General features: G+C 47.2%; 1 long non-coding RNA gene across 1 annotated transcript; it reads right to left on the bottom strand.

The window, feature by feature from the left end:
* Positions 1–21894: 21894 nt before the first annotated feature.
* On the bottom strand, positions 21895–48823 carry LOC138851217 (uncharacterized). The gene is made up of 4 exons (XR_011391070.1): positions 48775–48823; positions 28675–28741; positions 22155–22224; positions 21895–22011 (listed from the first exon to the last, which is right to left on the bottom strand). It is a non-coding gene; the product is annotated as an uncharacterized lncRNA (long non-coding RNA).
* Positions 48824–72089: the final 23266 nt, after the last annotated feature.

Below are 72089 nucleotides of genomic sequence, written 5' to 3'. Positions count from 1 at the left end.
AGTACAGCTCCTGGGCTTCTATACAAGCCCATACCCACATCCATGCCACTGCTAGTACAGCTCCTGGGTTTGTTTACAAGCCCACACCCACATCCATGCCACGGCTAGTACAGCTCCTGGGCTTCTATACAAGCCCATACCCACATCCATGCCACTGCTAGTACAGCTCCTGGGTTTGTTTACAAGCCCACACCCACATCCATGCCACTGCTAGTACAGCTCCTGGGCTTCTATACAAGCCCATACCCACATCCATGCCACTGCTAGTACAGCTCCTGGGTTTGTTTACAAGCCCACACCCACATCCATGCCACTGCTAGTACAGCTCCTGGGTTTGTTTACAAGCCCACACCCACATCCATGCCACGGCTAGTACAGCTCCTGGGTTTGTTTACAAGCCCACACCCACATCCATGCCACGGCTAGTACAGCTCCTGGGCTTCTATACAAGCCCATACCCACATCCATGCCACTGCTAGTACAGCTCCTGGGTTTGTTTACAAGCCCACACCCACATCCATGCCACTGCTAGTACAGCTCCTGGGTTTGCTTACAAGCCCACACCCACATCCATGCCACTGCTAGTACAGCTCCTGGGTTTGTTTACAAGCCCACACCCACATCCATGCCACGGCTAGTACAGCTCCTGGGTTTGTTTACAAGCCCACACCCACATCCATGCCACGGCTAGTACAGCTCCTGGGCTTCTATACAAGCCCATACCCACATCCATGCCACTGCTAGTACAGCTCCTGGGTTTGTTTACAAGCCCACACCCACATCCATGCCACGGCTAGTACAGCTCCTGGGCTTCTATACAAGCCCATGCCCACATCCATGCCACTGCTAGTACAGCTCCTGGGTTTGTTTACAAGCCCATACCCACATCCATGCCACTGCTAGTACAGCTCCTGGGTTTGTTTACAAGCCCACACCCACATCCATGCCACTGTTAGTACAGCTCCTGGGTTTGTTTACAAGCCCACATCCACATCCATGCCACGGCTAGTACAGCTCCTGGGCTTCTATACAAGCCCATACCCACATCCATGCCACTGCTAGTACAGCTCCTGGGTTTGTTTACAAGCCCACACCCACATCCATGCCACGGCTAGTACAGCTCCTGGGCTTCTATACAAGCCCATACCCACATCCATGCCACTGCTAGTACAGCTCCTGGGTTTGTTTACAAGCCCACACCCACATCCATGCCACTGCTAGTACAGCTCCTGGGTTTGTTTACAAGCCCACACCCACATCCATGCCACTGCTAGTACAGCTCCTGGGTTTGTTTACAAGCCCACACCCACATCCATGCCACGGCTAGTACAGCTCCTGGGCTTCTATACAAGCGCATACCCACATCCATGCCACTGCTAGTACAGCTCCTGGGTTTGTTTACAAGCCCACACCCACATCCATGCCACGGCTAGTACAGCTCCTGGGCTTCTATACAAGCCCATTCCCACATCCATGCCACTGCTAGTACAGCTCCTGGGTTTGTTTACAAGCCCACACCCACATCCATGCCACTGCTAGAACAGCTCCTGGGTTTGTTTACAAGCCCACACCCACATCCATGCCACTGCTAGTACAGCTCCTGGGTTTGTTTACAAGCCCACACCCACATCCATGCCACTGCTAGTACAGCTCCTGGGTTTGTTTACAAGCCCACACCCACATCCATGCCACGGCTAGTACAGCTCCTGGGCTTCTATACAAGCCCATACCCACATCCATGCCACTGCTAGTACAGCTCCTGGGTTTGTTTACAAGCCCACACCCACATCCATGCCACGGCTAGTACAGCTCCTGGGCTTCTATACAAGCCCATACCCACATCCATGCCACTGCTAGTACAGCTCCTGGGTTTGTTTACAAGCCCACACCCACATCCATGCCACTGCTAGTACAGCTCCTGGGTTTGTTTACAAGCCCACACCCACATCCATGCCACTGCTAGTACAGCTCCTGGGTTTGTTTACAAGCCCACACCCACATCCATGCCACTGCTAGTACAGCTCCTGGGTTTGTTTACAAGCCCACACCCACATCCATGCCACGGCTAGTACAGCTCCTGGGCTTCTATACAAGCCCATACCCACATCCATGCCACTGCTAGTACAGCTCCTGGGTTTGTTTACAAGCCCACACCCACATCCATGCCACTGCTAGTACAGCTCCTGGGTTTGTTTACAAGCCCACACCCACATCCATGCCACTGCTAGTACAGCTCCCGGGTTTGTTTACAAGCCCACACCCACATCCATGCCACGGCTAGTACAGCTCCTGGGCTTCTATACAAGCCCATACCCACATCCATGCCACTGCTAGTACAGCTCCTGGGTTTGTTTACAAGCCCACACCCACATCCATGCCACTGCTAGTACAGCTCCTGGGTTTGTTTACAAGCCCACACCCACATCCATGCCACTGCTAGTACAGCTCCTGGGTTTGTTTACAAGCCCACACCCACATCCATGCCACGGCTAGTACAGCTCCTGGGCTTCTATACAATCCCATACCCATATCCATGCCACTGCTAGTACAGCTCCTGGGTTTGTTTACAAGCCCACACCCACATCCATGCCACTGCTAGTACAGCTCCTGGGCTTCTATACAAGCCCATACCCACATCCATGCCACTGCTAGTACAACTCCTGGGTTTGTTTACAAGCCCACACCCACATCCATGTCACGGCTAGTACAGCTCCTGGGTTTGTTTACAAGCCCACACCCACATCCATGCCACGGCTAGTACAGCTCCTGGGCTTCTATACAAGCCCATACCCACATCCATGCCACTGCTAGTACAGCTCCTGGGTTTGTTTACAAGCCCACACCCACATCCATGCCACTGCTAGTACAGCTCCTGGGCTTCTATACAAGCCCATACCCACATCCATGCCACTGCTAGTACAGCTCCTGGGTTTGTTTACAAGCCCACACCCACATCCATGCCACGGCTAGTACAGCTCCTGGGCTTCTATACAAGCCCATACCCACATCCATGCCACTGCTAGTACAGCTCCTGGGTTTGTTTACAAGCCCACACCCACATCCATGCCACTGCTAGTACAGCTCCTGGGCTTCTATACAAGCCCATACCCACATCCATGCCACTGCTAGTACAGCTCCTGGGTTTGTTTACAAGCCCACACCCACATCCATGCCACTGCTAGTACAGCTCCTGGGTTTGTTTACAAGCCCACACCCACATCCATGCCACGGCTAGTACAGCTCCTGGGTTTGTTTACAAGCCCACACCCACATCCATGCCACGGCTAGTACAGCTCCTGGGCTTCTATACAAGCCCATACCCACATCCATGCCACTGCTAGTACAGCTCCTGGGTTTGTTTACAAGCCCACACCCACATCCATGCCACTGCTAGTACAGCTCCTGGGTTTGCTTACAAGCCCACACCCACATCCATGCCACTGCTAGTACAGCTCCTGGGTTTGTTTACAAGCCCACACCCACATCCATGCCACGGCTAGTACAGCTCCTGGGTTTGTTTACAAGCCCACACCCACATCCATGCCACGGCTAGTACAGCTCCTGGGCTTCTATACAAGCCCATACCCACATCCATGCCACTGCTAGTACAGCTCCTGGGTTTGTTTACAAGCCCACACCCACATCCATGCCACGGCTAGTACAGCTCCTGGGCTTCTATACAAGCCCATGCCCACATCCATGCCACTGCTAGTACAGCTCCTGGGTTTGTTTACAAGCCCATACCCACATCCATGCCACTGCTAGTACAGCTCCTGGGTTTGTTTACAAGCCCACACCCACATCCATGCCACTGTTAGTACAGCTCCTGGGTTTGTTTACAAGCCCACACCCACATCCATGCCACGGCTAGTACAGCTCCTGGGCTTCTATACAAGCCCATACCCACATCCATGCCACTGCTAGTACAGCTCCTGGGTTTGATTACAAGCCCACACCCACATCCATGCCACGGCTAGTACAGCTCCTGGGCTTATATACAAGCCCATACCCACATCCATGCCACTGCTAGTACAGCTCCTGGGTTTGTTTACAAGCCCACACCCACATCCATGCCACTGCTAGTACAGCTCCTGGGTTTGTTTACAAGCCCACACCCACATCCATGCCACTGCTAGTACAGCTCCTGGGTTTGTTTACAAGCCTACACCCACATCCATGCCACGGCTAGTACAGCTCCTGGGCTTCTATACAAGCGCATACCCACATCCATGCCACTGCTAGTACAGCTCCTGGGTTTGTTTACAAGCCCACACCCACATCCATGCCACGGCTAGTACAGCTCCTGGGCTTCTATACAAGCCCATTCCCACATCCATGCCACTGCTAGTACAGCTCCTGGGTTTGTTTACAAGCCCACACCCACATCCATGCCACTGCTAGTACAGCTCCTGGGTTTGTTTACAAGCCCACACCCACATCCATGCCACTGCTAGTACAGCTCCTGGGTTTGTTTACAAGCCCACACCCACATCCATGCCACTGCTAGTACAGCTCCTGGGTTTGTTTACAAGCCCACACCCACATCCATGCCACGGCTAGTACAGCTCCTGGGCTTCTATACAAGCCCATACCCACATCCATGCCACTGCTAGTACAGCTCCTGGGTTTGTTTACAAGCCCACACCCACATCCATGCCACGGCTAGTACAGCTCCTGGGCTTCTATACAAGCCCATACCCACATCCATGCCACTGCTAGTACAGCTCCTGGGTTTGTTTACAAGCCCACACCCACATCCATGCCACTGCTAGTACAGCTCCTGGGTTTGTTTACAAGCCCACACCCACATCCATGCCACTGCTAGTACAGCTCCTGGGTTTGTTTACAAGCCCACACCCACATCCATGCCACTGCTAGTACAGCTCCTGGGTTTGTTTACAAGCCCACACCCACATCCATGCCACGGCTAGTACAGCTCCTGGGATTCTATACAAGCCCATACCCACATCCATGCCACTGCTAGTACAGCTCCTGGGTTTGTTTACAAGCCCACACCCACATCCATGCCACTGCTAGTACAGCTCCTGGGTTTGTTTACAAGCCCACACCCACATCCATGCCACTGCTAGTACAGCTCCTGGGTTTGTTTACAAGCCCATACCCACATCCATGCCACTGCTAGTACAGCTCCTGGGTTTGTTTACAAGCCCGCACCCACATCCATGCCACTGCTAGTACAGCTCCTGGGTTTGTTTACAAGCCCACACCCACATCCATGCCACGGCTAGTACAGCTCCTGGGCTTCTATACAAGCCCATACCCACATCCATGCCACTGCTAGTACAGCTCCTGGGTTTCTTTACAAGCCCACACCCACATCCATGCCACTGCTAGTACAGCTCCTGGGTTTGTTTACAAGCCCACACCCACATCCGTGCCACTGGTAGTACAGCTCCTGGGTTTGTTTACAAGCCCACACCCACATCCATGCCACGGCTAGTACAGCTCCTGGGCTTCTATACAAGCCCATACCCACATCCATGCCACTGCTAGTACAGCTCCTGGGTTTGTTTACAAGCCCACACCCACATCCATGCCACGGCTAGTACAGCTCCTGGGCTTCTATACAAGCCCATACCCACATCCATGCCACTGCTAGTACAGCTCCTGGGTTTGTTTACAAGCCCACACCCACATCCATGCCACTGCTAGTACAGCTCCTGGGTTTGTTTACAAGCCCATACCCACATCCATGCCACTGCTAGTACAGCTCCTGGGTTTGTTTACAAGCCCACACCCACATCCATGCCACTGCTAGTACAGCTCCTGGGTTTGTTTACATGCCCACACCCACATCCATGCCACTGCTAGTACAGCTCCTGGGCTTCTATACAAGCCCATACCCACATCCATGCCACTGCTAGTACAGCTCCTGGGTTTGTTTACAAGCCCACACCCACATCCATGCCACTGCTAGTACAGCTCCTGGGTTTGTTTACAAGCCCACACCCACATCCATGCCACTGCTAGTACAGCTCCTGGGTTTGTTTACAAGCCCACACCCACATCCATGCCACGGCTAGTACAGCTCCTGGGCTTCTATACAAGCCCATACCCACATCCATGCCACTGCTAGTACAGCTCCTGGGTTTGTTTACAAGCCCACACCCACATCCATGCCACTGCTAGTACAGCTCCTGGGTTTGTTTACAAGCCCACACCCACATCCATGCCACTGCTAGTACAGCTCCTGGGTTTGTTTACAAGCCCACACCCACATCCATGCCACTGCTAGTACAGCTCCTGGGTTTGTTTACAAGCCCACACCCACATCCATGCCACGGCTAGTACAGCTTCTGGGCTTCTATACAAGCCCATACCCACATCAATGCCACTGCTAGTACAGCTCCTGGGCTTCTATACAAGCCCACACCCACATCAATGCCACTGCTAGTACAGCTCCTGGGCTTCTATACAAGCCCACACCCACATCAATGCCACGGCTAGTACAGCTCCTGGGCTTCTATACAAGCCCATACCCACATCAATGCCACTGCTAGTACAGCTCCTGGGCTTCCATACAAGCCCACACCCACATCAATGCCACGGCTAGTACAGCTCCTGGGCTTCTATACAAGCCCACACCCACATCAGTGCCACTGCTAGTACAGCTCCTGGGCTTCTATAAAAGCCCACACCCACATCAGTGCCACTGCTAGTACAGCTCCTGGGCTTCTATACAAGCCCACACCCACATCCATGCCACGGCTAGTACAGCTCCTGGGCTTCTATACAAGCCCATACCCACATCCATGCCACTGCTAGTACAGCTCCTGGGTTTGTTTACAAGCCCACACCCACATCCATGCCACGGCTAGTACAGCTCCTGGGCTTCTATACAAGCCCATACCCACATCCATGCCACTGCTAGTACAGCTCCTGGGTTTGTTTACAAGCCCACACCCACATCCATGCCACTGCTAGTACAGCTCCTGGGTTTGTTTACGAGCCCACACCCACATCCATGCCACTGCTAGTACAGCTCCTGGGTTTGTTTACAAGCCCACACCCACATCCATGCCACTGCTAGTATAGCTCCTGGGTTTGTTTACAAGCCCACACCCACATCCATGCCACGGCTAGTACAGCTCCTGGGATTCTATACAAGCCCATACCCACATCCATGCCACTGCTAGTACAGCTCCTGGGTTTGTTTACAAGCCCACACCCACATCCATGCCACTGCTAGTACAGCTCCTGGGTTTGTTTACAAGCCCACACCCACATCCATGCCACTGCTAGTACAGCTCCTGGGTTTGTTTACAAGCCCATACCCACATCCATGCCACTGCTAGTACAGCTCCTGGGTTTGTTTACAAGCCCACACCCACATCCATGCCACTGCTAGTACAGCTCCTGGGTTTGTTTACAAGCCCACACCCACATCCATGCCACTGCTAGTACAGCTCCTGGGTTTGTTTACAAGCCCACACCCACATCCATGCCACTGCTAGTACAGCTCCTGGGTTTGTTTACAAGCGCACACCCACATCCATGCCACTGCTAGTACAGCTCCTGGGTTTGTTTACAAGCCCACACCCACATCCATGCCACGGCTAGTACAGCTCCTGGGATTCTATACAAGCCCATACCCACATCCATGCCACTGCTAGTACAGCTCCTGGGTTTGTTTACAAGCCCACACCCACATCCATGCCACTGCTAGTACAGCTCCTGGGTTTGTTTACAAGCCCACACCCACATCCATGCCACTGCTAGTACAGCTCCTGGGTTTGTTTACAAGCCCATACCCACATCCATGCCACTGCTAGTACAGCTCCTGGGTTTGTTTACAAGCCCACACCCACATCCATGCCACTGCTAGTACAGCTCCTGGGTTTGTTTACAAGCCCACACCCACATCCATGCCACGGCTAGTACAGCTCCTGGGCTTCTATACAAGCCCATACCCACATCCATGCCACTGCTAGTACAGCTCCTGGGTTTGTTTACAAGCCCACACCCACATCCATGCCACTGCTAGTACAGCTCCTGGGTTTGTTTACAAGCCCACACTCACATCCGTGCCACTGCTAGTACAGCTCCTGGGTTTGTTTACAAGCCCACACCCACATCCATGCCACGGCTAGTACAGCTCCAGGGCTTCTATACAAGCCCATACCCACATCCATGCCACTGCTAGTACAGCTCCTGGGTTTGTTTACAAGCCCACACCCACATCCATGACACGGCTAGTACAGCTCCTGGGCTTCTATACAAGCCCATACCCACATCCATGCCACTGCTAGTACAGCTCCTGGGTTTGTTTACAAGCCCACACCCACATCCATGCCACTGCTAGTACAGCTCCTGGGTTTGTTTACAAGCCCATACCCACATCCATGCCACTGCTAGTACAGCTCCTGGGTTTGTTTACAAGCCCACACCCACATCCATGCCACTGCTAGTACAGCTCCTGGGTTTGTTTACAAGCCCACACCCACATCCATGCCACTGCTAGTACAGCTCCTGGGCTTCTATACAAGCCCATACCCACATCCATGCCACTGCTAGTACAGCTCCTGGGTTTGTTTACAAGCCCACACCCACATCCATGCCACTGCTTGTACAGCTCCTGGGTTTGTTTACAAGCCCACACCCACATCCATGCCACTGCTAGTACAGCTCCTGGGTTTGTTTACAAGCCCACACCCACATCCATGCCACGGCTAGTACAGCTCCTGGGCTTCTATACAAGCCCATACCCACATCCATGCCACTGCTAGTACAGCTCCTGGGTTTGTTTACAAGCCCACACCCTCATCCATGCCACTGCTAGTACAGCTCCTGGGTTTGTTTACAAGCCCACACCCACATCCATGCCACTGCTAGTACAGCTCCTGGGTTTGTTTACAAGCCCACACCCACATCCATGCCACTGCTAGTACAGCTCCTGGGTTTGTTTACAAGCCCACACCCACATCCATGCCACGGCTAGTACAGCTCCTGGGCTTCTATACAAGCCCATACCCACATCAATGCCACTGCTAGTACAGCTCCTGGGCTTCTATACAAGCCCACACCCACATCAATGCCACTGCTAGTACAGCTCCTGGGCTTCTATACAAGCCCACACCTACATCAATGCCACGGCTAGTACAGCTCCTGGACTTCTATACAAGCCCATACCCACATCAATGCCACTGCTAGTACAGCTCCTGGGCTTCCATACAAGCCCACACCCACATCAATGCCACGGCTAGTACAGCTCCTGGGCTTCTATACAAGCCCACACCCACATCAGTGCCACTGCTAGTACAGCTCCTGGGCTTCTATAAAAGCCCACACCCACATCAGTGCCACTGCTAGTACAGCTCCTGGGCTTCTATACAAGCCCACACCCACATCCATGCCACGGCTAGTACAGCTCCTGGGCTTCTATACAAGCCCATACCCACATCCATGCCACTGCTAGTACAGCTCCTGGGTTTGTTTACAAGCCCACACCCACATCCATGCCACGGCTAGTACAGCTCCTGGGCTTCTATACAAGCCCATACCCACATCCATGCCACTGCTAGTACAGCTCCTGGGTTTGTTTACAAGCCCACACCCACATCCATGCCACTGCTAGTACAGCTCCTGGGTTTGTTTACAAGCCCACACCCACATCCATGCCACTGCTAGTACAGCTCCTGGGTTTGTTTACAAGCCCACACCCACATCCATGCCACTGCTAGTATAGCTCCTGGGTTTGTTTACAAGCCCACACCCACATCCATGCCACGGCTAGTACAGCTCCTGGGATTCTATACAAGCCCATACCCACATCCATGCCACTGCTAGTACAGCTCCTGGGTTTGTTTACAAGCCCACACCCACATCCATGCCACTGCTAGTACAGCTCCTGGGTTTGTTTACAAGCACACACCCACATCCATGCCACTGCTAGTACAGCTCCTGGGTTTGTTTACAAGCCCATACCCACATCCATGCCACTGCTAGTACAGCTCCTGGGTTTGTTTACAAGCCCACACCCACATCCATGCCCCTGCTAGTACAGCTCCTGGGTTTGTTTACAAGCCCACACCCACATCCATGCCACGGCTAGTACAGCTCCTGGGCTTCTATACAAGCCCATACCCACATCCATGCCACTGCTAGTACAGCTCCTGGGTTTGTTTACAAGCCCACACCCACATCCATGCCACTGCTAGTACAGCTCCTGGGTTTGTTTACAAGCCCACACCCACATCCATGAAACTGCTAGTACAGCTCCTGGGTTTGTTTACAAGCCCACACCCACATCCATGCCACGGCTAGTACAGCTCCTGGGCTTCTATACAAGCCCATACCCACATCCATGCCACTGCTAGTACAGCTCCTGGGTTTGTTTACAAGCCCACACCCACATCCATGCCACGGCTAGTACAGCTCCTGGGCTTCTATACAAGCCCATACCCACATCCATGCCACTGCTAGTACAGCTCCTGGGTTTGTTTACAAGCCCACACCCACATCCATGCCACTGCTAGTACAGCTCCTGGGTTTGTTTACAAGCCCATACCCACATCCATGCCACTGCTAGTACAGCTCCTGGGTTTGTTTACAAGCCCACACCCACATCCATGCCACTGCTAGTACAGCTCCTGGGTTTGTTTACAAGCCCACACCCACATCCATGCCACTGCTAGTACAGCTCCTGGGCTTCTATACAAGCCCATACGCACATCCATGCCACTGCTAGTACAGCTCCTGGGTTTGTTTACAAGCCCACACCCACATCCATGCCACTGCTAGTACAGCTCCTGGGTTTGTTTACAAGCCCACACCCACATCCATGCCACTGCTAGTACAGCTCCTGGGTTTGTTTACAAGCCCACACCCACATCCATGCCACGGCTACTACAGCTCCTGGGCTTCTATACAAGCCCATACCCACATCCATGCCACTGCTAGTACAGCTCCTGGGTTTGTTTACAAGCCCACACCCACATCCATGCCACTGCTAGTACAGCTCCTGGGTTTGTTTACAAGCCCACACCCACATCCATGCCACTGCTAGTACAGCTCCTGGGTTTGTTTACAAGCCCACACCCACATCCATGCCACTGCTAGTACAGCTCCTGGGTTTGTTTACAAGCCCACACCCACATCCTTGCCACGGCTAGTACAGCTCCTGGGCTTCTATACAAGCCCATACCCACATCAATGCCACTGCTAGTACAGCTGCTGGGCTTCTATACAAGCCCACACCCACATCAATGCCACTGCTAGTACAGCTCCTGGGCTTCTATACAAGCCCACACCCACATCAATGCCACGGCTAGTACAGCTCCTGGGCTTCTATACAAGCCCATACCCACATCAATGCCACTGCTAGTACAGCTCCTTGGCTTCTATACAAGCCCACACCCACATCAATGCCACGGCTAGTACAGCTCCTGGGCTTCTATACAAGCCCACACCCACATCAGTGCCACTGCTAGTACAGCTCCTGGGCTTCTATAAAAGCCCACACCCACATCAGTGCCACTGCTAGTACAGCTCCTGGGCTTCTATACAAGCCCACACCCACATCAATGCCACGGCTAGTACAGCTCCTGGGCTTCTATACAAGCCCACACCCACATCAGTGCCACTGCTAGTACAGCTCCTGGGCTTCTATACAAGCCCACACCCACATCCATGCCACGGCTAGTACAGCTCCTGGGCTTCTATACAAGCCCACACCCACATCAGTGCCACTGCTAGTACAGCTCCTGGGCTTCTATACAAGCCCACACCCACATCCATGCCACGGCTAGTACAGCTCCTGGGCTTCTATACAAGCCCACACCCACATCAGTGCCACTGCTAGTACAGCTCCTGGGCTTCTATACAAGCCCACACCCACATCAGTGCCACTGCTAGTACAGCTCCTGGGCTTCTATACAAGCCCACACCCACATCCATGCCACGGCTAGTACAGCTCCTGGGCTTCTATACAAGCCCACACCCACATCCATGCCACGGCTAGTACAGCTCCTGGGCTTCTATACAAGCCCACACCCACATCAGTGCCACTGCTAGTACAGCTCCTGGGCTTCTATACAAGCCCACACCCACATCCATGCCACGGCTAGTACAGCTCCTGGGCTTCTATACAAGCCCACACCCACATCAGTGCCACTGCTAGTACAGCTCCTGGGCTTCTATACAAGCCCACACCCACATCCATGCCACGGCTAGTACAGCTCCTGGGCTTCTATACAAGCCCACACCCACATCAGTGCCACTGCTAGTACAGCTCCTGGGCTTCTATACAAACTCACACCCACATCCATGCCACGGCTAGTACAGCTCCTGGGCTTCTATACAAGCCCACACCCACATCCATGCCACGGCTAGTACAGCTCCTGGGCTTCTATACAAGCCCACACCCACATCCATGCCACTGCTAGTACAGCTCCTGGGCTTCTATACAAGCTCACACCCACATCCATGCCACGGCTAGTACAGCTCCTGGGCTTCTATACAAGCCCACACCCACATCAGTGCCACGGCTAGTACAGCTTCTGGGCTTCTATACAAGCCCACACCCACATCAGTACCACGGCTAGTACAGCTCCTGGGCTTCTATACAAGCCCACACCCACATCAGTGCCACGGCTAGTACAGCTCCTGGGCTTCTATACAAGCCCACACCCACATCAATGCCACGGCTAGTACAGCTCCTGGGCTTCTATACAAGCCCACACCCACATCAATGCCACGGCTAGTACAGCTCCTGGGCTTCTATACAAGCCCACACCCACATCAATGCCACGGCTAGTACAGCTCCTGGGCTTCTATACAAGCCCACACCCACATCAATGCCACGGCTAGTACAGCTCCTGGGCTTCTATACAAGCCCACACCCACATCAATGCCACGGCTAGTACAGCTCCTGGGCTTCTATACAAGCCCACACCCACATCAATGCCACGGCTAGTACAGCTCCTGGGCTTCTATACAAGCCCACACCCACATCAATGCCACGGCTAGTACAGCTCCTGGGCTTCTATACAAGCCCACACCCACATCCATGCCACTGCTAGTACAGCTCCTGGGCTTCTATACAAGCTCACACCCACATCCATGCCACGGCTAGTACAGCTCCTGGGCTTCTATACAAGCCCACACCCACATCAGTGCCACGGCTAGTACAGCTTCTGGGCTTCTATACAAGCCCACACCCACATCAGTACCACGGCTAGTACAGCTCCTGGGCTTCTATACAACCCCACACCCACATCAGTGCCACGGCTAGTACAGCTCCTGGGCTTCTATACAAGCCCACACCCACATCAATGCCACGGCTAGTACAGCTCCTGGGCTTCTATACAAGCCCACACCCACATCAATGCCACGGCTAGTACAGCTCCTGGGCTTCTATACAAGCCCACACCCACATCAATGCCACGGCTAGTACAGCTCCTGGGCTTCTATACAAGCCCACACCCACATCAATGCCACGGCTAGTACAGCTCCTGGGCTTCTATACAAGCCCACACCCACATCAATGCCACGGCTAGTACAGCTCCTGGGCTTCTATACAAGCCCACACCCACATCAATGCCACGGCTAGTACAGCTCCTGGGCTTCTATACAAGCCCACACCCACATCAATGCCACGGCTAGTACAGCTCCTGGGCTTCTATACAAGCCCACACCCACATCAATGCCACGGCTAGTACAGCTCCTGGGCTTCTATACAAGCCCACACCCACATCAATGCCACGGCTAGTACAGCTCCTGGGCTTCTATACAAGCCCACACCCACATCAATGCCACGGCTAGTACAGCTCCTGGGCTTCTATACAAGCCCACACCCACATCCATGCCACTGCTAGTACAGCTCCTGGGCTTCTATACAAGCTCACACCCACATCCATGCCACGGCTAGTACAGCTCCTGGGCTTCTATACAAGCCCACACCCACATCAGTGCCACGGCTAGTACAGCTTCTGGGCTTCTATACAAGCCCACACCCACATCAGTACCACGGCTAGTACAGCTCCTGGGCTTCTATACAAGCCCACACCCACATCAGTGCCACGGCTAGTACAGCTCCTGGGCTTCTATACAAGCCCACACCCACATCAATGCCACGGCTAGTACAGCTCCTGGGCTTCTATACAAGCCCACACCCACATCAATGCCACGGCTAGTACAGCTCCTGGGCTTCTATACAAGCCCACACCCACATCAATGCCACGGCTAGTACAGCTCCTGGGCTTCTATACAAGCCCACACCCACATCAATGCCACGGCTAGTACAGCTCCTGGGCTTCTATACAAGCCCACACCCACATCAATGCCACGGCTAGTACAGCTCCTGGGCTTCTATACAAGCCCACACCCACATCAATGCCACGGCTAGTACAGCTCCTGGGCTTCTATACAAGCCCACACCCACATCAATGCCACGGCTAGTACAGCTCCTGGGCTTCTATACAAGCCCACACCCACACACTAAACTACACCTGTATAAGGTCCTTATACGGACCATTGCTGACGTCTATGACATACACCCAGGATGTGACCCACACCAGTTCACTAACACCCAGGATGTGACCCACAACAGTCCACTAACACCCAGGATGTGACCCACACCAGTTCACTAACACCCAGGATGTGACCCACAACAGTCCACTAACACCCAGGATGTGACCCACAACAGTCCACTAACACCCAGGATGTGACCCACAACAGTCCACTAACACCCAGGATGTGACCCACACCAGTTCACTAACACCCAGGATGTGACCCACAACAGTCCACTAACACCCAATATGTGACCCACACCAGTCCACTAACACCCAGGATGTGACCCACACCAGTTCACTAACACCCAGGATGTGACCCACAACAGTCCACTAACACCCAGGATGTGACCCACAACAGTCCACTAACACCCAGGATGTGACCCACACCAGTCCACTAACACCCAGGATGTGACCCACACCAGTCCACTAACACCCAGGATGTGACCCACACCAGTCCACTAACACCCAGGATGTGACCCACACCAGTCCACTAACTCCCAGGATGTGACCCACACCAGTCCACTAACACCCAGGATGTGACCCACACCTGCCCACTAACACCCAGGATGTGACCCACACCAGTCCGCTAACACCCAGGATGTGACCCACACCAGTTCACTAACACCCAGGATGTGACCCACACCAGTCCACTAACACCCAGGATGTGACCCACACCAGTCCACTAACACCCAGGATGTGACCCACACCAGTCCACTAACTTCCAGGATGACCCACACCAGTCCACTAACACCCAGGATGTGACCCACACCAGTCCACTAACACCCAGGATGTGACCCACACCAGTCCACTAACACCCAGGATGTGACCCACACCAGTCCACTAACACCCAGGATGTGACCCACACCAGTCCACTAACACCCAGGATGTGACCCACACCAGTCCACTAACACCCAAGATGTGACCCACACCAGTCCACTAACACCCAGGATGTGACCCACACCAGTCCACTAACACCCAGGATGTGACCCACACCAGCCCACTAACACCCAGGATGTGACCCACACCAGTCCACTAACACCCAGGATGTGTCCCACACCAGTCCACTAACACCCAGGATGTGACCCACACCTGCCCACTAACACCCAGGATGTGACCCTCACCAGTCCACTAACACCCAGGATGTGACCCACACCAGTCCACTAACACCCAGGATGTGACCCACACCAGTCCACTAACACCCAGGATGTGACCCACACCAGTCCACTAACACTCAGGATGTGACCCACACCAGTCCACTAACACCCAGGATGTGACCCACACCAGTCCACTAACACCCAGGATACGACCCACACCAGTCCACTAACACCCAGGATACGACCCACACCAGTCCACTAACACCCAGGATACGACCCACACCAGTCCACTAACACCCAGGATACGACACACACCAGTCACATAACACCCAGGATACGACCACACCAGTCCACTAACACCCAGGATACGACCCACACCAGTCCACTAACACCCAGGATACAACCCACACCAGTCCACTAACACCCAGGATACGACACACACCAGTCCACTAACACCCAGGATATGACCCACACCAGTCCACTAACACCCAGGATACGACCCACACCAGTCCACTAACACCCAGGATACGACCCACACCAGTCCACTAACACCCAGGATACGACCCACACCAGTCCACTAACACCCAGGATACGACACACACCAGTCACATAACACCCAGGATACGACCCACACCAGTCCACTAACACCCAGGATACGACCCACACCAGTCCACTAACACCCAGGATACGACCCACACCAGTCCACTAACACCCAGGATACGACACACACCAGTCCACTAACACCCAGGATACGAACCACCCCAGTCCACTAACACCCAGGATACGACCCACACCAGTCCACTAACACCCAGGATACGACCCACACCAGTCCACTAACACCCAGGATACGACCCACACCAGTCCACTAACACCCAGGATACGACACACACCAGTCCACTAACACCCAGGATACGACCCACACCAGTCCACTAACACCCAGGATACGACCCACACCAGTCCACTAACACCCAGGATGTGACCCACACCAGTCCACTAACACCCAGGATGTGACCCACACCAGTCCACTAACACCCAGGATACGACCCACACCAGTCACATAACACCCAGGATGTGGCCCACACCAGTCCACTAACACCCAGGATACGACCCACCAGTCCACTAACACCCAGGATACGACACACACCAGTCACATAACACCCAGGATGTGGCCCACACCAGTCCACTAACACCCAGGATACGACCCACACCAGTCCACTAACACCCAGGATACGACACACACCAGTCCACTAACACCCAGGATACGACCCACACCAGTCCACTAACACCCAGGATACGACCCACACCAGTCCACTAACACCCAGGATGTGACCCACACCAGTCCACTAACACCCAGGATGTGACCCACACCAGTCCACTAACACCCAGGATACGACCCACACCAGTCACATAACACCCAGGATGTGGCCCATACCAGTCCACTAACACCCAGGATACGACCCACCAGTCCACTAACACGCAGGATACGACCCACACCAGTCACATAACTCCCAGGATGTGGCCCACACCAGTCCACTAACACACAGGATACGACCCACCAGTCCACTAACACCCAGGATACGACACACACCAGTCACATAACACCCAGGATGTGGCCCACACCAGTCCACTAACACCCAGGATACGACCCACCAGTCCACTAACACCCAGGATACGACCCACCAGTCCACTAACACCCAGGATACGACCCACCAGTCCACTAACACCAAGGATACGACCCAGCAGTCCACTAACACCCAGGATACGACACACACCAGTCACATAACACCCAGGATACGACACACACCAGTCCACTAACACCCAGGATACGACCCACACCAGTCCACTAACACCCAGGATACGACCCACACCAGTCCACTAACACCCAGGACACGACCCACACCAGTCCACTAACACCCAGGATACGACACACACCAGTCACATAACACCCAGGATACGACCCACACCAGTCCACTAACACCCAGGATACAACCCACACCAGTCCACTAACACCCAGGATACGACCCACACCAGTCCACTAACACCCAGGATGTGACCCACACCAGTCCACTAACACCCAGGATGTGACCCACACCAGTCCACTAACACCCAGGATGTGACCCACACCAGTCCACTAACACCCAGGATGTGACCCACACCAGTGCACTAACTCCCAGGGTGTGACCCACACCAGTCCACTAACACCCAGGATGTGACCCACACCTGCCCACTAACACCCAGGATGTGACCCACACCAGTCCACTAACACCCAGGATGTGACCCACACCAGTTCACTAACACCCAGGATGTGACCCACACCAGTCCACTAACACCCAGGATGTGACCCACACCAGTCCACTAACACCCAGGATGTGACCCACACCAGTCCACTAACTTCCAGGATGACCCACACCAGTCCACTAACACCCAGGATGTGACCCACACCAGTCCAGTAACACCCAGGATGTGACCCACACCAGTCCACTAACACCCAGGATGTGACCCACACCAGTCCACTAACACCCAGGATGTGACCCACACCAGTCCACTAACACCCAGAATGTGACCCACACCAGTCCACTAACACCCAAGATGTGACCCACACCAGTCCACTAACACCCAGGATGTGATCCACACCAGTCCACTAACACCCAGGATGTGACCCACACCAGTCCACTAACACCCAGGATGTGACCCACACCTGCCCACTAACACCCAGGATGTGACCCTCACCAGTCCACTAACACCCAGGATGTGACCCACACCAGTCCACTAACACCCAGGATGTGACCCACACCAGTCCACTAACACGCAGGATGTGACCCACACCAGTCCACTAACACTCAGGATGTGACCCACACCAGTCCACTAACACCCAGGATGTGACCCACACCAGTCCACTAACACCCAGGATATGACCCACACCAGTCCACTAACACCCAGGATACGACCCACACCAGTCCACTAACACCCAGGATGCGACCCACACCAGTCCACTAACACCCAGGATACGACACACACCAGTCACATAACACCCAGGATACGACCACACCAGTCCACTAACACCCAGGATACGACCCACACCAGTCCACTAACACCCAGGATACGACCCACACCAGTCCACTAACACCCAGGATACGACACACACCAGTCCACTAACACCCAGGATATGACCCACACCAGTCCACTAACACCCAGGATACGACCCACACCAGTCCACTAACACCCAGGATACGACCCACACCAGTCCACTAACACCCAGGATACGACCCACACCAGTCCACTAACACCCTGGATACGACACACACCCGTCACTTAACACCCAGGTTACGACCCACACCAGTCCACTAACACCCAGGATACGACCCACACCAGTCCACTAACACCCAGGATACGACCCACACCAGTCCACTAACACCCAGGATACGACACACCCCAGTCCACTAACACCCAGGATACGACCCACACCAGTCCACTAACACCCAGGATACGACCCACACCAGTCCACTAACACCCAGGATACGACCCACACCAGTCCACTAACACCCAGGATACGACCCACACCAGTCCACTAACACCCAGGATACGACACACACCAGTCCACTAACACCCAGGATACGACCCACACCAGTCCACTAACACCCAGGATACGACCCACACCAGTCCACTAACACCCAGGATGTGACCCACACCAGTCCACTAACACCCAGGATGTGACCCACACCAGTCCACTAACACCCAGGATACGACCCACACCAGTCACATAACACCCAGGATGTGGCCCACACCAGTCCACTAACACCCAGGATATGACCCACACCAGTCCACTAACACCCAGGATACGACCCACACCAGTCCACTAACACCCAGGATGTGACCCACACCAGTCCACTAACACCCAGGATGTGACCCACACCAGTCCACTAACACCCAGGATACGACCCACACCAGTCACATAACACCCAGGATGTGGCCCACACCAGTCCACTAACACCCAGGATACGACACACACCAGTCACATAACACCCAGGATGTGGCCCACACCAGTCCACTAACACCCAGGATACGACCCACACCAGTCCACTAACACCCAGGATACGACACACACCAGTCCACTAACACCCAGGATACGACCCACACCAGTCCACTAACACCCAGGATACGACCCACACCAGTCCACTAACACCCAGGATTTGACCCACACCAGTCCACTAACACCCAGGATGTGACCCACACCAGTCCACTAACACCCAGGATACGACCCACACCAGTCACATAACACCCAGGATGTGGCCCATACCAGTCCACTAACACCCAGGATACGACCCACCAGTCCACTAACACCCAGGATACGACCCACACCAGTCACATAACACCCAGGATGTGGCCCACACCAGTCCACTAACACCCAGGATACGACCCACCAGTCCACTAACACCCAGGATACGACACACACCAGTCACATAACACCCAGGATGTGGCCCACACCAGTCCACTAACACCCAGGATACGACCCACCAGTCCACTAACACCCAGGATACGACCCACCAGTCCACTAACACCCAGGATACGACCCACACCAGTCACATAACACCCAGGATGTGGCCCACACCAGTCCACTAACACCCAGGATACGACCCACCAGTCCACTAACACCCAGGATACGACCCACCAGTCCACTAACACCCAGGATACGACCCACCAGTCCACTAACACCCAGGATACGACACACACCAGTCACATAACACCCAGGATACGACACACACCAGTCCACTAACACCCAGGATACGACCCACACCAGTCCACTAACACCCAGGATACGACCCACACCAGTGCACTAACACCCAGGATACGACCCACACCAGTCCACTAACACCCAGGATACGACCCACACCAGTCCACTAACACCCAGGATACGACACACACCAGTCACATAACACCCAGGATACGACCCACACCAGTCCACTAACACCCAGGATACAACCCACACCAGTCCACTAACACCCAGGATACGACCCACACCAGTCCACTAACACCCAGGATACGACACACACCAGTCCACTAACACCCAGGATACGACCCACACCAGTCCACTAACACCCAGGATACGACCCACACCAGTCCACTAACACCCAGGATACGACCCACACCAGTCCACTAACACCCAGGATACGACCCACCCCAGTCCACTAACACCCAGGATACGACACACACCAGTCCACTAACACCCAGGATATGACCCACACCAGTCCACTAACACCCAGGATACGACCCACACCAGTCCACTAACACCCAGGATGTGACCCACACCAGTCCACTAACACCCAGGATGTGACCCACACCAGTCCACTAACACCCAGGATACGACCCACACCAGTCACATAACACCCAGGATGTGGCCCACACCAGTCCACTAACACCCAGGATACGACCCACCAGTCCACTAACACCCAGGATACGACACACACCAGTCACATAACACCCAGGATGTGGCCCACACCAGTCCACTAACACCCAGGATACGACCCACACCAGTCCACTAACACCCAGGATACGACACACACCAGTCCACTAACACCCAGGATACGACCCACACCAGTCCACTAACACCCAGGATACGACCCACACCAGTCCACTAACACCCAGGATGTGACCCACACCAGTCCACTAACACCCAAGATGTGACCCACACCAGTCCACTAACACCCAGGATACGACCCACACCAGTCACAACACCCAGGATGTGGCTCACACCAGTCCACTAACACCCAGGATACGACCCACCAGTCCACTAACACCCAGGATACGACCCACACCAGTCACATAACACCCAGGATGTGGCCCACACCAGTCCACTAACACCCAGGATACGACCCACCAGTCCACTAACACCCAGGATACGACACACACCAGTCACATAACACCCAGGATGTGGCCCACACCAGTCCACTAACACCCAGGATACGACCCACCAGTCCACTAACACCCAGGATACGACCCACCAGTCCACTAACACCCAGGATACGACCCACACCAGTCACATAACACCCAGGATGTGGCCCACACCAGTCCACTAACACCCAGGATACGACCCACACCAGTCCACTAACACCCAGGATACGACCCACACCAGTCCACTAACACCCAGGATACGACCCACACCAGTCCACTAACACCCAGGATGTGACACACACCAGTCACATAACACCCAGGTACCTATTTTACTGCAATATACTTTATATATACAACAATGTACCTCAGATATACCTCAGATATACTAACCAGTAGGGGGGCTGGTGAACAGTGGTGAACAATGGTGTTCTGATGATCAATTCAGATGAACTATCGCGTCTCTTCCTGCCAGAGGTTGTAAAATCTTCTATTGTGTCCTGGACAATGAACAATTTGTATACTGTCTTGAACAATGAACAATTTGTATACTGTCTTGAACAATGAACAATTTGTATAGTCAATAATATTATTAAAAATATTTTAGTATTATCATTATAATAATTATTATTATCAGTCTCACCTGGAAGTTAGAGAGTAGGCCTATGAAGGCTATTAGGCCTACTGCTTGAGCACAGTCAAAACTCTCGTACCTGCAAGTATAAAATATCTCTCACTATCTCTCTCGCTATCTGTCACTATCTCACTGTATCTCCCGCTATTTCTCTCACTGTCTCTCACGATCTTTCACTGTCTCTCACTATCTAACTTTCACTGTCTCTCTCACTGTGGAGAACTGGTTAGATAAGTACACTTCCCAGCATGGAGCAAAGATATAACAAACTGTACGTATCTTCTAACATCAGGTTTTCCAGCAGTTACTTCCTGGACACGCCTTCTAGTTGGTTTTTCAGCAGTTGCTCCCTGGACACGCCTTCTGGTTGGTTTTCCAGCAGTTGCTCCCTGGACACGCTTTCTGGTTGGTTTTCTAGCAGTCACTCCCTGGACAGGTCTTATGGTTGGTTTTCCAGCAGTCGCATCCTGGACACGCCTTCTGGTTGGTTTTCCAGCAGTCACTCCCTGGACACGCCTTCTGCTTGGTTTTAAAGCAATTGCTCCCTGGACACGCCTTCTGGTTGGTTTTCCAGCAGTCACACCCTGGACACGCCTTCTGGTTGGTTTTCCAGCAGCTGCTCCCTGGGCACGCCTTCTTGTTGGTTTTCCAGCAGTTGCTCCCTGGACACGCCTTCTGGTTGGTTTTCCAGCAGTCGCCCCCTGGACACGCCTTCTGGTTGGTTTTCCAGCAGTCGCTCCCTGGACACGTCTTCTGGTTGGTTTTCCAGCAGTTGCTCCCTGGACAGGCCTTCTTGTTGGTTTTCCAGCAGTCGCTCCCTGGACACGCCTTCTGGTTGGTTTTCCAGCAGCTGCTCCCTGGGCACGACTTCTGGTTGGTTTTCCAGCAGTTGCTCCCTGGACACGCCTTCTGGTTGGTTTTCCAGCAGTCGCCCCCTGGACACGCCTTCTGGTTGGTTTTCCAGCAGTCGCTCCCTGGACACGTCTTCTGGTTGGTTTTCCAGCAGTTGCTCCCTGGACACGTCTTCTGGTTGGTTTTCCAGCAGTTGCTCCCTGGACACGCCTTGTGGTTGGTTTTCCAGCAGTTGCTCCCTGGACACGCTTTCTGGTTGGTTTTCTAGCAGTCACTCCCTGGACAGGTCTTATGGTTGGTTTTCCAGCAGTCGCATCCTGGACACGCCTTCTGGTTGGTTTTCCAGCAGTCAATCCCTGGACACGCCTTCTGCTTGGTTTTAAAGCAATTGCTCCCTGGACACGCCTTCTGGTTGGTTTTCCAGCAGTCACACCCTGGACACGCCTTCTGGTTGGTTTTCCAGCAGCTGCTCCCTGGGCACGCCTTCTTGTTGGTTTTCCAGCAGTTGCTCCCTGGACACGCCTTCTGGTTGGTTTTCCAGCAGTCGCCCCCTGGACACGCCTTCTGGTTGGTTTTCCAGCAGTCGCTCCCTGGACACGTCTTCTGGTTGGTTTTCCAGCAGTTGCTCCCTGGACAGGCCTTCTTGCTGGTTTTCCAGCAGTCGCTCCCTGGACACGCCTTCTGGTTGGTTTTCCAGCAGCTGCTCCCTGGGCACGACTTCTGGTTGGTTTTCCAGCAGTTGCTCCCTGGACACGCCTTCTGGTTGGTTTTCCAGCAGTCGCCCCCTGGACACGCCTTCTGGTTGGTTTTCCAGCAGTCGCTCCCTGGACACGTCTTCTGGTTGGTTTTCCAGCAGTTGCTCCCTGGACAGGCCTTCTTGTTGGTTTTCCAGCAGTCGCTCCCTGGACACGCCTTCTGGTTGGTTTTCCAGCAGCTGCTCCCTGAGCACGACTTCTGGTTGGTTTTCCAGCAGTTGCTCCCTGGACACGCCTTCTGGTTGGTTTTCCAGCAGTTGCTCCCTGGACACGCTTTCTGGTTGGTTTTCCAGCAGTTGCTCGCTGGACACGTCTTTTGTTTGGTTTTCCAGCAGTCACTCCCTGGACACGCTTTCTGGTTGGTTTTCCAGCAGTCGCTCCCTGGACACGCTTTCTGGTTGGTTTTCCAGCAGTCGCTCCCTGAACACGCCTTCTGGTTGGTTTTCCAGCAGTCGCTCCCTGAACACACCTTCTGGTTGGTTTTCCAGCAGTCGCTCCCTGGACACGCTTTCTGGTTGGTGTAGTTGTGTCCACAGCGGCTGTTAAATAGTGAGTTATAATTTACAATTTGTTCCAAAGGAGCATATATTCAACATTTCTCAAATATTACATGTGATGCTGAGTAATACTTACTTGCTTTGGGTGAATCACCCTCGTGTTATGGAATGTATTGGTAACTCCAGTCAAGTCTCACCTGTACCTGTTAGCTGCAGCTAACTTAAGAAAATGTGGGTATGTCTGAACTTACCTGAGTATTGTAACTGATCCAGTTTCCCCTAGTTTGTTGTAGGGGAGATGTTATCCAGGTACCGTTGTATTGAGTAGGATGCTACAGATACCTCGTTATAGTGTTCTCACTCGTTGATAGGGAGTCACTTTGGCCATTCGTTATGCGATATTTTGATCCTTTGTTCATATCACCTGACTGTGCACCGCCACACAAACTTTTACACTTTATCGGGATTATACTGCAGATTATACACTTGTGTTTCCTTTTAACACTAGTTTGTGACGTGTTCACATTTTGATGTCTGAATTCAACGTGTCTTGTCGCGCTGACCAACAACCACCAGTTCATCGTCCCCACAAAAGAACTGCTGAGTTCAGCTTTACATACTCTCGTTGTTACACATTGCAACAAGGAATAACACCAGAAGGTCGTTTCCTTGTTGTTTAGCTGTAGACTAGAAGTCATAATGTTCCTGACTTGTAAACCAGGTGGGTAGCAGGTTGTCTCTTAATTTTCTTGCTATTGGGAAAAGAGTAATTACTCTCATATGACTCCCATTGTGTTAATTCTGGTTGCACAGACTAACAACGAGAGTATGTAAAGCTGAACTCAGCAGTTCTTTTGTAGGGGCGATGAACTGGTGGTTGTTGGTCAGCGCGACAAGACACGTTGAATTCAGACATCAGAATGTGAACACGTCACAAACTAATGGTAAAAGGAAACACAAGTGTATAATCTGCGGTATAATCCCGATAAAGTGTAAAAGTTTGTGTGGCGGTGCACAGTCAGGTGATATGAACAAAGGGTCAAAATATCGCATAACGAATGGCCAAAGTGACTCCCTATCAACGAGTGAGAACACTATAACGGGGTATCTGTAGCATCCTACTCAATACAACGGTACCTGGATAACATCTCCCCTACAACAAACTAGGGGAAACTGGATCAGTTACAATACTCAGGTAAGTTCAGACATACCCACATTTTCTTAAGTTAGCTGCAGCTAACAGGTACAGGTGAGACTTGACTGGAGTTACCAATACATTCCATAACACGAGGGTGATTCACCCAAAGCAAGTAAGTATTACTCAGCATCACATGTAATATTTGAGAAATGTTGAATATATGCTCCTTTGGAACAAATTGTAAATTATAACTCACTATTTAACAGCCGCTGTGGACACAACTACACCAACCAGAAAGCGTGTCCAGGGAGCGACTGCTGGAAAACCAACCAGAAGGTGTGTTCAGGGAGCGACTGCTGGAAAACCAACCAGAAGGCGTGTTCAGGGAGCGACTGCTGGAAAACCAACCAGAAAGCGTGTCCAGGGAGCGACTGCTGGAAAACCAACCAGAAAGCGTGTCCAGGGAGTGACTGCTGGAAAACCAACCAGAAGGCGTGTCCAGGGAGTGACTGCTGGAAAACCAACCAGAAAGCGTGTCTAGGGAGCGACTGCTGGAAAACCAACCAGAAAGCGTGTCCAGGGAGTGACTGCTGGAAAACCAACCAGAAGGCGTGTCCAGGGAGTGACTGCTGGAAAATCAACCAGAAAGCGTGTCCAGGGAGTGACTGCTGGAAAACCAACCAGAAGGCGTGTCCAGGGAGTGACTGCTGGAAACCCTGGTGTTAAAAGTTCTGCATGTTATATCCGTGTTTCATGCTGGGAAGTGCACTTGTCTAACAAGTTCTCCACAAGTTTGAAGGAAGAGTCAGGGCTAAGTCACTCAAGGGGCTGAGGGGCTGAGGGGCTGAGGGGCTGAGGGGCTGAGGGGCTGAGGGGCTGAGGGGCTTAGGGGCTGAGGGGCTGATGGGCTGAGGGGCTGAGGGGCTGAGGGGCTGAGGGGCTGAGGGGCTGAGGGGCTGAGAGACTGAGGGGCTGAGGGGCTGGGATATACCCCGTTCTTTAGTGGAGATTTTCCCCATACTCACTGTCTTTCTCTATATCACTATCTCTCACTGTCTTACAATCTCTCACTGTCTTACAATCTCTCACTGTCTTACAATCTCTCACTGTCTTACAATCTCTCACTGTCTTACAATCTCTCACTGTCTTACAATCTCTCACTGTCTTACAATCTCTCACTGTCTTACAATCTCTCACTGTCTTACAATCTCTCACTGTCTTACAATCTCTCACTGTCTTACAATCTCTCACTGTCTTACAATCTCTCACTGTCTTACAATTTCTCACTGTCTTACAATCTCTCACTGTCTTACAATCTCTCACTGTCTTACAATCTCTCACTGTCTTACAATCTCTCACTGTCTTACAATCTCTCACTGTCTTACAATCTCTCACTGTCTTACAATCTCTCACTGTCTTACAATCTCTCACTGTCTTACAATCTCTCACTGTCTTACAATCTCTCACTATCTTACAATCTCTCACTGTCTTACAATCTCTCACTGTCTTACAATCTCTCACTATCTTACAATCTCTCACTGTCTTACAATCTCTCACTATCTTACAATCTCTCACTGTCTTACAATCTCTCACTGTCTTACAATCTCTCACTGTCTTACAATCTCTCACTGTCTTACAATCTCTCACTGTCTTACAATCTCTCACTGTCTTACAATCTCTCACTATCTTACAATCTCTCACTGTCTTACAATCTCTCACTATCACTTTACCTCTCTCAATATCTTACTATTTTCCTCTATATTTCTTGATAGGCCTAAGCACTAAATTGCCAGTAATAAGCCTAAAGCCAAAATAACAGACACTTATAGGCCGAGAAAAATATCTAATATACTGCCTATATTGGGCCTAAAAAAAAAACTCACATAGGATTAAAATCTAAAAAAAAAGCATTTATAGGCCTAAAAAATCTTTAATAGGCTTAAGAAAAGACCTTCTAACATTCATAAAAAAACAGAAACAAAAACTTTCAGAATAATAGGCCAAAAAAATTGAAAAAGATAAGAGGACAAAAACTAAAAGTAGTCTATAATAGGCCTTAAAAGGCTTCTAATAGGCTTATAAAAAACCCTCTATCAGGCCTAAAACTTTAAAAGCCCATAACAGGCCAAAAAATCTCTGCTTGTAGTAAGACAAAAAACTAGCCTGATATAGCCCTAAGAAAGCCTGAAATAGGCCTAAAACATGCCTGTAATAGGCCTAAAGATATGCCTGTAATAGGCCTAAAAACAAGCCAGTAATAAGCCTGAAAGTAAGCATTTAATAGATATACAAACTAGCAATTGGTCTTAAAAGCCTATAACAAGCCTAAAAACTAACCTGCAATAGGCCTAAAAACAGGTTTACAATAAGCTTCAAAACATACTATAATGGACCTAAAATGAAAAAGGGCCTACAATAGGCCTAAAACAATAAAAAAGATAATAGGCATAAAGCAAGGAATATCTATGTTAGGCCTAAAACAGGAAAATGAGGTTAGAATAGGCCAAAAAGCCAAAATCAATATAATAGGCCTAAAACAAAAAATAACCCACATTAGGACAAAAAGAAAAAAAATGCCTATAATAGTGTTAAAACAAGAAAATGAGCATAAATAGGCCTAAAACAAGTAAAACCAGCATATAATAGGTCTAAAACAAAACAAGGTACAATAGGCCTAAAATGAAATGAGCCTATAACAGGACTAAAACAAGATCAAGGAGCCTATAATAGGTCTAAAAGAAGAGAAAAGAGCCTACCACAGGGCTAACACAACAGATGTAAAAAAGACAAATAAGCCTAAAACAAGAGAAAAAGTACCTAATAGGCCTAAAAAAGAGAAAAAAGAGCCTATATTAGGCCTAAAACAAGACAAAAGAGCCTGTAATAGGCCTAAAGCAAGACAAAAGAGCCTGAAATAGGCCTAAAACATTACAAAAGAGCCTGTAATAGGTCTAAAACAATACAAAAGAGCCTGTAATAGGCCTAAAACAATACAAAAGAGCCTGTAATAGGCATAAAACAAGACAAAAGAGCCTGTAATAGGCCTAAAGCAAGACAAAAGAGCCTGTAATAGGCCTAAAACAATACAAAAGAGCCTGTAATAGGCCTAAAACAATACAAAAGAGCCTGTAATAGGCCTAAAACAATACAAAAGAGCCTGTAATAGGCCTAAAACAATACAAAAGAGCCTGTAATAGGCCTAAAACAAGAAAAAAGAGCCTATAAAAGAAATAATAAAGAAAAGAGAACCTATAATAGGCCTAGCAGCAAACATGTAGTGAACGTACGAGTATCTGGGTGAGTCAGACATAATGATCCCGGTGACAGTCTTCACGACCCTTGTATTGTCTCAACCTGAAACATGAGGAAGATATTGTCAGTGTAGGTATACTGACAGTGTATAATGTCAGTGTAAGTATACTGACAGTGTATAATGTCAGTGTAAGTATACTGACAGTGTATATTGTCAGTGTAAGTATACTGACAGTGTATATTGTCAGTGTAAGTATACTGACAGTGTATAATGTCAGTGTAAGTATACTGACAGTGTATATTGTCAGTGTAAGTATACTGACAGTGTATATTGTCAGTGTAAGTATACTGACAGTGTATAATGTCAGTGTAAGTATACTGACAGTGTATATTGTCAGTGTAAGTATACTGACAGTGTATATTGTCAGTGTAGGTATACTGACAGTGTATAATGTCAGTGTAAGTATACTGACAGTGTATAATGTCAGTGTAAGTATACTGACAGTGTATAATGTCAGTGTAGGTATACTGACAGTGTATAATGACGGTGTAGGTATACTGACAGTGTATAATGACGGTGTAGGTATACTGACAGTGTAAAATGTCGGTGTAAGTATACTGACAGTGTATATTGTCAGTGTAAGTATACTGACAGTGTATAATGTCAGTGTAAGTATACTGACAGTGTATAATGTCAGTGTAAGTATACTGACAGTGTATAATGTCAGTGTAAGTATACTGACAGTGTATAATGTCAGTGTAAGTATACTGACAGTGTATAATGTCAGTGTAAGTATACTGACAGTGTATATTGTCAGTGTAAGTATACTGACAGTGTATAATGTCAGTGTAAGTATACTGACAGTGTATATTGTCAGTGTAAGTATACTGACAGTGTATATTGTCAGTGTAAGTATACTGACAGTGTATAATGTCAGTGTAAGTATACTGACAGTGTATATTGTCAGTGTAAGTATACTGACAGTGTATATTGTCAGTGTAAGTATACTGACAGTGTATATTGTCAGTGTAAGTATACTGACAGTGTATATTGTCAGTGTAAGTATACTGACAGTGTATATTGTCAGTGTAAGTATACTGACAGTGTATAATGTCAGTGTAAGTATACTGACAGTGTATATTGTCAGTGTAAGTATACTGACAGTGTATAATGTCAGTGTAAGTACACTGACAGTGTATATTGTCAGTGTAGGTATACTGACAGTGTATAATGTCAGTGTAAGTATACTGACAGTGTATATTGTCAGTGTAAGTATACTGACAGTGTATAATGTCAGTGTAAGTATACTGACAGTGTATAATGTCAGTGTAAGTATACTGACAGTGTATAATGACGGTGTAAGTATCCTGACAGTGTATAATGTCAGTGTAAGTATACTGACAGTGTATAATGTCAGTGTAAGTATACTGACAGTGTATAATGTCAGTGTAATTATACTGACAGTGTATAATGTCAGTGTAAGTATACTGACAGTGTATAAGGTCAGTGTAAGTATACTGACAGTGTATAATGTCAGTGTAAGTATACTGACAGTGTATAATGTCAGTGTAAGTATACTGACAGTGTATAATGTCAGTGTAAGTATACTGACAGTGTATAATGTCAGTGTAAGTATACTGACAGTGTATAATGTAGGTGTAAGTATACTGACAGTGTATAATGTCAGTGTAAGTATACTGACAGTGTATAATGTCAGTGTAATTATACTGACAGTGTATAATGTAGGTGTAAGTATACTGACAGTGTATAATGTCGGTGTAGATATATTGACAGTGTATAATGTCAGTGTAAGTATCCTGACAGTGTATAATGACGGTATAAGTATACAGACAGTGTATAATGACGGTGTAAGTATACTGACAGTGTATAATGTCAGTGTAAGTATACTGACAGTGTATAATGACGGTATAAGTATACAGACAGTGTATAATGACGGTGTAAGTATACTGACAGTGTATAATGTCGGTGTAGATATACTGACAGTGTATAATGATGGTGTAGTTATACTGACAGTGTATAATGTCAGTGTAAGTATACTGACAGTGTACAATGTCGGTGTAAATATACTGACAGTGTATAATGTCAGTGTAAGTATACTGACAGTGTATAATGACGGTGTAAGTATACTGACAGTGTATAATGTCAGTGTAAGTATACTGACAGTGTATAATGACGGTGTAAGTATACTGACAGTGTATAATGTCAGTGTAAGTATACTGACAGTGTATAATGCCAGTGTAAGTATACTGACAGTGTATAATGACGGTGTAAGTATACTGACAGTGTATAATGTCGGTGCAAGTATCCTGACAGTGTATAATGTCGGTGTAAGTATACTGACAGTGTATAATGTCAGTGTAAGTATACTGACAGTGTATAATGTCAGTGTAAGTATACTGACAGTGTATAATGTCGGTGTAGGTATCCTGACAGTGTATAATGTCAGTGTAAGTATACTGACAGTGCATAATGTCAGTGTAAGTATACTGACAGTGTATAATGTCAGTGTAAGTATACTGACAGTGTATAATGTCAGTGTAAGTATACTGACAGTGTATAATGTCAGTGTAAGTATACTGACAGTGTATAATGTCGGTGTAGATATACTGACAGTGTATAATGATGGTGTAGATATACTGACAGTGTATAATGTCAGTGTAAGTATACTGAGAGTGTATAATGTCGGTGTAAGTATACTGACAGTGTATAATGTCGGTGTAGATATACTGACAGTGTATAATGTCGGTGTAGATATACTGACAGTGTATAATGTCGGTGTAGATATACTGACAGTGTATAATGTCGGTGTAGATATACTGACAGTGTATAATGTCGGTGTAGATATACTGACAGTGTATAATGACGGTGTAAGTATACTGACAGTGTATAATGTCGGTGTAAATATACTGACAGTGTATAATGACGGTGTAAGTATACTGACAGTGTATAATGTCAGTGTAAGTATACTGACAGTGTATAATGTCGGTGTAGATATACTGACAGTGTATAATGACGGTGTAAGTATACTGACAGTGTATAATGTCAGTGTAAGTATACTGACAGTGTATAATGTCGGTGTAGATATACTGACAGTGTATAATGACGGTGTAAGTATACTGACAGTGTATAATGTCAGTGTAAGTATACTGACAGTGTATAATGTCGGTGTAGATATACTGACAGTGTATAATGACGGTATAAGTATACTGACAGTGTATAATGACGGAGAAAGTACAATGACAGTGTATAATGACGGTGTAATTATACTGACAGTGTATATTGTCGGTGTAAGTATACTGACAGTGTATAATGTCGGTGTAGATATACTGACAGTGTATAATGATGTAGATATACTGACAGTGTATAATGACGGTGTAAGTATACTGACAGTGTATAATGATGGTGTAAGTATACTGACAGTGTATATTGTCGGTGTAAGTACACTGACAGTGTATAATGTCAGTGTAAGTATACTGACAGTGTATATTGTCGGTGTAAGTATACTGACAGTCTATATTGTCAGTGTAGATATACTGACAGCGTATAATGTCAGTGTAGATATATTGACAGTGTAAAATGTCAGTGTAAGTACACTGACAGTGTATAATGTCAGTGTAAGTATACTGACAGTGTGTAATTACTGTGTAAGTACACTGACAGTGTATAATGTCATTGTAAGTATACTGAAATTGTATAATGTCAGTGTAAGTATACTGACAGTGTATAATGTCAGTGAAAGTATACTGACAGTGTATATTGTCGGTGTAAGTATACTGACAGTGTATAATGTTAGTGTAAGTATACTGACAGTGTATAATCTCAGTGTAAGTATACTGACAGTGTATAATGTCGGTGTAGATATACTGACAGTGTATAATGTCAGTGTAGATATATTGACAGTGTATAATGTTATTGTAAGTATACTGACAGTGTATAATGTCAGTGTAAGTATACTGACAGTGTATATTGTCAGTGTAAGTATACTGACAGTGTATAATGTCAGTGTAAGTACACTGACAGTGTATAATGTCAGTGTAAGTATACTGACAGTGTATAATGTTATTGTAAGTATACTGACAGTGTATAATGTCAGTGTAAGTATACTGACATTGTATAATGTCAGTGTAAGTATACTGACAGTGTATAATGTCAGTGTAAGTATACTGACAGTGTATAATGTCAGTGTAAGTATACTGACAGTGTATAATGTCAGTGTAAGTATACTGACAGTGTATAATGTCAGTGTAAGTATACTGACAGTGTATAATGTCAGTGTAAGTATACTGACAGTGTACAATGTCGGTGTAAGTATACTGACAGTGTATAATCTCAGTGTAAGAATACTGACAGTGTATAATGTCGGTGTAGATATATTGACAGTGTATAATGTCAGTGTAAGTATACTGACAGTGTATAATGTCAGTGTAAGTATACTGACAGTGTATAATGTCAGTGTAAGTATACTGACAGTGTATAATCTCAGCGTTAGTATACTGACAGTGTATAATGTCAGTGTAAGTATACTGACAGTGTATAATGTCAGTGTAAGTATACTAACAGTGTATAATGTCGGTGTAAGTATACTGACAGTGTATAATCTCAGTGTAAGTATACTGACAGTGTATAATGTCGGTGTAGATATACTGACAGTGTATAATGATGGTGTAGATATACTGACAGTGTATAATGTCAGTGTAAGTATACTGACAGTGTATAATGTCAGTGTAAGTATACTGACAGTGTATAATGTCGGTGTAAGTATACTGACAGTGTATAATCTCAGTGTAAGTATACTGACAGTGTATAATGTCAGTGTAAGTATACTGACAGTGTATAATCTCAGTGTAAGTATACTGACAGTGTATAATGTCGGTGTAGATATATTGACAGTGTATAATGTCAGTGTATGTATACTGACAGTGTATAATGTCAGTGTAAGTATACTGACAGTGTATAATGTCAGTGTAAGAATACTGACAGTGTATAATGTCGGTGTCAGTACACTGACAGTGTATAATGTCTGTGTATGTATACTGACAGTGTATGTATACAGAGAGTGTATTCATACAGACAGTGTATGTATATTGTTAGGGTATGTATACTGACTCTCAAGTGTCAATGATACTACACTACACAAGGTAGTGTAGTACACTGTAGTGTATACAACACTACACAGTGTATACTACACTACACAGTGTATACTACACTACACAGTGTATACCACACTGCACAGTGTATGCTACACTACACAGTGTATACCACACTACACAGTGTATGCTACACTACACAGTGTATACCACACTACACAGTGTATGCTACACTACACAGTGTATGCTACACTACACAGTGTATACTACACTACACAGTGTATACTACACTACACAGTGTATGCTACACTACACAGTGTATGCTACACTACACAGTGTATACTACACTACACAGTGTATACTACACTACAGTGTATGCTACACTACACAGTGTATACTACACTACACAGTGTATACTACACTACACAGTGTATACTACACTACACAGTGTATACTACACTACAGTGTATACTACACTACACAGTGTATACTACACTACACAGTGTATGCTACACTACACAGTGTATACTGCACTACACAGTGTATACTACACTACAGTGTATGCTACACTACACAATGTATACTACACTACACAGTGTATACTACACTACACAGTGTATACTACACTACACAGTGTATACAACACTACACAGTGTATACTACACTACAGTGTATACTACACTACACAGTGTATACTACACTACACAGTGTATGCTACACTACACAGTGTATACTACACTACACAGTGTATACTACACTACAGTGTATGCTACACTACACAGTGTATACTACACTACAGTGTATACTACACTACAGTGTATACTACACTACACAGTGTATGCTACACTACACAGTGTATGCTACACTACAGTGTATGCTACACTACAGTGTATACTACACTACACAGTGTATACCACACTACACAGTGTATACTAAACTACACAGTGTATACTACACTACACAGTGTATACTACACTACACAGTGTATACTACACTACACAGTGTATACTACACTACACAGTGTATACTACACTACACAGTGTATACTACACTACACAGTGTATACTACACTACACCGTGTATACTACACTACACAGTGTATGCTACACTACACAGTGTATACTACACTACACAGTGTATGCTACACTACACAGTGTATACTACACTACACAGTGTATGCTACACTACACAGTGTATACTACACTACACAGTGTATGCTACACTACACAGTGTATACTACACTACACAGTGTATACTACACTACACAGTGTATGCTACACTACACAGTGTATACTACACTACACCGTGTATACTACACTACACAGTGTATGCTACACTACACAGTGTATACTACACTACACAGTGTATGCTACACTACACAGTGTATACTACACTACACAGTGTATGCTACACTACACAGTGTATACTACACTACACAGTGTATGCTACACTACACAGTGTATACTACACTACACAGTGTATACTACACTACACAGTGTATGCTACACTACACAGTGTATACTACACTACACAGTGTATGCTACACTACACAGTGTATACTACACTACAGTGTATACTACACTACACAGTGTATACTACACTACACAGTGTATGCTACACTACAGTGTATGCTACACTACACAATGTATACCACAATACACAGTGTATACTACACTACACAGTGTATACTACACTACACAGTGTATACTACAGTACACAGTGTATACTACACTACACAGTGTATACTACACTACAGTGTATGCTACACTACACAGTGTATACTACACTACAGTGTATGCTACACTACACAGTGTATACTACACTACACAGTGTATACTACACTACACAGTGTATACTACACTACAGTGTATACTACACTACAGTGTATGCTACACTACACAGTGTATACTACACTACACAGTGTATACTACACTACACAGTGTATACTACACTACAGTGTATACTACACTACAGTGTATGCTACACTACAGTGTATACTACACTACAGTGTATGCTACACTACACAGTGTATACTACACTACAGTGTATACTACACTACAGTGTATGCTACACTACACAGTGTATACTACACTACACAGTGTATACTACACTACACAGTGTATACTACACTACAGTGTATACTACACTACAGTGTATGCTACACTACACAGTGTATACCACAATACACAGTGTATACTACACTACACAGTGCATACTACACTACACAGTGTATACTACACTACACAGTGTATACTACACTACACAGTGTATACTACACTACAGTGTATGCTACACTACACAGTGTATACTACACTACAGTGTATACTACACTACAGTGTATGCTACACTACACAGTGTATACTACACTACACAGTGTATACTACACTACACAGTGTATACTACACTACACAGTGTATACTACACTACACAGTGTATACTACACTACACAGTGTATACTACACTACAGTGTATGCTACACTACACAGTGTATACTACACTACACAGTGTATACTACACTACACAGTGTATACTACACTACACAGTGTATACTACACTACAGTGTATACTACACTACAGTGTATACTACACTACAGTGTATGCTACACTACACAGTGTATACTACACTACACAGTGTATACTACACTACACAGTGTATACTACACTACACAGTGTATACTACACTACACAGTGTATACTACACTACAGTGTATGCTACACTACACAGTGTATACTACACTACACAGTGTATACTACACTACACAGTGTATACTACACTACACAGTGTATACTACACTACAGTGTATACTACACTACAGTGTATACTACACTACAGTGTATGCTACACTACACAGTGTATACTACACTACACAGTGTATACTACACTACACAGTGTATACTACACTACACAGTGTATACTACACTACACAGTGTATACTACACTACACAGTGTATACTACACTACAGTGTATACTACACTACAGTGTATACTACACTACAGTGTATGCTACACTACACAGTGTATACCACAATACACAGTGTATACTACACTACACAGTGTATACTACACTACACAGTGTATACTACACTACACAGTGTATACTACACTACAGTGTATGCTACACTACACAGTGTATACTACACTACAGTGTATGCTACACTACACAGTGTATACTACACTACACAGTGTATACTACACTACACAGTGTATACTACACTACAGTGTATACTACACTACAGTGTATGCTACACTACACAGTGTATACTACACTACACAGTGTATACTACACTACAGAGTGTATACTACACTACACAGTGTATACTACACTACACAGTGTATACTACACTACACAGTGTATACTACACTACAGTGTATGCTACACTACACAGTGTATACTACACTACACAGTGTATACTACACTACACAGTGTATACTACACTACACAGTGTATACTACACTACAGTGTATACTACACTACAGTATATACTACACTACAGTGTATGCTACACTACACAGTGTATACTACACTACACAGTGTATACTACACTACACAGTGTATACTACACTACACAGTGTATACTACACTACACAGTGTATACTACACTACAGTGTATGCTACACTACACAGTGTATACTACACTACACAGTGTATACTACACTACACAGTGTATACTACACTACACAGTGTATACTACACTACACAGTGTATACTACACTACAGTGTATGCTACACTACACAGTGTATACTACACTACACAGTGTATACTACACTTCAGTGTATGCTACACTACACAGTGTATACTACACTACACAGTGTATACTACACTACACAGTGTATACTACACTACACAGTGTATACTACACTACACAGTGTATACTACACTACACAGTGTATACTACACTACAGTGTATGCTACACTACACAGTGTATACTACACTACACAGTGTATACTACACTACACAGTGTATACTACACTACACAGTGTATACTACACTACACAGTGTATACTACACTACAGTGTATGCTACACTACACAGTGTATACTACACTACACAGTGTATACTACACTACACAGTGTATGCTACACTACACAGTGTATACTACACTACAGTGTATGCTACACTACACAGTGTATACTACACTACACAGTGTATACTACACTACACAGTGTATACTACACTACACAGTGTATACTACACTACACAGTGTATACTACACTACACAGTGTATGCTACACTACACAGTGTATACTACACTACAGTGTATGCTACACTACAGTGTATGCTACACTACAGTGTATACTACACTCCACAGTGTATGCTACACTACACAGTGTATGCTACACTACACAGTGTATACTACACTACACAGTGTATACTACACTACACAGTGTATACTACACTAAACAGTGTATACTACACTACACAGTGTATACTACACTACACAGTGTATGCTACACTACACAGTGTATACTACACTACAGTGTATGCTACACTACAGTGTATGCTACACTACAGTGTATACTACACTACACAGTGTATGCTACACTACACAGTGTATGCTACACTACACAGTGTATACTACACTACACAGTGTATGCTACACTACAGTGTATGCTACACTACACAGTGCATACTACACTACAGTGTATGCTACACTACACAGTGTATACTACACTACAGTGTATGCTACACTACACAGTGTATGCTACACAACACAGTGTATGCTACACTACACAGTGTATGCTACACTACACAGTGTATGCTACACTACATAGTGTATGCTACACTACACAGTGTATACTACACTACAGTGTATGCTACACTGCACAGTGTATGCTACACTACAGTGTATGCTACACTACACAGTGTATACTACACTACACAGTGTATACTACACTACACAGTGTATACTACACTACAGTGTATGCTACACTACACAGTGTATGCTACACTACACAGTGTATGCTACACTACACAGTGTATACTACACTACAGTGTATACTACACTACAGTGTATGCTACACTACACAGTGTATGCTACACTACACAGTGTATGCTACACTACACAGTGTATGCTACACTACAGTGTATGATACACTACACAGTGTATACTACACTACACAGTGTATACTACACTACAGTGTATGCTACACTACACAGTGTATACTACACTACACAGTGTATACTACACTACAGTGTATACTACACTACACAGTGTATACTACACTACACAGTGTATGCTACACTACACAGTGTATACTACACTACACAGTGTATACTACACTACACAGTGTATGCTACACTACACAGTGTATACTACACTACACAGTGTATACTACACTACACAGTGTATACTACACTACACAGTGTATGCTACACTACACAGTGTATACTACACTACACAGTGTATACTACACTACACAGTGTATACTACACTACACAGTGTATGCTACACTACACAGTGTATACTACACTACACAGTGTATACTACACTACACAGTGTATACTACACTACACAGTGTATGCTACACTACACAGTGTATACTACACTACAGTGTATACTACACTACAGTGTATGCTACACTACAGTGTATACTACACTACAGTGTATGCTACACTACAGTGTATACTACACTACACAGTGTATACTACACTACAGTGTATGCTACACTACACAGTGTATACTACACTACAGTGTATGCTACACTACACAGTGTATGCTACACTACACAGTGTATGCTACACTACACAGTGTATGCTACACTACACAGTGTATGCTACACTACACAGTGTATACTACACTACACAGTGTATACTACACTACACAGTGTATGCTACACTACACAGTGTATGCTACACTACACAGTGTATGCTACACTACACAGTGTATGCTACACTACACAGTGTATGCTACACTACACAGTGTATGCTACACTACAGTGTATGCTACACTACACAGTGTATACTACACTACACAGTGTATGCTACACTACACAGTGTATGCTACACTACAGTGTATGCTACACTACAGTGTATGCTACACTACACAGTGTATACTACACTACACAGTGTATGCTACACTACAGTGTATGCTACACTACTCAGTGTATGCTACACTACACAGTGTATGCTACACTACAGTGTATGCTACACTACACAGTGTATGCTACACTACACAGTGTATGCTACACTACAGTGTATGCTACACTACAGTGTATGCTACACTACACAGTGTATGCTACACTACAGTGTATGCTACACTACAGTGTATGCTACACTACACAGTGTATGCTACACTACAGTGTATGCTACACTACAGTGTATGCTACACTACACAGTGTATGCTACACTACAGTGTATGCTACACTACAGTGTATGCTACACTACACAGTGTATGCTACACTACAGTGTATGCTACACTACAGTGTATGCTACACTACACAGTGTATGCTACACTACAGTGTATGCTACACTACAGTGTATGCTACACTACACAGTGTATGCTACACTACAGTGTATGCTACACTACACAGTGTATGCTACACTACACAGTGTATGCTACACTACAGTGTATGCTACACTACACAGTGTATGCTACACTACAGTGTATGCTACACTACACAGTGTATGCTACACTACAGTGTATGCTACACTACACAGTGTATGCTACACTACAGTGTATGCTACACTACAGTGTATGCTACACTACACAGTGTATGCTACACTACACAGTGTATGCTACACTACACAGTGCATGTTACACTACAGTGTATGCTACACTACAGTGTATGCTACACTACACAGTGTATGCTACACTACAGTGTATACTACACTACAGTGTATGCTACACTACACAGTGTATACTACACTACAGTGTATGCTACACTACAGTGTATACTACACTACACAGTGTATGCTACACTACACAGTGTATGCTACACTACAGTGTATGCTACACTACACAGTGTATGCTACACTACACAGTGTATACTACACTACACAGTGTATGCTACACTACACAGTGTATACTACACTACACAGTGTATACTACACTACAGTGTATACTACACTACAGTGTATGCTACACTACAGTGTATACTACACTACAGTGTATACTACACTACACAGTGTATGCTACACTACAGTGTATGCTACACTACACAGTGTATACTACACTACAGTGTATGCTACACTACACAGTGTATGCTACACTACACAGTGTATGCTACACTACACAGTGTATACTACAGTACACAGTGTATGCTACACTACACAGTGTATGCTACACTACACAGTGTATACTACACTACACAGTGTATGCTACACTACACAGTGTATACTACACTACACAGTGTATACTACACTACACAGTGTATACTACACTACACAGTGTATGCTACACTACACAGTGTATGCTACACTACACAGTGTATGCTACACTACACAGTGTATACTACACTACACAGTGTATACTACACTACACAATGTATACTACACTACAGTGTATACTACACTACACAGTGTATACTACACTACACAGTGTATACTACACTACACAGTGTATGCTACACTACACAGTGTATACTACACTACACCGTGTATGCTACACTACAGTGTATGCTACACTACACAGTGTATGCTACACTACAGTGTATGCTACACTACACAGTGTATGCTACACTACACAGTGTATGCTACACTACAGTGTATGCTACACTACACAGTGTATGCTACACTACACAGTGTATGCTACACTACACAGTGTATGCTACACTACACAGTGTATACTACACTACACAGTGTATGCTACACTACACAGTGTATACTACACTACACAGTGTATACTACACTACACAGTGTATGCTACACTACACAGTGTATGCTACACTACACAGTGTATGCTACACTACAGTGTATACCACACTACACAGTGTATGCTACACTACAAAGTGTATGCTACACTACAGTGTATACTACACTACAGTGTATGCTACACTACACAGTGTATGCTACACTACAGTGTATGCTACACTACACAGTGTATGCTACACTACAGTGTATACTACACTACAGTGTATGCTACACTACACAGTGTATACTACACTACAGTGTATGCTACACTACAGTGTATACTACACTACACAGTGTATGCTACACTACACAGTGTATACTACACTACACAGTGTATACTACACTACACAGTGTATACTACACTACACAGTGTATGCTACACTACACAGTGTATGCTACACTACAGTGTATACTACACTACACAGTGTATACTACACTACACAGTGTATGCTACACTACAGTGTATACTACACTACAGTGTATGCTACACTACACAGTGTATGCTACACTACACAGTGTATACTACACTACACAGTGTATGCTACACTACACAGTGTATACTACACTACACAGTGTATACTACACTACACAGTGTATACTACACTACACAGTGTATGCTACACTACACAGTGTATGCTACACTACACAGTGTATGCTACACTACACAGTGTATACTACACTACACAGTGTATACTACACTACACAATGTATACTACACTACAGTGTATACTACACTACACAGTGTATACTACACTACACAGTGTATACTACACTACACAGTGTATGCTACACTACACAGTGTATACTACACTACACCGTGTATGCTACACTACAGTGTATGCTACACTACACAGTGTATGCTACACTACAGTGTATGCTACACTACACAGTGTATGCTACACTACACAGTGTATGCTACACTACAGTGTATGCTACACTACACAGTGTATGCTACACTACACAGTGTATGCTACACTACACAGTGTATGCTACACTACACAGTGTATACTACACTACACAGTGTATGCTACACTACACAGTGTATACTACACTACACAGTGTATACTACACTACACAGTGTATGCTACACTACACAGTGTATGCTACACTACACAGTGTATGCTACACTACAGTGTATACCACACTACACAGTGTATGCTACACTACAAAGTGTATGCTACACTACAGTGTATACTACACTACAGTGTATGCTACACTACACAGTGTATGCTACACTACAGTGTATGCTACACTACACAGTGTATGCTACACTACAGTGTATACTACACTACAGTGTATGCTACACTACACAGTGTATACTACACTACAGTGTATGCTACACTACAGTGTATACTACACTACACAGTGTATGCTACACTACACAGTGTATACTACACTACACAGTGTATACTACACTACACAGTGTATACTACACTACACAGTGTATGCTACACTACACAGTGTATGCTACACTACAGTGTATACTACACTACACAGTGTATACTACACTACACAGTGTATGCTACACTACAGTGTATACTACACTACAGTGTATGCTACACTACACAGTGTATGCTACACTACAGTGTATACTACACTACACAGTGTATGCTACACTACAGTGTATACTACACTACAGTGTATGCTACACTACACAGTGTATGCTACACTACAGTGTATACTACACTACACAGTGTATGCTACACTACACAGTGTATGCTACACTACACAGTGTATGCTACACTACACAGTGTATGCTACACTACACAGTGTATGCTACACTACAGTGTATGCTACACTACAGTGTATGCTACACTACACAGTGTATGCTACACTACACAGTGTATGCTACACTACAGTGTATGCTACACTACAGTGTATGCTACACTACACAGTGTATGCTACTCTACAGTGTATACTACACTACACAGTGTATGCTACACTACACAGTGTATGCTACACTACACAGTGTATGCTACACTACAGTGTATGCTACACTACAGTGTATGCTACACTACACAGTGTATGCTACACTACAGTGTATACTACACTACACAGTGTATGCTACACTACACAGTGTATGCTACACTACACAGTGTATGCTACACTACAGTGTATACTACACTACATTGTATGCTACACTACACAGTGTATACTACACTACAGTGTATGCTACACTACAGTGTATACTACACTACACAGTGTATGCTACACTACACAGTGTATGCTACACTACAGTGTATGCTACACTACACAGTGTATACTACACTACAGTGTATGCTACACTACACAGTGTATGCTACACTACACAGTGTATGCTACACTACACAGTGTATGCTACACTACACAGTGTATGCTACACTACACAGTTTATACTACACTACACAGTGTATACTACACTACACAGTGTATACTACACTACACAGTGTATGCTACACTACACAGTGTATGCTACACTACAGTGTATACTACACTACACAGTGTATACTACACTACACCGTGTATACTACACTACACAGTGTATACTACACTACAGTGTATACTACACTACAAAGTGTATGCTACACTACAGTGTATACTACACTACACAGTGTTTACTACACTACACAGTGTATACTACACTACACAGTGTATACTACACTACACAGTGTATACTACACTACACAGTGTATACTACACTACACTGTGTATACTACACTACACAGTGTATACTACACTACACCGTGTATGCTACACTACACAGTGTATACTACACTACAGTGTATAGTACACTACACAGTGTATGCTACACTACAGTGTATACTACACTACACAGTGTATACTACACTACACAGTGTATACTACACTACACAGTGTATACTACACTACACAGTGTATACTACACTACACAGTGTATACTACACTACACAGTGTATACTACACTACACAGTGTATACTACACTACACAGTGTATACTACACTACACAGTGTATGCTACACTACACAGTGTATACTACACTACACAGTGTATACTACACTACACAGTGTATACTACATTACACAGTGTATGCTACACTACACAGTGTATGCTACACTACAGTGTATGCTACACTACACAGTGTATGCTACACTACACAGTGTATACTACACTACAGTGTATGCTACACTACACAGTGTATACTACACTACACAGTGTATACTACACTACACAGTGTATACTACACTACACAGTGTATGCTACACTACAGTGTATGCTACACTACACAGTGTATACTACACTACGCAGTGTATGCTACACTACAGTGTATACTACACTACACAGTGTATGCTATACTACACAGTGTATGCTACACTACAGTGTATGCTACACTACACAGTGTATACTACACTACAGTGTATGCTACACTACACAGTGTATGCTACACTACAGTGTATACTACACTACACAGTGTATGCTACACTACAGTGTATACTACACTACACAGTGTATGCTACACTACACAGTGTATACTACACTACAGTGTATACTACACTACAGTGTATACTACACTACACAGTGTATGCTACACTACACAGTGTATACTACACTACAGTGTATGCTACACTACACAGTGTATGCTACACTACACTGTGTATGCTACACTACACAGTGTATACTACACTACACAGTATATGCTACACTACACAGTGTATACTACACTACAGTGTATACTACACTACACAGTGTATGCTACACTACAGTGTATGCTACACTACACAGTGTATGCTGCACTACACAGTGTATACTACACTACACAGTGTATACTACACTACACAGTGTATCCTACACTACACAGTATATGCTACACTACACAGTGTATACTACACTACAGTGTATACTACACTACACAGTGTATACTACACTACAGTGTATGCTACACTACAGTGTATACTACACTACAGTGTATACTACACTACACAGTGTATGCTACACTACACAGTGTATCCTACACTACACAGTGTATGCTACACTACAGTGTATGCTACACTACAGTGTATGCTACACTACACAGTGTATACTACACTACACAGTGTATGCTACACTACACAGTGTATGCTACACTACAGTGTATGCTACACTACACAGTGTATACTACACTACACAGTGTATACTACACTACACAGTGTATGCTACACTACACAGTGTATACTACACTACACAGTGTATGCTACACTACACAGTGTATCCTACACTACACAGTGTATGCTACACTACACAGTGTATACTACACTACAGTGTATGCTACACTACACAGTGTATACTACACTACACAGTGTATACTAGACTACACAGTGTATACTAGACTACACAGTGTATACTACACTACACAGTGTATACTACACTACACAGTGTATGCTACACTACACAGTGTATGCTACACTACACAGTGTATACTACACTACACAGTGTATACTACACTACAGTGTATACTACACTACACAGTGTATGCTACACTACAGTGTATACTGCACTACACAGTGTATACTACACTACACAGTGTATACTACACTACACAGTGTATACTACACTACACAGTGTATACTACACTACACAGTGTATGCTACACTACACAGTGTATACTACACTACAGTGTATGCTACACTACAGTGTATGCTACACTACACAGTGTATACTACACTACAGTGTATGCTACACTACACAGTGTATACTACACTACACAGTGTATACTACACTACACAGTGTATACTACACTACACAGTGTATACTACACTACAGTGTATGCTACACTACAGTGTATGCTACACTACACAGTGTATGCTACACTACACAGTGTATGCTACACTACACAGTGTATGCTACACTACACAGTGTATACTACACTACAGTGTATGCTACACTACAGTGTATACTACACTACACAGTGTATGCTACACTACACAGTGTATACTACACTACACAGTGTATGCTACACTACAGTGTATGCTACACTACACAGTGTATACTACACTACACAGTGTATGCTACACTACAGTGTATGCTACACTACACAGTGTATACTACACTACACAGTGTATGCTACACTACACAGTGTATGCTACACTACACAGTGTATGCTACACTACACAGTGTATACTACACTACACAGTGTATGCTACACTACACCTTGTATACTACACTACACAGTGTATGCTACACTACAGTGTATGCTACACTACACCTTGTATACTACACTACACAGTGTATGCTACACTACACCTTGTATACTACACTACACAGTGTATGCTACACTACACAGTGTATACTACACTACAGTGTATGCTACACTACACAGTGTATGCTACACTACAGTGTATACTACACTACACAGTGTATGCTACACTACACAGTGTATGCTACACTACACAGTGTATACTACACTACAGTGTATGCTACACTACAGTGTATACTACACTACTCAGTGTATACTACACTACACAGTGTATACTACACTACACCGTGTATACTACACTACACCTTGTATACTACACTACACAGTGTATGCTACACTACACAGTGTATACTACACTACACAGTGTATGCTACACTACACAGTGTATGCTACACTACAGTGTATACTACACTACACAGTGTATACTACACTACACAGTGTATACTACACTACAGTGTATGCTACACTACAGTGTATACTACACTACACAGTGTATACTACACTACACAGTGTATACTACACTACACCGTGTATACTACACTACACCGTGTATACTACACTACACCTTGTATACTACACTACACAGTGTATGCTACACTACACAGTGTATACTACACTACACAGTGTATACTACACTACACCTTGTATACTACACTACACAGTGTATGCTACACTACACAGTGTATACTACACTACACCGTGTGTACTACACTACACCTTGTATACTACACTACACAGTGTATGCTACACTACAGTGTATACTACACTACACAGTGTATGCTACACTACACAGTGTATGCTACACTACACAGTGTATGCTACACTACACAGTGTATACTACACTACACAGTGTATACTACACTACACAGTGTATGCTACACTACACAGTGTATGCTACACTACACAGTGTATGCTACACTACACAGTGTATGCTACACTACACAGTGTATACTACACTACACAGTGTATACTACACTACACAGTGTATGCTACACTACACCTTGTATACTACACTACACACTGTATACTACACTACACAGTGTATGCTACACTACACAGTGTATACTAGACTACACAGTGTATACTACACTACACAGTGTATGCTACACTACACAGTGTATACTACACTACACAGTGTATGCTACACTACAGTGTATACTACACTACACAGTGTATACTACACTACACAGTGTATACTACACTACACAGTGTATACTACACTACACAGTGTATACTACACTACACAGTGTATACTACATTACACAGTGTATACTACACTACACCGTGTATACTACACTACACCTTGTATACTACACTACACAGTGTATGCTACAATACACAGTGTATACTACACTACACAGTGTATGCTACACTACAGTGTATGCTACACTACAGTGTATACTACACTACACAGTGTATACTACACTACACAGTGTATACTACACTACACAGTGTATACTACACTACACAGTGTATGCTACACTACAGTGTATACTACACTACACAGTGTATACTACACTACACAGTGTATGCTACACTACACAGTGTATACTACACTACACAGTGTATGCTACACTACACAGTGTATACTACACTACACAGTGTATGCTACACTACAGTGTATACTACACTACACAGTGTATACTACACTACACAGTGTATACTACACTACACAGTGTATACTACACTACACAGTGTATGCTACACTACAGTGTATGCTACACTTCACAGTATATACAACACTACACAGTGTATAGTACAGTGCACAGTGTATATACACTGAGATATACACTACACAGTGTATATACACTGAGATATACACTACACAGTGTATACACACTGAGATATACAGTACACAGTGTATATACACTGAGATATACACTACACAGTGTATACACACTGAGAAATACACTACACAGTGTATATACACTGAGATATATACTACACAGTGTATATACACTGAGATATATACTAGACAGTGTTACCAGCACACGAGGAAGTTGCTCACTGCCTCGTGCAGTGTTTGGAGCCCGGTAATACACACAGAATAACGGTGTATAATACGGCTGGCTGGACTGTTATTACCGTTAACAGAGACTGTTGACCCTAGTCTGGTGTATGATGTGTGTATGATGTGTATGATGTGTGTATGATGTGTATGATGTGTGTATGATGTGCGTATGTTGTATGTATGTTGTGCGTATATTGTGTGTATGTTGTGTGTATGCTGTGTGTATGTTGTGTGTATGTTGTGTGTGTGTTGTGTGTATGTTGTGTGTATGTTGTGTGTATGTTGTGTGTGTGTTGTGTGTATGTTGTGTGTATGTTGTGTGTATGTTGTGTGTATGTTGTGTGTATGTTGTGTGTATGTTGTGTGTATGTTGTATGTTGTGTGTATGTTGTGTGTATGTTCTGTGTATAATGTGTGCATGTTGTGTGTATGTTGTGTGTACGTTGTGTGTATGTTGTGTGTGTGTTGTGTGTATAATGTGTGTATGTTGTGTGTATGTTGTGTGTATGTTGTGTGTATGTTGTGTGTATAATGTGTGCATGTTGTGTGTATGTTGTGTGTATGTTGTGTGTGTGTTGTATGTTGTGTGTATGTTGTGTGTATGTTGTGTGTATGTTGTGTGTATGTTGTGTGTATGTTGTGTGTATGTTGTGTGTATGTTGTGTGTATGTTGTGTGTATAATGTGTGTATGTTGTGTGTATGTTGTGTGTATGTTGTGTGTATGTTGTGTGTATGTTGTGTGTATGTTGTGTGTATGTTGTATGTTGTGTGTATGTTGTGTGTATGTTGTGTGTATGTTGTGTCTATAATGTGTGTATGTTGTGTGTATGTTGTGTGTATGTTGTGTGTATGTTGTGTGTATGTTGTGTGTATGTTGTGTGTATGTTGTGTGTATGTTGTGTGTATGTTGTGTCTATAATGTGTGTATGTTGTGTGCATGTTGTGTGTATGTTATGTGTATGTTGTGTGTATGTTGTGTGTATGTTGTGTGTATGTTGTGTGTATGTTGTGTGTATGTTGTGTGTATGTTGTGTGTATGTTGTGTGTATATTGTGTGTATGTTGTGTGTATGTTGTGTGTATGTTGTGTGTATAATGTGTGCATGTTGCATGTATGTTGTGCGTATGTTGTGTGTATATTGTGTGTATGTTGTGTGTATGTTGTGTGTATGTTGTGTGTATAATGTGTGCATGTTTTGTGTATGTTGTGTGTATGTTGTGTGTATGTTGTGTGTATGTTGTGTGTATGTTGTGTGTATGTTGTGTGTATTTTGTGTGTATGTTGCGTGTATGTTGTGTGTATGTTGTGTGTATAATGTGTGCATGTTGTGTGTATGTTGTGTGTATGTTGTGTGTATGTTGTGTGTATGTTGTGTGTATGTTGTGTGTATGTTGTGTGTATAATGTGTGCATGTTGTGTGTATGTTGTGTGTATGTTGTGTGTGTGTTGTATGTTGTGTGTATGTTGTGTGTATGTTGTGTGTATGTTGTGTGTATGTTGTGTGTATGTTGTGTGTATGTTGTGTGTATGTTGTGTGTATAATGTGTGCATGTTGTGTGTATGTTGTGTGTATGTTGTGTGTATGTTGTGTGTATGTTGTGTGTATGTTGTGTGTATGTTGTGTCTATAATATGTGTATGTTGTGTGTATGTTGTGTGTATGTTGTGTCTATAATATGTGTATGTTGTGTGTATGTTGTGTGTATGTTGTGTGTATGTTGTGTGTATGCAGTGTCTATAATGTGTGTATATTGTGTGCATGTTGTGTGTATGTTGTGTGTATGTTGTGTGTATGTTGTGTGTATGTTGTGTGTATGTTGTGTGTATGTTGTGTGTATATTGTGTGTATGTTGTGTGTATGTTGTGTGTATGTTGTGTGTATAATGTGTGCATGTTGTATGCATGTTGTGCGTATGTTGTGTGTATATTGTGTGTATGTTGTGTGTATGTTGTGTGTATGTTGTGTGTATAATGTGTGCATGTTGTGTGTATGTTGTGTGTATGTTGTGTGTATGTTGTGTGTATGTTGTGTGTATGTTGTGTGTATGTTGTGTGTATGTTGTGTGTATGTTGCGTGTATGTTGTGTGTATGTTGTGTGTATAATGTGTGTATGTTGTGTGTATGTTGTGTGTATGTTGTGTGTATGTTGTGTGTATGTTGTGTGTATGTTGTGTGTATAATGTGTGCATGTTGTGTGTATGTTGTGTGTATGTTGTGTGTATGTTGTGTGTATGTTGTGTGTATGCTGTGTGTATGTTGTGTGTATAATGTGTGCATGTTGTGTGTATGTTGTGTGTATGTTGTGTGTATGTTGTGTGTATGTTGTGTGTATGTTGTGTGTATGTTGTGTGTATAATGTGTGCATGTTGTGTGTATGTTGTGTGTATGTTGTGTGTTTGTTGTGTGTATGTTGTGTGTATGTTGTGTGTATTTTGTGTGTATGTTGTGTGTATGTTGTGTGTATAATGTGTGAATGTTGTGTGTATGTTGGGTGTATGCTGTGTGTATGTTGTGTGTATGTTGTGTGTATGCTGTGTGTATCTTGTGTGTATAATGTGTGCATGTTGTGTGTATGTTGTGTGTATGTTGTGTGTATGTTGTGTGTATGTTGTGTGTATGTTGTGTGTATTTTGTGTGTATAATGTGTGCATGTTGTGTGTATGTTGTGTGTATGTTGTGTGTATGTTGTGTGTATGTTGTGTGTATATTGTGTGTATGTTGTGTGTATAATGTGTGCATGTTGTGTGTATGTTGTGTGTATGTTGTGTGTGTGTTTTGTGTATGATGTGTGTATGTTGTGTGTATGTTGTGTGTATGTTGTGTGTATAATGTGTGCATGTTGTGTGTATGTTGTGTGTATGTTGTGTGCATGTTGTGTGTATGTTGTGTGTATGTTGTGTGTATGCTGTGTGTATGTTGTGTGTATAATGTGTGCATGTTGTGTGTATGTTGTGTGTATAATGTGTGAATGTTGTGTGTATGTTGGGTGTATGTTGTGTGTGTGTTGTGTGTATGTTGTGTGTATGTTGTGTGTATGTTGTGTGTATGTTGTGTGTATGTTGTGTGTATAATGTGTGCATGTTGTGTGTATGTTTTGTGTATGTTGTGTGTATGTTGTGTGTATGTTGTGTGTATGTTGTGTGTATGTTGTGTGTATGTTGTGTTTATGTTGTGTGTGTGTTGTGTGTATGTTGTGTGTATGTTGTGTGTATGTTGTGTGTATGTTGTGTGTATGTTGTGTGTATGTTGTGTGTATGTTGTGTGTATGTTGTGTGTATGCTGTGTGTATAATGTGTGTATGTTGTGTGTATGTTGTGTGTATGTTGTGTGTATAATGTGTGCATGTGTTGTGTATGTTGTGTGTATGTTGTGTGTATGTTGTGTGTATGTTGTGTGTATGTTGTGTGTATGTTGTGTGTATGTTGTGTGCATGTTGTGTGTATGTTGTGTGTATGTTGTGTGTATGTTGTGTGTATGTTGTGTGTATGTTGTGTGTATGTTGTGTGTATGTTGTGTGTATGTTGTGTGTATGTTGTGTGTATGTTGTGTGTATGTTGTGTGTGTATGTTGTGTGTATGTTGTGTGTATGTTGTGTGTATGTTGTGTGTATGTTGTGTGTATGTAGTGTGCATGTTGTGTGTATGTTGTGTGTATGATGTGTGTATGTTGTGTGTATGTTGTGTGTATGTTGTGTGTATGTTGTGTGTATGTTGTGTGTATAATGTGTGCATGTTGTGTGTATGTTGTGTGTATGTTGTGTGTATGTTGTGTGTATGTTGTGTGTGTGTTGTGTGTATGTTGTGTGTATGTTGTGTGTATGTTGTGTGTATAATGTGTGCATGTTGTGTGTATGTTGTGTGTATGTTGTGTGTATGTTGTGTGTATGTTGTGTGTATGTTGAGTGTATAATGTGTGTATGTTGTGTGTATGTTGTGTGTATGTTCTGTGTATAATGTGTGCATGTTGTGTGTATGTTGTGCGTATGTTGTGTGTATGTTGTGTGTATGTTGTGTGTATGTTGTGTGTATGTTGTGTGTATAATGTGTGCATGTTGTGTGTATGTTGTGTGTATGTTGTGTGTATGTTGTGTGTATGTTGTGTGTATGTTGTGTGTATGCTGTGTGTATGTTGTGTGTATGTTGTGTGTATGTTGTGTGTATAATGTGTGCATGTTGTGTGTATGTTGTGTGTATGTTGTGTGTATGTTGTATGTTGTGTGTATGTTGTGTGTATGTTGTGTGTATGTTGTGTGTATAATGTGTGCATGTTGTGTGTATGTTGTGTGTATGTTGTGTGTATGTTGTGTGTATATTGTGTGTATGTTGTGTGTATGTTGTGTGTATGTTGTGTGTATAATGTGTGCATGTTGTGTGTATGTTGTGCGTATGTTGTGTGTATGTTGTGTGTATGTTGTGTGTATGTTGTGTGTATGTTGTGTGTATAATTTGTGCATGTTGTTTGTATGTTGTGTGTATGTTGTGTGTATGTTGTGTGTATGTTGTGTGTATGTGTTGTGTATGTTGTGTGTATAATGTGTGCATGTTGTGTGTATGTTGTGTGTATGTTGTGTGTGTGTTTTGTGTATGATGTGTGTATGTTGTGTGTATGTTGTGTGTATGTTGTGTGTATAATGTGTGCATGTTGTGTGTATGTTGTGTGTATGTTGTGTGCATGTTGTGTGTATGTTGTGTGTATGTTGTGTGTATGCTGTGTGTATGTTGTGTGTATAATGTGTGCATGTTGTGTGTATGTTGTGTGTATGTTGTGTGTAAGTTCTGTGTATGTTGTGTGTATGTTGTGTGTATGTTGTGTGTATGTTGTGTGTATGTTGTGTGTATGTTGTGTGTATGTTGTGTGTATGTGTGTATGTTGTGTGTATGTTGTGTGTATGTTGTGTGTATGTGTGTATGTTGTGTGTATGTTGTGTGTATGTTGTGTGTATGTTGTGTGTATGTGTGTATGTTGTGTGTATGTTGTGTGTATGTTGTGTGTATGTTGTGTGTATGTTGTGTGTATGTTGTGTGTATGTTGTGTGTATGTGTGTATGTTGTGTGTATGTTGTGTGTATGTTGTGTGTATGTTGTGTGTATGTGTGTATGTTGTGTGTATGTTGTGTGTATGTTGTGTGTATGTGTGTATGTTGTGTGTATGTTGTGTGTATGTTGTGTGTATGTTGGGTGTATGTGTGTATGTTGTGTGTATGTTGTGTTTATGTTGTGTGTATGTTGTGTGTATGTTGTGTGTATGTGTGCGTGTTGTGTGTATGTTGTGTGTATGTTGTGTGTATGTTGTGTGCATGTTGTGTGTATGTTGTGTGTATGTTGTGTGTATGTTGTGTGCATGTTGTGTGTATGTTGTGTGTATGTTGTGTGTATGTTGTGTTTATGTTGTGTGCATGTTGTGTGTATGTTGTGTGTATGTTGTGTGTATGTTGTGTGTATGTTGTGTGTATGATGTGTGTATGTTGTGTGTATGTTGTGTGTATGTGTGTATGTTGTGTGTATGTTGTGTGTATGTGTGTATGTTGTGTGTATGTTGTGTGTATGTTGTGTGTATGTTGTGTGTATGTTGTGTGTATGTTGTGTGTATGTTGTGTGCATGTTGTGTATATGTTGTGTGTATGTTGTGTGCATAATGTGTGTATGTTGTGTGTATGTTGTGTGTATGTTGTGTGTATGTTGTGTGTATGTGTGTATGTTGTGTGTATGTTGTGTGCATGTTGTGTGTATGTTGTGTGTATGTTGTGTGTATGTTGTGTGTATGTTGTGTGTATGTTGTGTGTATGTTGTGTGTATGTTGTGTGTATGTTGTGTGTATGTTGTGTGTATGATGTGTGTATGTTGTGTGTATGATGTGTGTGTGTTGTGTGTATGTTGTGTGCATGTTGTGTGTATGTTGTGTGTATGTTGTGTGTATGTTGTGTGTGTGTTGTGTGTATGTTGTGTGTATGTGTGTATGTTGTGTGTATGTTGTGTGTATGTTGTGTGTATGTTGTGTGTATGTGTGTATGTTGTGTGTATGTTGTGTGTATGTTGTGTGTATGTTGTGTGTATGTTGTGTGTATGTTGTGTGTATGTTGTGTGCATGTTGTGTGTATGTTGTGTGTATGTTGTGTGTATGTTGTGTGTGTGTTGTGTGTATGTTGTGTGTATGTTGTGTGTATGTTGTGTGTATGTTGTGCGTATGTTGTGTGTATGTTGTGTGTATGTTGTGTGTATGTTGTGTGTATGTGTGTATGTTGTGTGTATGTTGTGTGTATGTTGTGTGTATGTTGTGTGTATGTGTGTATGTTGTGTGTATGTTGTGTGTGTGTTGTGTGTATATTGTGTGTATATTGTGTGTATGTTGTGTGTATATTGTGCGTATGTTGTGTATGTGTTGTGTGTATGTTGTGTGTATGTTGTGTGTATGTTGTGTGTATGTTGTGTGTATATTGTGTGTATGTTTTGTGTATGTTGTGTGTATGTTGTGTGTATGTTGTGTGTATGTGTGTATGTTGTGTGTATGTTGTGTGTATGTTGTGTGTATGTTGTGTGTATGTTGTGTGTATGTGTGTATGTTGTGTGTATGTTGTGTGTATGTGTGTATGTTGTGTGTATGTTGTGTGTTTCTTGTGTGTATGTTGTGTGTATGTTGTGTGTATGTGTGTATGTTGTGTGTATGTTGTGTATGTGGTCACCTAGTTATGGCTGCCTCTTCACTGGCTGCTTCTGGGTCCCTGAACCGTGAGCTTTATCATACCTCTGCTTAAAGCTATGTATGGATCCTGCCTCCACTACATCACTTCCCAAACTATTCCACTTACTAACTATTCTGTGACTGAAGAAATACTTCCTAACATCCCTGTGATTCATCTGTGTCTTCAACTTCCAACTGTGTCCCCGTGTTGCTGTGTCCAATCTCTGGAACATCCTGTCTTTGTCCACCTTGTCAATTCCTCTCAGTATTTTGTATGTCGTTATCATGTCCCCCCTATCTCTCCTGTCCTCCAGTGTCGTCAGGTTGATTTCCCTTAACCTCTCCTCGTAGGACATACCTCTTAGCTCTGGGACTAGTCTTGTTGCAAACCTTTGCACTTTCTCTAGTTTCTTCACGTGCTTGGCTAGGTGTGGGTTCCAAACTGGTGCCACATACTCCAATATGGGCCTAACGTACACGGTGTACAGGGTCCTGAATGATTCCTTATTAAGATGTAGGAATGCTGTTCTGAGGTTTGCTAGGCGCCCATATGCTGCAGCAGTTATTTGGTTGATGTGCGCTTCAGGAGATGTGCCTGGTGTTATACTCACCCCAAGATCTTTTTCCTTGAGTGAGGTTTGTAGTCTCTGACCCCCTAGACTGTACTCCGTCTGCGGTCTTCTTTGCCCTTCCCCAAACTTCATGACTTTGCACTTGGTGAGGTTGAACTCCAGGAGCCAGTTGCTGGACCAGGTCTGCAGCCTGTCCAGATCCCTCTGCAGTTCTCCCTTATCGTCCTCTGGCTGAATTCTCCTTATTAACTTGAAAACATCTGCAGAGACACTTCAGAGTTTATTCCTTCCGTCATGTCGTTCACAAATATCACATACAGTACTGGTCCAAGGACTGATCCTTGTGGGACCCCGCTGGTCACAGGTGCCCACTCTGACACCTCGCCACGTACCATGACTCGCTGCTGTCTTCCTGACAAGTATTCCCTGATCCATTGTAGTGCCTTCCCTGTTATCCCTGCTTGGTCCTCCAGTTTTTGCACCAATCTCTTGTGTGGAACTGTGTCAAACACCTTCTTGCAGTCCAAGAAAACGCTGTCTGTCCCACCCTTCTCTCTCTTGTTTTACTGCTGTCACCATGTCATAGAACTCCATTAGATTTGTGACACAGAATTTCCTGTCCCTGAATCTGTGCTGGCTGTCATTGATAAGATCATTCCTTTCTAGGTGTTCCACCACTCTTCTCCTGATGATCTTCTCCATGACTTTGCATACTATACATGTCAGTGACACTGGTCTGTAGTTTAATGCTTCATGTCTGTCTCCTTTTTTTAAAAAAAGGGACTACATTTGTTGTCTTCCATACCTCAGGAAGTTACCCTGTTTCGATGGATGTGTTGAATATTGTTGTTAGGGGCGCACATAGCGCCTCTGCTCCCTCTCTCAGGACCCATGGAGAGATGTTATTTTTCACCATCAGCTTTGAGGTATGTAGCTTACTTACCACCCTCTTCACTTCTTCCTCGGTTGTATGTATTATGTCTAACACTTGATGGTGTACCCCACCTGTCCACCTTTTCGGAGTTTTTTCTGTCTCCTCTGTGAACACGTCTTTGAATCTCATGTTGAGGTCCTCACACACTTCCTTAGCCTGACTACCTGGTGCTTGACTGCTGTCTTCCTCCTGATGTGGCTGTACAACAGCTTCAGGTCAGACTTGACTTTCACTATTACGTCATGTTCGTTTTGTCGTTGGGCCTCCCTTCTTATATGTGCATATTCATTTCTGGATCTATGACTGCTCTCCTTATTCTCCTGGGTCCTTTGCCTTCTATACTTCTTCCATTCTCTAGCACACTTGGTTTTGGCCTCTCCGCACCTTTCAGTGAACCATGGGTACATCCTGGCTTTCTTGTTATTCCTGTTTCCCTTTGGTACAAACCTCTCCTCAGCCTCCCTGCACATTGTTGTCACATTCCATCATCTCATTTACTGATCTCCCTGACAGTTCTCTGTCCCACTGGACCTCTTGCAGGAAATTCCTCATGCTTGTGTAGTCACCTCTCTTGTAGTTTGGCTTCCTCCACTCAGCCCTTCCTGCTTCCCTCTTCACTTGTAAATCTATGTATTCTAAGCTTAGAACCACGTGATCACTGGTCCCAAGGGGTCTGTCAAATGTGATGTCCTCAATGTCTGAACTGTTTGAGGTGAATACTAGGTCCAGTCTTTTTGGTTCGTTGTCTCTTCTCTCTCTGGTAGTGTCCCTAATGTGTTGATGCTGGAGGTTTTCCAGTACCACCACCATCATCTTAGCCTTCCATGTTTCTGGTCCCCCATGTGGCTCCAGGTTTTCCCAGTCAATTTGTTTGTGACTGAAGTCACCCACAACCCGTAGCTTTGCCCTGCCTACCTATCTGGAGTCTACCTGGAGGCTATTCCAGAGATCAACGTGCCTGCGGCCCAGTCCATGACCAGGCCTCTTTGTGGATCACGGCCTGATCAACGAGGCTGTTACTGCTGGCCGCAGATGAGAGGGGGACAGAGAGAGGGAGCAGAGAGAGAGAGAGAGAGAGAGAGAGAGAGAGAGAGAGAGAGAGAGAGAGAGAGAGAGAGAGAGAGAGAGAGAGAGAGAGAGAGAGAGAGAGAGAGAGAGGGGTGTGTCCACCATCTCTGTTTCTCTCGTCATACTCTTGCCTTGGCCTCCTGCTGTTCTGTGGTGGGTTATACATCACTGCAATTACCACATTATGTAGTCTCTTGCTTCTCCTCTGTCTCCTCCCTCCAGCTCATCAAAGTTACATTGGTTTTTGATGAGCAGTGCCACTCCTCCACCCCATCTGTTCCCTCTGTCTTTCCTCAGGATCTGATATCCAGTTGGAAAGATGGCATCTGTTATCATTCATGTGAGCTTGGTTTCTGTGAGAGCTGTGATGTCCGGTAATGCTTCTTTGACTCTGTCATGCCCCTCCCCCCCTGTGATTCTGTCATGCCCCTCCCCCCCTGTGACTCTGTCAGGTCAATCCCCCTGTGACTCTGTCCTGTCCCTCCCCCCCTGTGACTGTGTCCTGTCCCCCCCCCTGTGACTCTGTCATGCCCCTCCCCCCCTCTGTGACTCTGTCATGCCCCTCCCCCATCTGTGACTCTGTCATGCCCCTCCCCCCTCTGTGACTCTGTAATGCCCCTTCCCCCTCTGTGACTCTGTCATGCCCCTCCCCCTCTGTGACTCTGTCATGCCCCTCCCCCTCTGTGATTCTGTCATGCCCCTCCCCCCCTCTGTGACTCTGTCATGCCCCTCCCCCATCTGTGACTCTGTCATGCCCCTCCCCTCCCCCGTGACTCTGTCATGCCCCTTCCCCCTCTGTGAGTCTGTCATGCCCCTCCCCCATCTGTGACTCTGTCATGCCCCTCCCCTCCCCCGTGACTCTGTCATGCCCCTTCCCCCTCTGTGAGTCTGTCATGCCCCTCCCCCCTGTGACTCTGTCATGCCCCTCCCCCTCTGTGACTCTGTCATGCCCCTCTCCCTTGTGACTTTGTCATGCCCCTCCCCCCTGTGACTCTGTCATGCCCCTCCCCCCCTGTGACTCTGTCATGTCAATCCCATTGTGACTCTGTCATGTCCCTCCCCCCCTGTGACGCTGTCATGTCCCTCCCCCCCAGTGACTCTGTCATGCCCCTCCCCCTGTGACTCTGTCATGCCACTCCCCCCTGTGACTCTGTCATACCCCTCCCCCCCTGTGACTCTATCATGCAACTCCCCCCCTGTGACTCTGTCATGCCCCTCCCCTGTGACTCTGTCATGCCCCTCCCCCCTGTGACTCTGTCATGCCCCTCCCCCCCGTGACTCTGTCATGCCCCTCCCCCTGCGACTCTGTCATGCCCCTCCCCTGTGACTCTGTCATGCCCCTCCCCCCTGTGACTCTGTCATGCCCCTCCCCCCCTGTGACTCTGTCATGCCCCTCCCCTGTGACTCTGTCATGCCCCACCCCCCTGTGACTCTGTCATGCCCCTCCCCTGTGACTCTGTCATGCCCCTCCCCCTGTGACTCTGTCATGCCCCTCCCCTGTGACACTGTCATGCCCCTCCCCCCTGTGACTCTGTCATGCCCCTCCCCCTGTGACTCAGTCATGCCCCTCCCCCCTGTGACTCTGTCATGCCCCTCCCCCTCTGTGACTCTGTCATGCCCCTCCCCCTGTGACTCTGTCATGCCCCTCCCCTGTGACTCTGTCATGCCCCTCCCCCCTGTGACTCTGTCATGCCCCTCCCCCCCTGTGACTCTGTCATGCCCCTCCCCTGTGACTCTGTCATGCCTCTCCCCCTGTGACTCTGTCATGCCCCTCCCCTGTGACTCTGTCATGCCCCTCCCCTGTGACTCTGTCATGCCCCTCCCCCTGTGACTCTGTCATTCCCCTCCCCCCAGTGACTCTGTCATGCAACTCCCCCCTGTGACACTGTCATGCCCCTCCCCCTGTGACTCTGTCATGCCCCTTTCCCCCTGTGACTCTGTCATGCCCCTCCCCCTGTGACTCTGTCATGCCCCTTCCCCTGTGACTCTGTCATGCCCCTCCCCCCCTGTAACTCTGTCATGCCTCTCCCCCTGTGACTCTGTCATGCCCATCCCCCTGTGACTCTGTCATGCCCCTCCCCCCTGTGACTCTGTCATGCCCCTTCCCCCCTGTGACTCTGTCATGCCCCTCCCCTGTGACTCTGTCATGCCCCTCCCCCCTGTGACTCTGTCATGCCCCTCCCCCTGTGACTCTGTCATTCCCCTCCCCCCTTTTGACTCTGTCATGCCCCTCCCCCCTGTGACTCTGTCATGCCCCTCCCCCCCCTGTGACTCTGTCATGCCCCTCCCACCATGTGACTGTCATGCTCCTCCCCCCTGTGACTCTGTCATGCCCCTCCCCCCTGTGACTCTGTCATACCCCTCCCCTCTGTGACTCTGTCATGCCCCTCCCCTGCGACTCTGTCATGTCCCTTCCCCCCTGTGACTCTGTCATGCCCCTCCCCTGTGACTCTGTCATGCCCCTCCCCCCTGTGACTCTGTCATGCCCCTCCCCCCTGTGACTCTGTCATTCCCCTCCCCCCTTGTGACTCTGTCATGCCCCTCCCCCCTGTGACTCTGTCATGCCCCTCCCCCTGTGACTCTGTCATGCCCCTCCCCCCCTGTGACTCTGTCATGCCCCTCCCCCCTGTGACTGTCATGCCCCTCCCCCCTGTGACTCTGTCATGCCCCTCCCCTGTGACTCTGCCATTCCCATCCCCCCTGTGACTCTGTCATGCCCCTCCCCCCCTGTGACTCTGTCATGCCCCTCCCCCCTGTGACTCTGTCATGCCCCTCCCCCTGTGACTCTGTCATACCCCTCCCTCCCTGTGACTCTGTCATGCCCCTTTCCCCCTGTGACTCTGTCATGCCTCCCCCCAGTGACTCTGTCATGCCCCTCCCCCCCTGTGACTCTGTCATGCCCCTCCCCCATGTGACTCTGTCATGCCCCTCCCCCCTTGTGTGACTCTGTCATGCCCCTCCCCCCTGTGACTCTGTCATGCCCCTCCCCCCCTGTGACTCTGTCATGCCCCTCCCCTGTGACTCTGTCATGCCGATCCCCCTGTGACTCTGTCATGCCCCTCCCCTGTGACTCTGTCATGCCCCTCCCCTGTGACTCTGTCATGCCCCTCACCCCTGTGACTCTGTCATGCCCCTCCCCCCCTGTGACTCTGTCATGCCCCTCCCCTGTGACTCTGTCATGCCCCTCCCCCCTGTGACTCTGTCATGCCCCTCCCCTGTGACTCTGTCATGCCCCTCCCCCTGTGACTCTGTCATGCCCCTCCCCTGTGACACTGTCATGCCCCTCCCCCCTGTGACTCTGTCATGCCCCTCCCCCTGTGACTCAGTCATGCCCCTCCCCCCTGTGACTCTGTCATGCCCCTCCCCCTCTGTGACTCTGTCATGCCCCTCCCCCTGTGACTCTGTCATGCCCCTCCCCTGTGACTCTGTCATGCCCCTCCCCCCTCTGACTCTGTCATGCCCCTCCCCCCCTGTGACTCTGTCATGCCCCTCCCCTGTGACTCTGTCATGCCTCTCCCCCTGTGACTCTGTCATGCCCCTCCCCGGTGACTCTGTCATGCCCCTCCCCTGTGACTCTGTCATGCCCCTCCCCCTGTGACTCTGTCATTCCCCTCCCCCCTGTGACTCTGTCATGCCCCTCCCCCCTGTGACTCTGTCATGCCCCTCCCCCTGTGACTCTGTCATGCCCCTTTCCCCCTGTGACTCTGTCATGCCCCTCCCCCTGTGACTCTGTCATGCCCCTTCCCCTGTGACTCTGTCATGCCCCTCCCCCCCTGTAACTCTGTCATGCCTCTCCCCCTGTGACTCTGTCATGCCCATCCCCCTGTGACTCTGTCATGCCCCTCCCCCCTGTGACTCTGTCATGCCCCTTCCCCCCTGTGACTCTGTCATGCCCCTCCCCTGTGACTCTGTCATGCCCCTCCCCCCTGTGACTCTGTCATGCCCCTCCCCCTGTGACTCTGTCATTCCCCTCCCCCCTTTTGACTCTGTCATGCCCCTCCCCCTTGTGACTCTGTCATGCCCCTCCCCCTGTGACTCTGTCATGCCCCTCCCCGCCTGTGACTCTGTCATGCCCCTCCCACCATGTGACTGTCATGCTCCTCCCCCCTGTGACTCTGTCATGCCCCTCCCCCCTGTGACTCTGTCATACCCCTCCCCGCTGTGACTCTGTCATGCCCCTCCCCTGCGACTCTGTCATGTCCCTTCCCCCCTGTGACTCTGTCATGCCCCTCCCCTGTGACTCTGTTATGCCCCTCCCCCCTGCGACTCTGTCATGCCCCTCCCCCCTGTGACTCTGTCATTCCCCTCCCCCCTTGTGACTCTGTCATGCCCCTCCCCCCTGTGACTCTGTCATGCCCCTCCCCCTGTGACTCTGTCATGTCCCTCCCCCCTGTGACTCTGTCATGCCCCTCCCCCCTGTGACTGTCATGCCCCTCCCCCCTGTGACTCTGTCATGTCCCTCCCCCCCTGTGACTCTGTCATGCCCCTCCCCCCTGTGACTGTCATGCCCCTCCCCCCTGTGACTCTGTCATGCCCCTCCCCTGTGACTCTGCCATTCCCCTCCCCCCTGTGACTCTGTCATGCCCCTCCCCCCCTGTGACTCTGTCATGCCCCTCCCCCCTGTGACTCTGTCATGCCCCTCCCCCCTGTGACTCTGTCATACCCCTCCCTCCCTGTGACTCTGTCATGCCCCTTTCCCCCTGTGACTCTGTCATGCCTCCCCCCAGTGACTCTGTCATGCCCCTCCCCCCCTGTGACTCTGTCATGCCCCTCCCCCATGTGACTCTGTCATGCCCCTCCCCCCTTGTGTGACTCTGTCATGCCCCTCCCCCCTGTGACTCTGTCATGCCCCTCCCCCCCTGTGACTCTGTCATGCCCCTCCCCTGTGACTCTGTCATGCCTCTCCCCCTGTGACTCTGTCATGCCCCTCCCCTGTGACTCTGTCATGCCCCTCCCCTGTGACTCTGTCATGCCCCTCCCCCTGTGACTCTGTCATTCCCCTCCCCCCTGTGACTCTGTCATGCCCCTCCCCCCTGTGACTCTGTCATGCCCCTCCCCCTGCGACTCTGTCATGTCCCTTCCCCCCTGTGACTCTGTCATGCCCCTCCCCCTGTGACTCTGTCATGCCCCTTCCCCTGTGACTCTGTCATGCCCCTCCCCCCCAGTAACTCTGTCATGCCTCTCCCCCTGTGACTCTGTCATGCCCATCCCCCTGTGACTCTGTCATGCCCCTCCCCCCTGTGACTCTGTCATTCCCCTTCCCCCCTGTGACTCTGTCATGCCCCTCCCCTGTGACTCTGTCATGCCCCTCCCCCCTGTGACTCTGTCATGCCCCTCCCCCTGTGACTCTGTCATTCCCCTCCCCCCTTTTGAATCTGTCATGCCCCTCCCCCCTGTGACTCTGTCATGCCCCTCCCCCTGTGACTCTGTCATGCCCCTCCCCCCCTGTGACTCTGTCATGCCCCTCCCACCATGTGACTGTCATGCTCCTCCCCCCTGTGACTCTGTCATGCCCCTCCCCCCTGTGACTCTGTCATACCCCTCCCCTCTGTGACTCTGTCATGCCCCTCCCCTGCGACTCTGTCATGTCCCTTCCCCCCTGTGACTCTGTCACGCCCCTCCCCTGTGACTCTGTCATGCCCCTCCCCCCTGTGACTCTGTCATGCCCCTCCCCCCTGTGACTCTGTCATTCCCCTCCCCCCTTGTGACTCTGTCATGCCCCTCCCCCCTGTGACTCTGTCATGCCCCTCCCCCTTTGACTCTGTCATGCCCCTCCCCCCCTGGGACTCTGTCATGCCCCTCCCCCCTGTGACTGTCATGCCCCTCCCCCCTGTGACTCTGTCATGCCCCTCCCCTGTGACTCTGCCATTCCCCTCCCCCCTGTGACTCTGTCATGCCCCTCCCCCCTGTGACTCTGTCATGCCCCTCCCCCCTGTGACTCTGTCATGCCCCTCCACCCTGTGACTCTGTCATACCCCTCCCTCCCTGTGACTCTGTCATGCCCCTTTCCCCCTGTGACTCTGTCATGCCTCCCCCCAGTGACTCTGTCATGCCCCTCCCCCCTGTGATTCTGTCATGCCCCTCCCCCATGTGACTCTGTCATGCCCCTCCCCCCTATGACTCTGTCATGCCCCTCCTCCCTGTGACTCTGTCATACCCCTCCCCCCTGTGACTCTGTCATGCCTCTCCCCCTGTGACTCTGTCATGCCCCTCCCCCCTGTGACTCTGTCATGCACCTCCCCCTGTGACTCTGATATGCCCCTTTCCCCCTGTGACTCTGTCATGCCCCTCCCTCCCTGTGACTCTGTCATGCCCCTCCCCCCTGTGACTCTGTCATACCCCTCCCCCTGTGACTCTGTCATGTCCCTCCCCCCTGTGACTCTGTCATACCCCTCCCGCCCTGTGACTCTGTCATGCCCCTCCCCCCTGTGACTCTGTCATACCCCTCCCTCCCTGTGACTCTGTCATGCCCCTCCCCCCTGTGACTCTGTCATGCCCCTCCCCCCCTGTGACTCTGTCATGCCCCTCCCCCCTGTGACTCTGTCATGCCCCTCCCCCCTGTTACTCTGTCATACCCCTCCCTCCCTGTGACTCTGTCATGCCCCTCCCCCTGTGACTCTGTCATGCCCCTCCCCCTGTGATTCTGTGATGCCCCTCCCCCCATGTGACTCTGTCATGCCCCTCCCCCCTGTGACTCTGTCATGCCCCTCCCACTGTGACTCTGTCATGCCCCTTCCCCTGTGACTCTGTCGTGCCCCTCCCCCTGTGACTCTGTCATGCCCCTCCCCCCCTGTGACTCTGTCATACCCCTCCCCCCCTGTGACTCTCTCATGCCCCTCCCCCTGTGACTCTGTCATGCCCTTTCCCCTGTGTCTCTGTCATGCCCCTCCCCCCTTGTGACTCTGTCATGCCCCTCCCCCCCTGTGACTCTGTCATGCCCCTCCCCCCTGTGACTCTGTCATGCCCCTCCCCCTGTGACTCTGTCATGCTCCTTCCCCTGTGACTCTGTCATGCCCCTCCCCCCCTGTGACTCTGTCATGCCCCTCCCCCCCTGTGACTCTGTCATACCCCTCCCCCCTGTGACTCTGTCATGCCCCTCCCCCTGTGACTCTGTCATGCCCCTTCCCCTGTGACTCTGTCATGCCCCTCCCCCCCTGTGACTCTGTCATGCCCCTGCCCCTCTGTGACTCTGTCATGCCCCTCCCCCCTGTGACTCTGTCATGCTCCTCCCCCTGTGACTCTGTCATGCCCCTCCCCCCTGTGACTCTGTCATGCCCCTCCCCCCTGTGACTCTGTCATGCCCCTCCCCCTGTGACTCTGTCATGCCCCTTCCCCTGTGACTCTGTCATGCCCCTCCCCCTCTGTGACTCTGTCATGCCCCTCCCCCCCTGTGACTCTGTCATGCCCCTCCCCCCCTGTGACTGTCATACCCCTCCCCCTGTGACTCTGTCATGCCCTCCCCCTGTGACTCTGTCATGCCCCTTCCCCTGTGTGACTCTGTCATGCCCCTCCCCCTGTGACTCTGTCATGCCCCTCCCCCCTGTGACTTTGTCATGCCCCTCCCCCTGTGACTCTGTCATGCCCCTCCCCCCCTGTGACTCTGTCATGCCCCTCCCCCGTGTGACTCTGTCATGCCCCTCCCCCCTGTGACTCTGTCATACCCCTCCCCCCTGTGACTCTGTCATGCCCCTCCCCCCTGTGACTCTGTCATACCCCTCCCCCCTTTGACTCTGTCATGCCCCTCCCCCTGTGACTCTTTCATGCCCCTCCCCCCTGTGACTCAGTCATGCCCCTCCCTCCTGTGACTCTGTCTTACCCCTCCCTCCCTGTGACTCTGTCATGCCCCTCCCCCCTTTGACTCTGTCATGCCCCTCCCCCCTGTGACTCTGTCATGCCCCTCCCCCCCTGTGACTCTGTCATACCCCTCCCCCCTGTGACTCTGTCATGCCCCTCCCCCTGTGACTGTCATGCCCCTTCCCCTGTGACTCTGTCATGCCCCTCCCCCCTGTGACTCTGTCATACCCCTCCCTCCTGTGACTCTGTCATGCCCCTCCCCCTGTGACTCTGTCATGACCCTTCCCCTGTGACTCTGTCATGCCCCTCCCCCCTGTGACTCTGTCATGCCCCTACCCCCCCTGTGACTCTGTCATGCCCCTCCCCCTGTGACTCTGTCATGCCCCTCCCCCTGTGACTCTGTCATGCCCTTTCCCCCCTGTGACACTGTCATGCCCCTCCCCCCCTGTGACTCTGTCATGCCCCTCCCCCCCCCTGTGACTCTGTCATGCCCCTCCCCCCTGTGACTCTGTCATGCCCCTCCCCCTGTGACTCTGTCATGCCCCTCCCCCCTGTGACTCTGTCATGCCCCTCCCCCCTTTGACTCTGTCATGCCCCTTCCCCCCTGTGACTCTGTCATGCCCCTCCCCCCCACTTATACATCAGTGTATGTATGTGTACATGTTAGTTAGTTACCATTTTGTCCTAGGCACATGTCGATTTGACACTAGGCCTGTTGTGTGTGTAGGTGTGTGTGTATGTGTTTGTGTAGGTGTTATGTGTGTGCATGTGTGTGTGTGTGTGTATGCATGTTTGTGCATGTTTGTGTGTGTGTGTGTGTGTGTGTGTGTGTGTGTGTGTGTGTGTGTGTGTGTGTGTGTGTGTGTGTGTGTGTGTGTGTGTGTACTCACCTAGTTGTACTCACCTAGTTGAGGTTGCGGGGGTCGAGTCCGAGCTCCTGGCCCCGCCTCTTCACTGATCGCTACTAGGTCACTCCCTGAGGCGTGAGCTTTATCATACCTCTGCTTAAATCTATGTATGGATCCTGCCTCCACTACATCGCTTCCCAAACTATTCCACTTACTGACTACTCTGTGGCTGAAGAAATACTTCCTAACATCCCTGTGATTCATCTGTGTCTTCAGCTTCCAACTGTGTCCCCTTGTTACTGTGTCCAGTCTCTGGAACATCCTGTCTTTGTCCACCTTGTCAATTCCTCTCAGTATTTTGTATGTCGTTATCATGTCCCCCCTATCTCTCCTGTCCTCCAGTGTCGTCAGGTTGATTTCCCTTAGCCTCTCCTCATAGGACATACCTCTTAGCTCTGGGACTAGTCTTGTTGCAAACCTTTGCACTTTCTCTAGTTTCTTTACGTGCTTGGCTAGGTGTGGGTTCCAAACTGGTGCTGCATACTCCAATATGGGCCTAACGTACACGGTGTACAGGGTCCTGAACGATTCCTTATTAAGATGTCGGAATGCTGTTCTGAGGTTTGCTAGGCACCCATATGCTGCAGCAGTTATTTGGTTGATGTGCGCTTCAGGAGATGTGCCTGGTGTTATACTCACCCCAAGATCTTTTTCCTTGAGTGAGGTTTGTAGTCTCTGGCCCCCTAGACTGTACTCCGTCTGCGGCCTTCTTTGCCCTTCCCCAATCGTCATGACTTTGCAGTTTGTGGGATTGAACTCCAGGAGCCAATTGCTGGACCAGGTCTGCAGCCTGTCTAGATCCCTTTGTAGTTCTGCCTGGTCTTCGATCGAGTGAATTCTTCTCATCAACTTCACGTCATCTGCAAACAGGGACACCTCAGAGTCTATTCCTTCCGTCATGTCGTTCACAAATACCAGAAACAGCACTGGTCCTAGGACTGACCCCTGCGGGACCCCGCTGGTCACAGGTGCCAACTCTGACACCTCGCCACGTACCATGACTCGCTGCTGTCTTCCTGACAAGTATTCCCTGATCCATTGTAGTGCCTTCCCTGTTATCCCTGCTTGGTCCTCCAGTTTTTGCACCAATCTCTTGTGTGGAACTGTGTCAAACGCCTTCTTGCAGTCCAAGAAAATGCAATCCACCCACCCCTCTCTCTCTTGTCTTACTGCTGTCACCATGTCATAGAACTCCAGTAGGTTTGTGACACAGGATTTCCCGTCCCTGAAACCACGTTGGCTGCTGTTGATGAGATCATTCCTTTCTAGGTGTTCCACCACTCTTCTCCTGATAATCTTCTCCATGATTTTGCATACTATACATGTCAGTGACACTGGTCTGTAGTTTAATGCTTCATGTCTGTCTCCTTTTTTAAAGATTGGGACTACATTTGCTGTCTTCCATGCCTTAGGCAATCTCCCTGTTTCGATAGATGCATTGAATATTGGTGTTAGGGGTACACATAGCGCCTCTGCTCCCTCTCTCAATACCCATGGGGAGATGTTATCTGGCCCCATTGCCTTTGAGGTATCTAGCTCACTCAGAAGCCTCTTCACTTCTTCCTCGGTTGTGTGCACTGTGTCCAGCACTTGGTGGTGTGCCCCACCTCTCCGTCTTTCTGGAGTCCCTTCTGTCTCCTCTGTGAACACTTCTTTGAATCTCTTGTTGAGTTCTTCACATACTTCACGGTCATTTCTTGTTGTCTCTACTCCTTCCTTCCTTAGCCTGATTACCTGGTCCTTGACTGTTGTTTTCCTCCTGATGTGGCTGTACAACAGTTTCGGGTCAGATTTGGCTTTCGCTGCTATGTCATTTTCATATTGTCTTTGGGCCTCCCTTCTTATCTGTGCATATTCGTTTCTGGCTCTACGACTGTTCTCCTTATTCTCCTGGGTCCTTTGCCTTCTATATTTCTTCCATTCCCTAGCACACTTGGTTTTTGCCTCCCTGCACCTTTGGGTGAACCATGGGCTCATCCTGGCCTTTTCATTACTCCTGTTACCCTTGGGTACAAACCTCTCCTCAGCCTCCTTGCATTTTGTTGCTACATATTCCATCATCTCATTAACTGGCTTCCCTGCCAGTTCTCTGTCCCACTGAACCCCGTTCAGGTAGTTCCTCATTCCTGTGTAGTCCCCTTTCTTGTAGTTTGGCTTCATTCGTCCTGGCCTTCCTGCTTCTCCCTCCACTTGTAGCTCTACTGTGTATTCGAAGCTTAAAACCACATGGTCACTGGCCCCAAGGGGTCTTTCATATGTGATGTCCTCGATATCTGCACTACTCAAGGTGAATACTAAGTCCAGCCTTGCTGGTTCATCCTCTCCTCTCTCTCTTGTAGTGTCCCTTACGTGTTGGCACATGAAGTTTTCCAGTACCACCTCCATCATCTTAGCCCTCCATGTATCTTGGCCCCCATGTGGGTCCAAGTTCTCCCAATCGATCTCCTTGTGGTTAAAGTCACCCATGATCAGGAGCTTTGCCCTGCATGCATTAGCTCTTCTGGCCACTCTAGCCAGTGTGTCAACCATCGCTCTATTGCTCTCGTCGTACTCTTGCCTTGGCCTCCTGCTGTTCTGTGGTGGGTTATACATCACTGCTATTACCACCTTGGGACCTCCAGAGTGAAGTGTTCCCACTATGTAATCACTTTCTTCTCCGCTGTCTCCTCTCTCCAGCTCATCAAAATTCCAGCGATTTTTGATCAGCAATGCCACTCCTCCACCCCCCCTGTTCCCTCTGTCTTTCCTCAGGATTTGGTATCCCGTTGGAAAGATGGCATCTGTTATCATACCTGTAAGCTTGGTTTCTGTGAGAGCTATGATGTCCGGTGATGCTTCTTTGACTCTTTCATGCCACTCCTCCCATTTATTTGTTATTCCATCAGCGTTTGTGTACCATACCTTCAGTTTCCTTTCCAACACTGTGGTTTGGGGGGCCTGTGAGGGTGGGAGACCTGGTGGCATACTGTGGGATTCTATAGCTCGGTGTTGGGTGGAGGCTGTGGGTATGGATTGTAGTGTGTGTTGGGATGGTGTGATAGGTTGTATGGTTCTGAGAGTAGTTGTGTGTGTGCTTGCCCTTGCTGTTCTGTTCTGCTCTGACTGACCTCTGCTGGTTCCCTCCTTGTCTCTTTTCCTAGCTCCTTTCGCTTTTTAGTCCTCTCCCTCAGCTGCTGTCGTTCTGATTTTGTTCTGTCTCTGTCTAGGAACACCCTCTTGTACTCTTCCGAGTATTTCAATCGTGGTTTCTCTTGGAGGATCCTGTTCCGCACTGTTTCCGTCCTGAGAATCAGCTTGATTGGTCGGTTTCTCCCCTTCGAGTACCCCCCTATTCTCTGAAAATTTACAATCTCGTCCATCTCTTCACCTATTTCCATGATGATTTTCTCAATCTCCTTTCTTTCTTCCTGCTGCCTTTCAGTGTGTGTCCTTTCCTCTCTCTCCTGAAGCCCATGGATAAACACTGATTTTGCCCTTTCTTCCTCCCATTGCCTCACCCTCTGTGACTCTGGATCCTGCCTGTATGTGGTCAGTTTCTCCCTTGATTTTTCCAGTGGCTCTTGATAGCCTTGTTGTGCCTCAGCATTTGACCTATCACCCTCTCCATCTGCAACCAGCTGATCTTCCCTTTCACTCCTTGGTCCTCCTTGGCAGACTGATGTGACCTTAGCATAATTCATAATTCCTTCCTTCCTGTTCGGCCTCGCAGCTTCATATGCTGTGTCTTCTCTGGTCACTGCCCCTGTAACCCGCTTCAGCCTATTTATCTCAACTTCTAGGACCCTTATCTTGGCTACTGCAGTTTCGACTTGTGCCTCCCAATTCTTTGTCTCCTTCTCCAACCTCTTTTCCAATTTCACAGAGAGCTCTTTCTCCATTTTTTCAGAAAGCTCTCCTAATTTTCTCTCCCACTCTTGTTCCATCCTTTTCCACTGCTCCTCCATCCACTCCTCCCTACCAGAACCATTCTCATCTGATCCTTGGTTCCTGCGAGTCCCCACCATTTTTTTTTTGTGTGTGTGTGTGTGTGTGTGTGTGTGTGTGTGTGTGTGTGTGTGTGTGTGTGTGTGTGTGTGTGTGTGTGTGTGTGTGTGTGTGTGTGTGTGCGCACACGTGTGTATGCATGTTTGTGCATGTGTGTGTATGTGTGTGTGTGTGTGTGTGTGTGTGTGTGTGTGTGTGTGTGCACACACGTGTGTATGCATGTGTGTGCATGCTCATGTGTGCACAGAGTGTGTATGAATGTATGTGTGTTTTACATTCGTCTGACAACTCATTTACAACTGTTTCTTGCATACAGTAGGGCCTCGCTTTATAGCGCTTTGCTTTAAGGCATTCCGCTATTATGGCAATTTCAAATTACAGTGGTCCCTCGATAAAAGTCGGGCTCGATAGTTGTCCATTTCGGAAATCATCGTGTTATTGTCGTCCAAACGTTGGCTCGTAAATGGTCGGTTGACTCGCAAATCGTCATTCGTCCTGGACACGTACTCACGGCTCTGAGCCGCCTCGCACTCCCTTCCCAGTCAGTGTGCCATTGTTTACCAGTGAGCGGCAGTCCCCTCACTTGTTCATACGAAATATTTCATAATATTCCATTCATTTTAGTGCTTGCAAGTACTAAATAAGCCACCATGGCTCCAAAGAAAGCTCCTAGTGCCAAGGCTGTGGTAAAGAAGGTGAGAAATATGATTGAATTTAAGAAAAATATCATTGAAAAATATGGTAGTGGCGTACGTGAGGCCGAACTGGCCATATCTTCAATCGTGGCCAAGAAAAAGGAAATCAAGGAAGCTGTTGTTGCAAAGGGAGTAACTATGCTGACAAAAATGAGATCACCAGTACTCGAAGATGCTGAGAAGCTATTACTGGTGTGGATAAATGAGAAACAATTAGCAGGAGATAGTCTTATGCAGTCGTTTATTTGTGAAAAGGCTAGGCAGTTGCATGACGATCTGGTAAAGAAATTGCCTGCAACAAGTACTGATATTTGTGAATTTAAGGCCAGTAAAGGCTGGTTTGAGAGATTTAAGAACCGTACTGACATACACAGTGTGGTAAGGCATGGTGAGGCTGCCAGTTCAGACAAAATTGCAGCTACAAAATTCCTAAGTGAATTCAAGGAGTACATAGAGGCTGAAGGACTGAAACCTGAACAAGTGTTCAGTTGTGACGAAACAGGCCTCTTTTGGAAGAAAATGCCAAAGAGGACCTACATTACTCAGGAAGAAAAGGGACTGCCAGGACACAAGCCTATGAAAGACTGGCTGACGCTCATGTTCTGTGCTAATGCTAGTGGGGATTTCAAAGTGAAGCCATTACTAGTGTACCATT

The sequence above is a fragment of the Cherax quadricarinatus genome, unplaced genomic scaffold (assembly GCF_038502225.1).
Source record: "Cherax quadricarinatus isolate ZL_2023a unplaced genomic scaffold, ASM3850222v1 Contig130, whole genome shotgun sequence".
NCBI classification, from domain to species: Eukaryota; Metazoa; Arthropoda; class Malacostraca; order Decapoda; family Parastacidae; genus Cherax; species Cherax quadricarinatus.
Note: the sequence above shows the minus strand (reverse complement) of the source record. Positions and strands in the feature narration are given on the sequence as shown.